The following is a 72,089-nucleotide window of genomic DNA, read 5'->3' on the forward strand; positions in this document are numbered from 1 at the left end:
AATTGCTTCACTAGCAGCAAGTACTGATTTTGCTCTCCGTCTTAAGTGTCTGAAGTGTTAAAAAAAGCATGGTGCATGGATAAATGTATTCACAATTTGCACTTTTAAAACGAAACATGAATTTTATTTTTAGTTCAACGCCGTTTGTTTGAAAGATCAGTTGAGGCAGCAAAAGTAAAAGGATGTAAGTGGACATTTTCAAGTTTTGAGTAAAACGCGTTTAAAAAAAAATCCTAAATAGGCTTTCATTGATTTTTTTTCTAAATCATGCTGTATAGCAGCAACTACGAGGGCTACTAGTACCATCTCTTGCCCCAAGACAGAGGAGAGGCTCACCTACCATATGTACTGGTTATCTCCAAATTTTTAATTTTGCCACCTACATCCTTTTGCTTCTCACTGTTAGTTTAGTTCTTACCAATGCGAGAATTAAAAACTCAACTAATTGTAAAAGCGTTGGGAGAAAAAAAAGTGCAAATATTTCTAAGTTTAATTTAGTCCCTACATAAGCAATTTATTATGATGGGTAGAAATAACTTTCGTGAAGTGGCAAATGCCTTTGTTCTGCGGTTCTCCTGAACGATGCAGAAACGATAGTTTTACAGAGATGGATATCTCGTCATTGACATGGTCACTGTTGAGACCCCGCTAATGTCAGCAATTACAATGTAACAGCAACATGAATCAACATTACCTGTGGGGATTGTTTAGAATATTAACATTTCGGCAATGAATTTGGTAACTCTTTTGTCTTTTTGGCACTAGATTATCTCCGAAGTCTCCCAGTTATAACACTTCTGCTTGCATTCAGTCTCCATTTTTTTTGTTCCAAGTTTACTTTTACTACAGAAAAAGTGGGATGCCAATTAAGTTCATAAATGCTGACTTACTGGATTTTGTTTTATCCTTTCCTGTATTATGAGTTAATGCTAAAAGTCCTAATTAGGTTTCCAAAACGTAAACATTAAAAATACTGCTGTAATTATAAGGTGTATAGTATTCCATCAGTTTCATGTGTTATACTTACATCATCACCTCTTTGTATTCTTTATGAAGCTAAAAGAACGAATTCACGAATTTAGTTGCTGATTCCGATCGGTATATACCTGTATCTCCGGAGAGGTGAACATACTACCACCAGCCAGATAAGGTGGATGTAAACAAAGGAGTTATACAACACACTGGCTCTACAGTGTTAAGCTTCCAGAATTAAATCTTCTGAGGAATAAAGCTAGCTAATACTTTTGTTTCAACCATGTGCGAAATTAGTTTCAAGAATAATTGCCGTGAGGCCTAATTTCATCCGGCTGTACCAGTACTCTTCTTTCTGAAGTCATAGATCATATCTGTGTGACGGCAGTGTACGGGATTAAGAGTTATGTGGGAAGAGCCACCAAGTCTCGGCATACATTATGACCAGTCATTTTCTTCTAATATTTAAAACCTCTTACCTTTTGTCACAAAATGTCACACTTCAACTTTCCCTCAGCCCTCTTATCAACCTCCCCAGCCAAGTATGACATCATTTGAGGACGACTCCTAAATTTGGCAAGTTTGGTTATAATTTAATACTGCTCTTTAGTACTGCTCTTTAGCAGTGAATTGATGAACACTTGTCCCACCGTCTCCTCGTTCTGTATCGTGTAAAATATATTCCGAAACTGGCACTTAGCACTTTGTTTAGCTCCTGAATAAGAACTAAAGAGCAGTATGTACTAGAAAGCTTGTCTGAGGTTTAGCTATAGAAGTTATGTGCGAACTAAGTTAATGACTGTTCAAAGATTTAAAAATTTTGAAAATAATCAAAGTTATAGTAAACACAATGGAATATGGGGCAGCAGATAAAATGAGGTTACTAAAATAAAATATTTTGTTGTACGCTGTCATTCATTGAGCAGTGCTATGTTGGTACTCTGATATTTTACGTACTTCATTTAGTACAATAAATTCAATAAATTTATTTTCTGTCTTTTTAAGACAATCTTAACTCTTTAAATTTGAAGTTACTTCTCGCAAAGTTCAACAAATGTCCGCAATAAACATATTAAACACATCTGGTTTGCAAATACCTGTCTAAGGCAAAAGGAAATATTATGCGTACATATTTAAAGACGAAGACTACTCCCACTCCCCCCCCTAAAAAATGTTAGTGATATACGTTAAGTAATTTTAGTAGATCAAAGACCTAAAGTGCTTTTTTCCCCAATCTTTCTTCGTACGAAAAAAAAGTGCAACACGGACAGTTTATAATCCTCTATAAATAATTTTTTATTGTAGAACATTAAAAATACTGATTTGAGAGGATTAAGTCTATGCTGCTTCGTGAGACGCGGGTATTGACAGTTAGGAGAAATAACAATATCAATTGAATCTTAAGTGCTTAAATTTGCCCTCCCCACTTTTCTTGCTAACCCTAATTTTTCTAAAATCTGAAATTTGCAAAAGTTAATTCATGAGTAGCAAGTTTTACTGCCTGATTTTAAACTAATCTAGACTACATTTACTTTTAAAACTCAAGATAGATGCAACTTATCTACAGTCAAAGAATTAATACCTTCGTTAAGTTTTATGAATTCCTCAAACTCTTTTTCCTTTGAAGGATGTATTGAAAAATATGAATTTTTGAGAAACTTTTTGTCTGGTGATTATCAAATGACATTAACTTAAATGACGTCACCTCCAACCTAAAGAATGCCTTGTATCACGCATTCGAAAGTAAAGGGATGCTAATACGTTAATGACGTCACTTCTGGCATAATTACTTAGCAGCTAAACTGGAATACAGAAAGACTATGAAAGAATGCTAAGGTAACGATTTTATGTAGACTTGATAGTTACTCTTGAAAATTCATGTAAAATTCAAAAAAGTGGCTGGACGATCTATTAAATTTTGGAAAGTTTAAAAGCAGTTCTAGAAATTCTTCACCAACTGCCGATTTAGTTTTAATGTCGCACACCGAAAAAGAGAAAAAAAATGTTCAAACCGGGTGATTAGTTGTTATGAGTTCGTTTTTTCTCTCCCATAAGCAGCCTTGGCGACCGAAAATCGGCTTGAGTCCACTTTTCCCGCCGCCACCTATATTGGCTGACGAGGCGAGGCGTCTCCATGGCAACCGAATCAGCATCCCAGCCCGAATTGGCCGGACATCGATCCGCTGAATCACCAGCTGTGGGAAGGAGGGAAGAGAGGGTGGAAATCCACGGTAGGGCATAGGAAAAAAATATTCTGGATGTATTTTCTTGCCATCTATAAACTCTATTTTTGGATGGAGAAATGACGACGATGACTGTCTTACGTCGGAAAATGGCAGAAGAATTTTAATCTCACCATTTGGAGGACTGCGACTGGATTCGGAATCAGTTTGGCTCATTCTCAGGGAAGGGATTTTGTCGCCAAGTTTAAGAAATTAATGAGGATCTTAACTATGTTTGTCAGGTAGCACTGGGATGTAAGATTGCTGTATATACGAAACAAATTCTCTAAATCAATTTGAAAGAAAATACAGCAGAGATGAAAGTAATGACTTAAGTTGCTGCTTTTAAATCGTTGTTTCAGGTGATGTGTTTGTTCTAAGATTTGAACAGTTATTTTTCCTTCGATAAAGCGCTGGAATTCACTTTTAATGCTTGAAGCATTTCTTGACTAATTTTTTATTTTGAAATTTTTATGAGTAATGGTTGAACTTCGAACTTGTAGTTTGAGGATAGGAATGACTTTTTAATTTTTTCGTTGCTTCTCTGATTTTTTTATTGAAAAAAATATCTGGCACTTCCGATGTTGAAAACCTCGATTTAATGTTAACAGGGGGTGGAGATGTTGACTTGCTTTCGTTCATTGCCATGTGATCTATAAAAATATTTACTAATTCCAGCATTTTTCTCGAAAAAATATTATTTGATTTCAAATAGTTTTTGGTTTAATTCATCTTTTTGTTCTGATGTCCATTGTATAGCATCGTTGTGTGAATTCCGCAAGTGTTTAGAAGTCAAGAATGCATTTCACAGTATAAAAGGGATTCGAAATACATATTATCTGTTTTTCCTGAGCTTTGTATTTAACTAGTGTTGACTGTCTATTTCAAACTAGTAACTAGTTTGAAATACAGATGAGTTCTAGGTGTTTTGTGTTAGTCAGGGATTCAATATTAGATAATCTCATATCCTTAATGTAGTTTCTTCACCTACAGTTGAACGAAAAGTTCACTGTATTACAGTAGTTAATTATAGGCGATTCCTACAATCAAATTCAGTGTTAATGGCTTGAGAGTAATTTTAAACGATACTGACTACTCGTATGATTCGTGACGCTCTTTCTGCTGCTTCTAAATATCTAGATGTAAAGATTACTCTTAAGTGAAGAAACTTATTTTGAGGAATTAATTTAAATGTAAAGTTAAATGGAAATTGTCATCATATGTTTGCATGGTTATTTCCGTTTAGCAGCTTTTTATTTTGCTGTATCGCAACTTCTTTTTTGGATTAACTTTCCACACAAACTTATCATTTATTTCTATATCTCTGAAGTGTGAAAAGGAAAGACTGAACTTATACTTTACCAATTAGTGCCTTGAGTATCAGAATGGTGACTTTAACGAGGAGTTTCTTCAATTCGCGCGTATGTCTGTAATTGTCGTCCAAATTGATCATAAAAAGGACCGCTAACTAATCGAAAATTGCAACCGCGCTTGCGTAGTAAAGAAAATGTTTACTTCGTCACGCTGATATTTAAGCCACCCAACTAATGACGTAACAAGTCGTATTTTAGCTCTTAGCGAAAAAGTCCACCCCCCCCCCCCCTAACAGCAATAAAATGTTTGGTGTTTATCTGAGGAAAGAAGTTTAGTTTCTTAATGCTACTTGCATTGAAGTATTTTTGAAAACTTTTTATTAGTCTTCAGGAAAAGCTTGGAAGTGACACATCCAGTTAAATACCGAAATCGGGGCAACTTTTTGATCTAATGGTGGTTATGCAAAACTAACATGTTGGACTGCATCTACTGTGGTTCTACTTTAGTTTTAATCTAATATACATATAGTTAAGTTTAGTGGAATTTCCTTTCAAAGTCCAACATGTTAGTCCTGAAAAACCGCCATAAAATTAAATCTTAGATTCGCACTTATGTTAGTATTGAACTGAATGTACGAATTATACCAAGAGCAGCCTGCGAAAAAGATTTTTACCATACCAGGACGAAGCTTGAAACAAATGGTAAATGTTATTGAAAATCAAGAATGAAATACCCAAGGAAAAAGTTCCCTCTTTACTAAAGTTTTCTCTCCTAAAATATCCCTTAATCTTTCTGTAACGGGCCTCAGCAAGACTCGCTGCGTTTTGGTCGTCAGATATCTTCCTCGACGTTTCTCCACCGAAGCTCTCTCCATTCGTGAACTTCCGTTATTTCAAGTCGAAGAAGCAAAAAAAGAGCGGAATTGATGCATTCAGAAGTACAGCTCCCGAAAAATAACTTCCGAAATTCAAACCGAGCCTCCTAGCCTACTTTCGCATTCAAATTGAATCGATTCATGCATATGCAGCGAGCGTCTCCTGTAAGTATGAAAGTAGTTTTGGGCTGAGTATTATATATATTTGCTTCAAACTAGCGCGGGAGAAGGGAAATTTTAAATTAGGGCACCGTTGCTACTTAATCGTCTTTGTCCTTTTTTGAACTGCTGCAAATAATGCATTATTGAAACAATTTACTTTTCTGCACTGAATTTCAATCTGATTCTTTCTACTTTTTATTTTTTTTCTCTAAAGTATTTATTTTGTAATGTTTTTACACATGGTGATCAATATCTTAGTTTGTATTTTGTTTCCCGTTTTTAATTCCTGTTTCTGCACGTATAGTTTTGTATTTTAGTTTGAACTATTTCTGACGAGCATTAGTTCTGTCATACTATAATACCTTAGGTAGTATGGTCCATAAATGAATGCTTAAGCACGGATTCGTTTTCAAATATTTATAATGTTAAGAACCTTAGCGTTTGATATAATACACGGCAGTAATAACATATTTATAGAAAAACCAGGAGATCTGTTTCAGCTTAAGTTTTTCGGGGGGTTGAAAAACAAATCGCCAACAAAAGAAAATCTATTAAGTGGACTTCTTTTTTGCCTGCTTTTTCTTTCGTATATGATACAGTCATTGTCGCGTATTTCTCTAAGGGAACGTTTTTGAACTCACTACAGTGCTGTTTTGACAGTCTTAGTTGAGTTCAAATATTTCCTCTGACCTTCTAAACAAATTTTTCGAACTATCTCAATCACTTGTCAGTTTTCGCATGTGTAACAAATATTTTAACATTGTTTCAGTCACAATCTTCAAATTTTTTTTCATTAACTAAAATCTTATTTCAAAAATTTGTAAATAGTCAAGAATGAATGTAAAATTCTTTATTTACAGCAGCTATAGTAAAAGATTGTTTTTTCAAAAGGAAGACTAAAAGTCTCGAGCAAGCAGTTTTTCTCCCCAGATTTGTATCACAATTTTCGTATAATTTTGTTCAGCTATTGCTTCACATGTGTATTTAGAAAATATTCTAAAAGATTAGATTTCATCAGTTATACTGAATTTTTCTGACAAATTTCGTACAATTCCTTCAGTTACCTGATTAACGTTGACTTAATTTTTCTTAATGAAGCAAGCATAATCGTAGCTAGGAGGTACGCGGAACTTGTAGTTACACTAAAAAAAAACTGAATAATCGTCATATAGTCTTTTGTACTTACGAAAAAAAATAAAAGCAAAAATTAGTCCTTTGTTTGAATTGATGTTGATAAAAACAAAGTTGATAGATAATTCTATTTTTTCCTAATTTTAATCTAAAGTTCTTTGTCCTTGAGTTTCCCTATTGCGATGCATATTAAGAGTTTAAAGTTGAGGGCTTGATTCATACCATTTTCACTTACCTTAAATTGCTTGAAAGTTATGCTCAGGTTTTTTAGCATCATGCCGTTCCTTCATTTGGAAAGATAGTCAGTTTAGTTTTGCTAACGGAAAACAGTTTAGTCATCTGCCCATGGGAACATATTAACACTTATGTCCCGTACACATTCAATATAGTCCTTTATTATACTAATTCCTTTTCTTTTAGAAACTGAAAGTAATCCTAGTTCTATTTGAGAATATAGGTAGTCCTAAATTTACTTCTGAAAATAGATGTAGTTATTTCCCTTTGTTTTAGGGCTAGAAGTCTTCCCTGTTCCTCTTTTGAAGAGCCTTCCTGGAAGTAGTCATTATTGCCCTTTTGTGAACCACAAATAAATCGCTGCTTTTGATTTCATGGGCACTAGATGGCTTCAATGCTGCTCTTTCAGGGGCTAAATTTAAAGCAAAAGAATATAAATCCTATGGCCTTATCAGAAATACTTGCTGGCATGTAATATGAAATACCTCAAGTTCGTAATGTGCCGTAGACAAACACTACATATTAGGCTTTATACAATCAAGATTTGTTCATTTAAAGGGATTTGCTACGCTTCATGATAAATCTTCAGTTGCTGTCCAAAGAATCAACTCGATTAGCTAGTAATTATTTTTTAGAATTTAATACTCAGTTTTTCTTCTGACTGCAAGAAATTTACTCTTTAGTTAGTTTTAAGAGTTCTTTTGACACTTTCCCATTTTCATTGTCCGATAATGTTTTGACCTAGAAAAACCTTTTCATGCTCAGATTAATGATTCCACCTATGAATCAAAGTAAGATAAATGAGACCTGTCAATTACAATCTTGTTTCTGATAAATGATGTTCTAGCAACATTAAAGGGAAGCACTTCAAAAAAAAAAAAGAGTTGTATAATTCGAGGTATTCGAAGTAAGAAGTATTCAACTGTTTTGTCATCGCCGTGTGAGGGAACGAAATTTAGTTTAGCTGCATTCCAACCCTTGCATATGACTGCTATAATTTGTTGGTGGTATTAATAAATGTAAGGTCTTATTTTTCCGTGCTAAAATATTTTGAAACCAAGCTAACTCTATCCAAAAACGAACAATTCGAACTAATATCGTCAGAAGACATCTTTTTCTTTTTGAATAAGCAGAGTTTAATTATTCAAAAGGTGGGGAAAACATTGACTGCTTTTTCTAAAATCCCTCAGAAGAAAGTCAAAGTAGAAGATCAAAATAGTTCCAATAGTATAATTTCCTGGGGGGGGGGGGGGCGTTGAAGGCCATTTAGGGATTGGTGGAAAGTAGTGTATGTGAAGTGAACTTTCCAGTTGTGTCAAGGGCAGTGACAACGAAGAGAAAACTAAGGGGCAAGTTTGGGTTCTGGTTAGAAACAGTAGCAGTAAATGTCAGAAACACGCTACCCTAAATTTTAGGCAAACTGTTTTTATCTCTTAGCATAATTAAGAATAGTGTTACCTGATATTTAAAAGCTGTGTGACTTGATTTGCTAGTATGGTTTTTACCTTTGAACAAGGTTACACACGTATGCATTTCTATTAATTTTTTCCCTTTTTGTCAAAATACCATTTTATTCCAAACTTTAAAGTTGCAGTTGGAGGTTCTTTAGAATGTATTTTTAACAGGAAATCTTGAACATAATGGCATTTTCAGCGGTCATCGAATTTGTTAAATCAATAGTTTTAACGTTTAACTACGTCTTATTTCCGATAACTCTTTGATTCTTACTAAAAATGTGTACCTTGAGGATACAGAAAGTCGGTAGAACACGTATCGACATTCGTGAGTCGAAATAAGTTCTCGAATAGAAACTAGTTTTGTTCGCTACCATTTTTCATAATGTGTAACAGCTCTCGAGTAAGTCAAATAACGCCCGCAAGGATCGCATTCCGCGGCAGAACTTGTTAAAAACGAGTAACGGTAATGGGCTCGTGTAAGAAAAATAAAATTTGAATCTCCGTCTCCGATATTTAAAAACTTTGGTCGAAGTTTCGGTATCAAACGTAGCTCGGAGGCAATTCATTTCGTTAAAGTTGGTGGAAAATTGAAACTTCGGAGCTTGGCAAGGCACCGACGAGAAATAAGAGTTGTGATTGCAGCTGAGAATTTGCGCCGAGTTTCTGTATTTTTGTAAATCAATATTGATGGATTCAGTAAATGTCTTTTTTTTTCCTTGGCCATGTATATGAGTTTCCGAATATTTTGTCTGCTATCTGTATGCTGAGTTAAAATTGAAGTAACTTTTGCCAGAAAGGCTTTTTTCTTGAAATTAATTCATTCCTTTTTCTGGAAGTTCAAATATTTGACTGATTAAATAAATTTCTGATGCATCAAATCTTTTTGTATTCTAAATACAGCGGTTCAAAAGTGAGGAATTATGTTGATAGGGCACTCGATATAAAGGTGCATTACGAAACTGAAAAATTATTCTTGGGTTGTTTATGTACGTTATCTGGGTTAGCGTTTGTTTAGTATTGTTTTAATTCTATAGCTCCTCGATACGTTGTAATAGCAATTTGTTGTAAATAGACTTGATGCCTTGATCTGACTTCTCACTGAAATTAAACGAATCTTGAATGATTTTCTAATTACAGGAAGTATATGTGAATCGTACTCGAAAATAGTTAAGTAGGTTGATTGAAACTTATTTTATCCAAAAGTATTTTATGAAAATATTGACTAATTTGTAAAAAATGCAATGAATGTACACTGCAACGAACTAAAAGTAACTAAGTATTCAACGGCAAATAAGCATTTGTATAATAGTTAAGAACTGCAGAGAAAGCTTTGCTTTTTAAGGCATTGAATAACTAAGAGAAAAGATTAACACTTGGAATGCAAATTACGTGCCATTGCATGAATTCTGTAGGAACCCAGACTCTTCAAACGAGTTACGGATTTTTAGGAAGAATTTCAGTGGCCGGGAGTGTGAAATTGCAGAATTAGTTAGCTAGAAATTAAGTGAGTTTTCCCTTCAAGTGTTTATCTAATTGTTTGTCATTAGAGATATTCTCTTTGTTTAGACTTTTTCTAAACTTAGTTCTTCATAATCTTAATTTCGGTGACACTAGCTATCACTAATTTTTAGAAAAGGAAATGACTTGCATGAATTGGTGTCTTTCATTTCTTCCTTTTCGGCATCTGTTTCTTGTTCAATCGTTATTAAATTACTTACCGTACATTGCTGTTTTCATTAACAGTATAACAGCAGTTTCTAGTGCAAACATTGAATTGCTTTGATTTTATAACCTAACTGGAAAAATCCAACCCGAACCTCATTAGTTTTTCTAACTATCGCATTTTAAATTTTTTAGGCCATATTCCAAAATCAACAGTGTAGAAAATCATTTTTTGAGTAACAATTTCGCTTTAGCTTATTTTACAAAGAATGTATCGTGAAGATACGACAAATTTAATTCCAAAGCAATTGTGCTAACCGAAACGCGCTTTGTTATCTTTGTTTACCAAATTTTTCACGTCAACATGGCGTGCTAAATCATGACCTGTTGGAGTCATGAAAAGTTTGATCGTTATACTATTTTGTCTCTCAAATATTGAAGTAAATGGCTTTTGAATACTGATAGAAAATACATTGATAAAGAATACTGCTTAAAAATGATCATTTGTAACATAATTGCAAAATCGTAACGAAACACAAATTGCTTGCAGCCAAATTGTTACAACTCTAAGTACTTTAAAATGAAAAGAACTAATTTGCATAATCGTGTAGTTCAAAGTATTTTTATTGCTTCCAGTAAAACAATCTAGTCCGACTGTCTACAACAATGATAATGGGACAATTTCTCTAGTTCATTACTATGCCACGGCATGTAACATGAAAGTATTTCAGTTGGATCCCCAACAAAGATTAACTTTATGTAGATCAGCCTCACATGGTCAATACCCTTAATGGTTTCGTGCTTTGGTTGGTTTTCGGTCCATTCCAAAATTGCCGTCTCCTTCTCCCAGCAATGGATTTAAAGGGGTGTGGGTAGCAGAGGGGATTTAATAGAGACGAGAAATGGACATCGATCGCATGAGAAATAATGTATCCTGCATGCCCTCCTCGTTGCTGCTTTCTTTCTTTTTCCTAGTTTTTTCATTTACTAGCTTTTGCAACGGAAGTAAAGGTACAGGACTCTTTTATTTATTGTTTGAAGTTTTTTTGTGTAGTCGGTTGTGAATGGATGGGAGATTGTGCTTTTAGTTTTTGTATGGAATGGAACTGTGCTCAGACTTCGTAGAACAAGTTTTTTGAGAACCTTTTTAACTGAAGGAAAATGTAAGTTAAGGACTACGTGGACTGTCTTAAAATCTACAAAATCCTCTAACAATGTCATACAGAGCTTTTGTACCTATGTTGATGAAAACTATGAGTGGGCGTTGGGGAGAATTTAATACATACTTTTGTAAAACTATGCTTTGTACTTTGAATTTGTCAGAACTTGATATTTTAGATTATTCATAACTCATATTCGACTGCTTCAAATCTTAGATACGAGTCGAATGCTTTATCAAGAAAAAGTGAAAATCATGTTAAGTAACCTGTTCAACAATTATTAGTGCATCACTTCTGAGATTTTTAAAATCTCATATTTTTTAATTTCACCTTAAATTTCATTAGAAAAATTCCGAGTGCGTTCAATCTCATCTCACTTCGAGACTTCTTAGGTTATAGTAGTTTCTTTCGAGCTCTAGAATTTCACAACTCGATTTCTTTCAACAAATGAGGCACTAAGAAGCGAAGGGATGTAAGCGGCAAAATCAAGAATTAGGAGATAACCAGTGCCAACAGTAGGGAAAGCTCTCCTCTGTCAGGGGGCAAGAAAACCTTGGTACGTGCTGCTCCACAACATGATTTAGGAAAAAAAGTAAATGAAAGCCTACTTAGGACGTTTTCTATAAACGTGTTTTACTCAAAACTTGAAAATGTTCACTTACATCCCTTTGCTTCTCACTACCTTAAATGTATTTTAAGACTTTTTTTGTGCTGCATTTACAGGCCTAATAGTTTCTTCATAAATACGCACACACTTATTTCTAGTTTTAAGTAGACATGTGGTTTTGTGCAATTCCGAAAAGTTTCTTTCAAACCTATGTACAATAAAGGACTCAGCCAACCTAAACAAAAAGGAAAAATAATCTAGATTTGCTTCTAACTAAGCACATTTCGTGTTAAAGAAACGTGCATGAACTTTTAAATGTGGGCTTAAATAGTTATGCTATGTCATAAATATTGCGATATAATGAGGGTACAGTGCTGGTTTTATTGAACTGAAGCGAGAACGATACGTGGTCTTATTGAGATGAAAACGATTAATCTGTTTAAATGACAAAAAAAAAAACTAATATCAGTTTTAATTCTACCCTATAATATTACAGCATTATCTCCACGTTTCGATTTGATATAGTTGTGCTGTACAATATAAATTGTAATCGATGTCGATGAAATTGGATAGATCTGACAGTCTGAAAGGGAACGATAGTTCTGTGCAAATGACGAAAAATTAAGTATGGTAACATTAACTTCGCCATTCAGTTTTTCTGCAGCTATTCCATATCAAATCTGTTACGCTGTGATGAAATCGTACTCTTATTTTTTCAAGACATCACATTTTAGCCCTCCTAGTTGTGTCGTATCGAATAAATTGTAAATTATAGCGATGAAATTGAACCCGAACAAAGGCTATAATTAAGAACTCCAACGAGAACTATTAATTGGGGGAATACAACTAAGCAATTACAATTCAACTGTTTCAAAAAAAAAGTTGTTCATGTTTTTTGGAGAAAGTGAACACTTGATTCAGTATTTTACCACCATTTATAACTTTACTTAATTAGCAAGTCTTTTTTTTTTAAATTAATTTTCAACAAAAGTGAAGACATCTATTTTGCCAAAGTCTTACTTACCTACTTGCTATTACTCCTCGAACTGAACTACACTGACGTTAGGAAAGTAAAGAGGAAACAAAGTACTAGAACTTTATTTCACTTCGCAAAATCTCTCAACTTTTCCTGAGCTAGAAATCAAAGTTTCATCCGGGTTCCTTCGACGGGAAATCAATTCGTCACTTTGCCATCTTGCGATGGAAACGTCTCTGTTCTACAAATCATTTTTCGAATGCAACTAATAAGCGAAAAACTGTTTACTCCTTGGAATGCAGTGATCCATTGATTTTGCAATTAACGGGAGCGACGGCAACATTTTTTCCCCCTCTCCCTTTCAATCTAAGCGCTGCTTGCTTTGTGTGGCGCTTATTAGAAATAAATTACACATCAGTATGAACATAAGCCTAGGCACAGATGCGATTTTGCGATGGATGGAATCGATACTACGCGATATTTTTTCCCTTCCTTATTCCTTGAGAAATTGGATTTCTTATAAAAGCATTAGTTATACGCATCATTAGCTTAAAAGGAAGCCCTGTAATATGCCGGAATTTAGGGAAATATTTCCCTTTTGTGCATGCAGATATGTATGTATCGGATGCCGATGGGGTGAATAAACTTCAATGTTTGTTTGGGGTAATTCGAACAATGTGGTTTTACAGTTCAAAGTAACTTTTTGTGAGAAGTTATTAATGTTTCTTTCCCTCTTTTGTTGGTACTGTCTGTTCTCGAAAGTCAAAACTAGCACTAGGGATCTATTCCATTTTTAAAAGGGCGATCCTTTTCTACGCTACTTTAGAGCTGCTGAACACGTTATTTTGCATCATTTTTCTTGTTTCCACCCCTATTTTGATAACATCAGAGCAGACCTGACGCATGCGCAAGTTCGCCCGAGGTTTTGGCTAAAGAAAACAGACGGTATTTCTGTTCCAACTGATCAGCTATTTTGAAAAAAAAGAAAAAATGGAAGAAAGGGATTTTCTCTTTTAGGGAACTTGACTAGGTAATAAATTCAAAGCAATAATCTTGCTACCGTTGTGCTATGGGGCTACAGCCTAGCTCAGAATGAATCGACGAAATAAAGTTTAAATTTTTGTAAAGATTACCCCTATTTTTTTCATTCCTTTTTTATCACTACTTTTCTGATTGATTTATTCTAATCCTGGCTTGATTTACTCTAATCCTAGCAACTTTGGAAGATCTAGTTTTAAACGTTGATGCGGTAAAAAAATTTTCAGGATGAGTTATTTTATTGTGATTTTATTAAATTGTTGAAGTCGGTTTCGTTGACGAAGTCATAATTTTTCAGTGCAATAATATTTACTATATGTACTGAAATGTAGAATTTATAACAAAGGGATCGACTTCACTTGAGTACAGTTTGAAGACGTAAGTCAGTGCAAAATATTCTGACCTCAACTCTTCCCAGAGAAAATTTCTGTTTGTCTCCGTGCTGACCCATATTTTTATCAATACCTTACTCAACATCGCAGGCAGGGACTTCTGTAAATAGAAGCTTCTGCGGATACTTGTTAAAGATGCTTGTGGTAATCTTGGTATTTTTTCTCTTCAGTGGTCCAGATGAATGGCATGGACACTTCACCGGTCTCGGCGCAGCAGCAAAATGGCAATCTGCACAATTCTGTGCAGACGGGCACCACGACCGAGGACTCGAAGACTAACCTGATTGTCAACTACCTGCCTCAGACGATGACCCAGGAGGAAATTCGCTCCCTCTTCTCATCCATCGGGGAGGTCGAGTCCTGCAAACTCATCAGAGACAAAGTCACTGGTTAGTGTGTGCCTTTCCTCCTTTTTTTTTTTTTTCGTTCTAAGTGTTTGAAGTATCGGGGTTATATGAAGGCTTAAGGGGATTCGGGTCACAATCGTTAAATTTTGCATTTTTTTTTTCATCATTTTAAAAACTTCAGTTTTTTTCTGATGAAAAGGAAGTTTAAATCTTCTTTCTATCCTATTTAGAGCGAAAGATATAATTTTCGTTGCATTCATTTTACTAATATTATGCCAACTTTAAAAGCGTCTTTCTCCATGATACAGTTTTCCCCGATTTTTTGGATTCAAACTCTAAGTCAAGAACTGATAAAGTAATGAAATTCGGAGCATATCTTTTTCAAACAGTTCATTTTTATTCGGCAAATTTGAAAAAAAAAGAAAAAAAAGTTTGCTTAAAAAAAATGTAATTTTTTTGAATGAATCTGTAAATTTTTTCAGAATTTTTCTTCAAATATTTTCTATTTCTTATTAAATATTTTTTAAATCTCCGAATAAAATTAAAGCTTAGATATTTGTGCATAACCTTTTTGAAAAAAAAAATTTTAATTGATAAAGAATATTTTGAGTTTTAACGATTTGAAGCAATCCTATTTTTTAAAGAAAAAAACTAAATTTAAATATTTTTTTTAAATATTTTTGTTATGATTTTGTTAAGTAAATGGTGAGTCAGTGCAAAAAAATTTCGAAACTCTAAACTGTTTTTTTTTTTTTTCAAAATGTGTCCTGGGCTACCTTACCATAAAAATAAATCCCCTTAATGCATAGCTGCGTACTCTCCCGATTCTTTTTTCTCACTCCCTCCCTTTGATGCCTTCTCCCGAAGTTCCCTAAAAGGGATTTTCAGTGACTAGAATCTAGGGAACAATCCCTATACTAAAATGATCGCTATCGAAGAAACGAAACCTTTTCATGCACGAGTATAAGTGTGTATGAACGATCTGTTTTGAAACATGTCCATTTTATTCTCCTTCACTTAAAATGCTTATTTCCCAAAAAATGCGCGCGCGGTAAAACATTTCTCTTAACTTTCTAAGTTTTTACGTGCTGCAAAAAAAGGTTAATTCCTTCAGATGAAAAAAACTCATCTATTTTTAAATATTTTATAAACTTAAAAGTAGAAGTTTAAGATCACTAATATTTTTTTTTAGCTTTAATTTCCGAATTTCCTGCTCTGACGGGTTTCTGAACGCTGAATTTAGTCTTATGCTGGTTTAATTTAGGAGTTCCCTTTTACATTTTTAAAAACCCTTTAGCTTACAAGTTTTAGTCATTAAACTTTATCATGTAAAGTATCCCTAATTCTACGCATAAGTCAACTTAATTTTCAGCTAAAATGTTGGCAGCTATGACTTAATATTAGAATATCTTTACAGTAAAACACCTTGCTTACAATAACATTCAGGAGAGGTCACTCATTTCATGTGCTTTTAGACATCATTTAATAAGCCATTACAGGCTAACGTCTGGGAGACATTTGGGGGGGGGGGGGGGCGGAGATACACAAAAACGAAATTGATTTTAAAGATTTTCTGTTCATTCGTTTTAGAAGTTAGGCTCTATAGTCTTCTTTAAAGTGATGCATCACAATGGGTCAGAAAAGAGAAGTCGAGAAAATTTAATTTTTTATACAGCACTTCATAATTAGTGTCATTTCTAAAAGAAAATATATTTCGATATTCGTTTATCATACATTTGAGGAAAAAAAATTCAGTTCTCATAAATCTGCTTTTTAATAGAGGCAATGTATAAGAATATGTTGATTATAGTATTTTAATTTAATATATTTTATGCAGCTTGAATATTTAATCTTTCAGGCTAATGTTTTAAATGTTCATGTTCTTTTTCTTAATTTTGAAAAAAAAAAAAAAAAAACCTGAAGCATTTTATGTTTTTCACACAATATGAAATATTTTACCAGAAAAGTTTAAAATTTGTCTAGCATACGTCAAAAAATTAGACTAGTTGAAAAGTTAATAATTTAAAGTGACTTAACAGCGAGATGTTCAATAAAAGGAACAATAAAAACGCACATAATGTTATTTAAACGCCGCTAAAAAGAATAGATGCATTTTAATTTCTAAGGTCAAGTAACATAAAGGCAAATTTTCATGGTGGAAGAAAAGCTCACCTTAAATTTTAATCACTTTGAAACAGACTATTGAATTTTACTAAAATGATTTAGATGTTTTGAGCATCTTTTATTAGTTTTACTGCAGTGAGCAAAATTTTCTACTCCCAAGCAGATGCCACAAATGGCCAATGATGTTATTAAATCTTTGTAAACAAGAAAACTGTTGTTGCATTAATGTTTCAGGATCTATTTTTATGATGTTTGTAAATGTATAATAAATTTTACACAATGGTTCCTGTACTTAATTATGTCACTAGTAATTTTTTTCACCGTAATATCTGTATTTTAGTAAACGCTTCCTTTTCTCAGTTTTAAATAAACATCTTTAAGAACTAAATCTTAGTGACCCCTAAATATTGACCCCCCTTAAGTCTATAATGCAATGTGAGGCAGTGAGAAGAAAAGGGGTGTAAGTTCCAAAACTAAAATTCTGCATAACTAGTGTACATGTTAGGAGAACCTCTTCTGTTATGTTGCAAGAGATGGTGCTAGTAGCTCTGGTAGGTACTGCTAAATAACAAAATTTAGAAAAAAAATAATAAACCTGCTTAGGATCTGAGCTTTAAACGCGTTTTACTCAAATCTTTAAAAAGTCCACTTACATTTTTCTGCTTCTCCCTGCCTCTTATGGAGCAAGAGCAGGCTTGTAGATAATTGGATTTCCGTAAAAATTTCAAATTTGGACCACCCTAATGTATAGCCTAACGACTTTACGAACCCAAACCCCTCAAATTGTTTGCACCGCTCCAAAACCAAACATGGCATCCATTCAAACGAGCGTTTGCTCTGCCATTTAGCTCCCACGTTACGCGGTATCTCGCATTTCTGCTAATCGAAGATTCAACGAGAGCCAGTGGGTGTTCACAACTCGAAAGCAAACTCTCTCCGACCCCTCTTTTGTGTTCTGTTGTTCCAAACAGCTGATGCGAATCCTCCCCTTCAGAACGCACTTTTCTCTGGGCCCGGGCGACAGCTGCCTGACCTCCTAGTTTGGAGCTATCTGATGCTCGGCCTTCCCTCTCCACCCTCAGCCATTGGGTGAGGCCCTGTGTTGAGTTGTATTGGGCCCATCTGTTGCCTGCACATCTATAGCCATTGATAGAAAGAAAATCATGTAACGGGTTAAATGCAATTTTTCACATCATTCGGCTAAGCCTTTAACGGTCTAGACAGGGACTTACAAAGTGACAGATTTAACTTTGGGATTTACGAAAATCCCTGTTTTAGCAGCCTTCTAGTTTGGACTGCAGTCCGACTTATGGGGTTCTTTAATAATTGATTATGAGTTGAAACAAATTTTTGTTTAAAATAATAGCAATTAACTCACGTCGAACATTGAACTCTTTTGAGCTATGGTTCTTAATTTGATTTGTGTGCCTATTCGAAATGCATAATGTGTGAGAACATACCATATAATTAAAAAAATAAATAAGTAAAAAATAAGAACAACCATAAACTTAAAACATCACTATAGTTGTGGCAAGCCTAACCTGGCGTTCCAATGAAGTTATTAGAATCTGCATAGTTCACACAATGCTGCCAAATTAGGTTTGCTCCAATTAAAGGCAGGACCTGATTACTGAAAAGGCCAACTCGGCCTAAGGTCTCCATCATTTAGGGGTCTCCAGATGGCTGCTATTACTTTAGTCTATGGCTAAAATTGTTTCGACCTACTGCTGAAGTTAAAAAAATTGAATACAGGCGGCCCCAAGAAAGTATGACCTAGGGTCTTAACCGGGCTCTGATTATAGGTTAACTTCAATGAATAGCCCTTCAAGTTCCGAGAAACAGCAGTTAATGCATGATTCTGAAAAAAATAAATCTTGGTTCAATTAAATAAACGGAAGAGATAAAATTTAAGCAGATTATTATCTTCAAAGCCAACTAAGTCGAAACGTACAAACTACAGAATTAGCCGAAATAAAAGGGTAAAGGTGGGGCAGCTTTTTCAAAGAAATTGGGAGGAGAATGAACCTAACCTAAAACCAATCTCCCGCTTGATCAAAAAATGTCTCCCATCAAACCTAAACCTCATGCCAAATCCAAATAAATGCGCAATACTACAATAGAAAAGAAGTTATTGCGCAATGTCTACTTGTGCCAAACTTGAAAATTTGGAGATAAACCAGTGCAAGCGGTAGAACCTCTTTGTTTTAGGGTAAAAGTAGGTAAGCTCCTGCTATACTGCCGTGCTATGCACAAAAGTTGTGTCTGAACATTTTATCAAAATTAAGTTGCGTTCACCAGTTGGTTCTTCGTCACATACTTCATCTAAATATGTTTTATGATCATTTGTCGATGGGAAATATTTTTAAATTCTGAAAAAGTTGCATTTGCATCAAATACATTGAGGAGAAAGACTTTAAATTGCAATTTCTCGTTTTGAACTCTGCTGCAGATAAGACTTTTCCGCTTAGCACGGTAGTATAGGAATGCTTATAAGCTGGCAATTATGTTTTAGCTATTGGTGTATAGTGTGGCTGCAGATACGACTTTTGCGTTTAGTACGGCAGTATACAGAAATATCTAGAAAAAAAAATATTGAAAATCTACCTAGGATTGGAATTTTACTCGTGTTACTCGAAAAGTTTAAACGGCATTATCATTTCATTGCCGCCAAATGATAAATAATCGGAATAAAAATCAGAATATTTGCTTCGGAATGTACATTATGGCCAACAATTTGGCCAAGCACCAAAAATTAGCGTTGATTATTTTTTATTACTTTTATTACCTAACTAGTAGCATAACGTGTGATTCTAACTAGTCCTCTTTTTTTTGCTTATGGTTGATGGATAGTTAAAATGTCATTTTATATGTACAGTCGCTATTTGTATTACCTCTAAACACTCAAAATACCGATATTCCCCAATGGTTTAGGTTTAGCCTGACATAAAAAAAAAATCGCAGATTCTTAAACTTCTGTTTGAAAAAAAAACGTTAATTCAATTAAATTCAATTAATGCGTGGTAATGTAAAAAATTCATCTAACATATAAAACTTTTTTTCTTTTCTATATATCTGTTTATTTAAAGAACTGGAAGCAATTACCGTATAACATGCTATGCCAGTGTTATGAAGTTTAGAAACTAATTTTTCAAAATATTTTATTGCAGTAAAACTATAACTTGGCAAAACTTTTATCTTATAAAGTAACTCTTTTATATGGCTTTCGCTAACTGGGATGAAATGCTTCTATCGAACTAATATCCTCTTTTACTCGTTAAGGACTTATCATTTTTGCCATTGTTATTCAGGTAGGCTTTCGTAAAAAGGATGAAATTTTTGCTGGGAGAAAGGATAAAATAATGGAATGTAAGCTTGTAGAAGGGTTTGAAATTAAAAATCGCTAATTTTAGTGTATTTCATTTAGTTTTTTGCTTAAATTGTTAAAACTATGAGCAGAATAAAATGTTTCCACAATAGTTATTTTGATTTAAATTAAGTTTACTCAGAAAAATATTTATAAATTAATGATATAGTAGGGAGCAAGTAAAAAAAATCATACAAGAAAATCACATTACCAAAAATTAAGTATTTTATCTTTTTTTTTCATTATAGATTAACATTTAACTTTATGTCGACGCTTTGAAAAACTATAGAAGTATATTTCAAGTACTGTGTGCCCACAGTTGATATGGAATATGCAAACGTACAGCTAGGACGAGTTTTTTAAATGAGGGGGAATAATTAAAAATTTGATGCACGTGCTTCGTTAATTTCAATGTGATTTTGCTTAACTTAGAGGCTAATACAGATCTGAAAAAAGCTTGCAACTCTGAGATTCATCCATTTATGCATGTAAACCGGATATTTGCCATTCCATTTTCTAGGCGATCAGGCTATATTACTTCTGGAAAAGAAAAATTTCATTCTGTGTCATAAAACAAATTTTAATGCATCTGCATATCTTATTCTCATCGAATTTAAAGAACATAACATATTTGGACACTATAAACACAGTAAAATGGGAGAAAAGAAACGAAATGTATCATATCTGAGTTACACCTTGATAAACATTGAAAATTTACTTAACGGTTGGAAAAACTTCTTTAATGAACTTGGTGAATGGTTCGTTAAAATACTCTTGGGCATCATTGTGGTAATTAAAAGATTGCTATGCTGAATGTACTGATAATATGTACTGTAAACGACATTCTGGTATCAGTTTCTCAGGTTTGTCCTAAAATTATCAACATGTTAAATTGTTTCTTCGGTGTTGTCTAGTTTTTAAATTTTTCATAAAGAATTTTTATAAACAACCCTAAAAATTACACTAAAATATTAACCTCCTGGTTTTGTTACGCAATTTTACAAAGATAAAAATTTCTTCTCTTTAACAAATGTAGGAATTTGCTCATTTTGTAACTATTTTGTTTTGTCCTTCACGTGCAGTATGACGATTCTAAATGTTTTTATTTTTTTCTTATTATTTAGACGGTCTAGCATTTATAGAAACCCTTGACCCTTCGTGTCCTGACGTGAAAAAGGCTTCAGGTATATTTTTTAGTTTCTGAAGTCTCTTTTCTCATTAAAAAAATAGCGAAATTAGGAAAAATTAAAGCATGAGGCAGTTCCACGGTAACTGACGCATTATTGTTGAACAAAACATCCTATGAAAGGCACCTAATGTTAGTTCCTTGTTTTATTGCATGGACTTGGTGTGAAGAACATACTCTATTGCTGTACTGCCATGGACATTTAAAAGGCAGTAACTGCAATTTTTTTTGCATTTTTGTCTTGTACCTTAGTTTTATTGTACAAGCTTGCTTGGTTTCCGCTGAGAAAAAAGTCGAATTTCGACATTTCCCCATCGTTAGTATTGAATCAAACTCTCATTTCTTCAAATATCTAGAAAACTCATTTCTGCAGATACTGCAGTTTACCTGCTCACGGCAGTAAAATGCAGTGGTCTTGAGCCTTTTTGTAATCTAGGGACAAATGTTTATGGAAGGGGTTGCGAGTCGCATTGCTCCAATTTATAAAGAGGCAATATCATTTTTTTAAATAAGTGTTCGTTTTTTTAGGAGATTCCTGTGAAAATTGACATTCAATACACATTATCAATGAAATAGCGAAAGGTTTTTTAAAAATATAACTTTCTACAAAGCACAACTTATTTAAAATTATCAGATACGTGTTTTTTTTTTTTTTTCAGTGAGGAATTTGACATACTCTTTTACTGATCTACCTACATTGCTTTTTATGTGTTAAGAAGGAATTCAAAGGTAGTTCTCAATGAGTTTAAAGGCATGATTCCTCAGGTTTGACTAAATCTTAATTTTGAGAAAAGAGTTTCTTACTGATGTAAGAGATGTGAAGTTAGCATTAGATACGATTGTTGAATATTGATTTTTTTTTAAACATACAAGGAATAAAAATCCAGTGGTACAAATTTTTAAAATTTCTAATGTAAATCGCAATTACGTTGAAACACATATTCCATTTGATATATTAGTAGTTATCGAAATGCTAGCAAATATAAAACAAGTATTGGAAACTAAATTTTGGATACATATAGCGTTTTAACGAATGAAGCTTTTGTAGTAATGCTGTTCTACCTGAACTAGAGTTATGGAGATTGAAACTTTAATAGAATTACATTTTTTTTTTTAATTTCAAGATTTTAAGACAACTACAGATACAAAAGAACTGAATTAAGGATGTAAACAAGTACAGTCAAAAATACAAAAATAATAATAAAGCAACTGGCAAAAGTCAGATTCCAAAAGGACCGTGTCCTCCCATTATTGTCTAAGGCCGTGGATCTCTTAGCCACAAAAAGGAGTTTCCAGTGTGCACAATGGGGAGGTAAATCTACAAAGCACCCCTAATAACATTACATAGTAGTCGGTGGTTTTCACGAGTTTCATGCGATAAAACAAGAACATAACATATTTAGTGTCTTTGTAGGGTTCTCTGTGCGGCAAATAATAAACTTATCAAAACGGAATTGCCCTTGAAATCATCCTTTTTCTGACTTAAAAAAACCCTGCATTTTTTCGTTTAAAACTTTGTATGACTTAAACTCTTCATAAACATGTATCTTTTAAAATCTTATGTTTTTAATCCAAAATTATGAGACTAAATCGGAACATTTTCAGAAAAATCAATCGCTTGGTGCCCATGTTTTGATTTTTTAAAAATGCCCTAAATAAATATTTCAAAGTGCATCGTCTGCTAAAAACCAGTTTCCTTTAACGCATTAAAAATGGCTACGTTTCTTTTACATTCAATATTTTCAACTTCAGTGCCTCGAAAATTCGCTGAAACGAATTATTTTTTCATCGTGTTTCGCAATTGAAACATTTTAACGAATTTTTCCGGATCTGTCAGCAATTTTTCTATCTTAAAGAATCCGGTTTATATTTCTTACTTTGAGAACCACTTTAGCGATTCTTTTATTTTTACATTATTGATTTTTTCCTAACTTGGCCGACCCCTTTCCGCAACACCAACTTCTACATAATTACGTAATTACACTCAACTTTCACTTTTAAGCTTTTGACTAGTGTTTCAAATAGTTTTGAAATTTGACCCTGTGGTGGTGTCAACATTGTTTTTAAAACCCTAAAAATTTAATTTAAAATATTTTCGTTTTAAAAATTGAAATTCTTTTATGTGCGTAAGCGTGCATGTTAATCGATAATGTCCGAGTAGTTAGATTACTTTATTTCCTTAAAATAGCAGATAACTAAACATGTAATGGAATTTCTTTTTGTGAATAACACCAAAAAAAGGGGAGGGGGATCAATTTTACGCCCCAGCGGTAAAATGGCTGGTTTGTCACTAGCATATATTGAACTGATGGAGATTTTAGTTCAAACATTTTCCTAACTTTATTTTGTTTTCAGTACCATTCGTGTAATAGTATTAAATATGATTTCGAAGTCAGAAGGTCTAAAATTAAGAGCATGATACTAAATTGACGAAGATTCTTTTTTTAACCTTATTTTAACTATCCAAGGAGAAGAGAAAGCATTGCATCATTTTATGTTTACGAAAAACACAGTCTTGAATTTTTCAATCAAAAAAACTTAGGTTAACAAGTTTTTTTTTTACCCGCAAAAAGTGAGAAAAGCAGGAAATAGATTTTTCAAGGTATTTGGCGTTGTCAGAAGGATCAAGGGTTTTCTGAGGTCAAGTAAATTAATATGGATTGGTTGAATTACTCATAAGGTTTTGTTTTCAATAGCAGCATGATTCAATATGGTCTTTTCAAACCTTTTCATCACGTAGACCACAGAATTACGGTAGTGTGTAAAAAATTAAAAAAGCGAAAGAATCGGTTAAAAAGTTAAGTATTTAATGATAATGTAAAACAATGAAATACTAAAGGCAGGACTTTTTCTGTTAAATTAAAAACGAACTCCTAAAGTTGAGATAAGAAAATTGTTTTTAAAAATGGTCTCCAGGTACCAGGATAGTGATTTGTTTTTTGATTTAAATAAGACTTTGATTTTTTTAATCTTCAAAAAATTGTAGATCTTAATTACTTTACATTTATAAACGTAATATATTTCATACAATAGATGAATCCATTCACCTTACTTTTAAAATTTAAATAAGTTTTCGAACTATAAATGCATTTTTAAAAAATTATAAATGCGTAATAATGCTTAGATAAGATGCGATTTTGTTCTATGCTTTTATTAAAGATAAGTTTTCCCATCGCCATGTACGTTTTTAGTGTAAAATAAAATGTTGAACAATTACTTTTAACTAGATTAGTCATAGTGTATAAGAATTAAAAATTTTTATTCTGTTCTGAACTGTAATTTTGGAGTAAAAGCAATATTGCCAGAGTGAAAATCTGTTACACACATAAAGAGGGATCTATGTAGTTTTGCCTGCTGAAGTTAAGTGTAGTTAAATTAAGCGCAGTGTATTCTAAAAATGTAACTTTTAATTTATAAAAGTAGAATAAACTGATTTTCTTTAATTATTTTGTTGAAAATAATCATTTGATTTAAATCAACTGATTAAAACAAATTATTTTTTAATCACTTTATTTTAATCATTATTTAAAACAAGCTGATTCAAATCAACGAAACCTGCCAGGTACGCATATCTGTGCCGAATTTGATAGCACTATTTTTTGTGTGGTTCTGTAAATCGGAAACGAACACAATTTATATTTTACCTTTTAGTAGAAATAATGTTCTTCAGATATTTTTTAAATACTGTATCGCGTTTTTTGCTTTATAACATCTTAGCGTAACGAATTTTGAATTCATGTTTAATTGGTCAAATTTATAAAAATGATTCCGGAGGAATAGCAAACGCAAACTCGCTCAATAATTCCTAAATTCTAAATTATTTTCTGCATCCCAAGTTAGTCTATAATATCGAGCTATTTAAATATTAAAATTAGTTTCAAGAGTTCTTGTGTCTACATTTATACTAAGAGAGGGAGGGGAATTCCATGCGTCGAAATCTATGGTTCGTTATCATAAAAATTTGAAATTTCACGTAAATGGATTTTACACCACATTAAAAAAAAGCTTGCTTTTTGAATTAAAGGTTACATTAACATACCTGCCAACTCTAATGGATTTTCCGGGAGATTCTGGTTTTTCATTCATTTCTCTTGTTTGTGTATGTGATGTAAGAAAAGTTTGGTTGTATTGAGAAGGATAATAAAAAATTCCTACTCCCACCCGAAATAACAATAAAAAATCCGTCAGAAACATCTAGATTTTTTAAATAATCTACTGGATTTTTTCCCAGTAGATGTTGGCAGGTATGCATTAAATTATCTAAACTGAGTTTTTTTTGGCTGAGTAAAAATTCCTAAACAGAGACATATGCTCTGTAAAAAGACAAATCTCCCCAATTGTTAACCCCTATTTACAACACGGTTTTACTGTGAATAGTTTTTCTTAAACGCAAATGTGTATCCAACAGTACATTGTAGTGTTTTAATTGAAATGTATGGTTTGAAATGTGTGGTTTAATTGAAATATATGGTAATTTAGCGATCTTCAAACAGGCAGCAAAGCACCAAAGAAAGATAATGCTCATAACTTGTTTTTGTATAGTTCAATCACAAGTACAAAACAGTTTTAGCATTGTTTCTTTGAATCTTCACGTGGAAATTTTTATGAACTTAGTTGAAAGGAAATACAACGAAATGCCTAGCATTATTGCGGTACATGAAGTTTTCTATATGAAGATACCAACAAATAGTTTTATTGTGCATGGAGATGAAGCAAAATTTTAGTAGGGAATATTGGATGTCCCTTTTGTAGCAAGTTAACTAAAATATTCCGTAACTGTTTTAGCGATATTTTTGTTGCACGAATTCAAAAATTAAAATTAACACAATTTTTTTTTCTTTCAATGTGCATCTCAAATTCAATGTATTGTAAAATGTTGAATTCTGTCTCAATAATTAGGTTATAAGGGAGTTATAAATCCCCTATTAGATGCATAAGGTTCTCGCAGAAAATCCAATCAAAAATAAAATCAGAACAATGTCTATTTTTAATTAACCCCGCGTATTGGAAAAAAATCCATTTATCAATCTGCCTACAGGAAATTTTTTCTACATCCCTAGACGATTTTAACAAAGTTTCGTATCCCCCCCCCCCCTCAGTGCAGCTGGTTCCGACGCGTGCCTTATGCACGCGCTCACTGTGACCGGCAAAGGATAAATCGTGAGCTACAAACAGATGGCCGCACGCGAGAGCAGCTGTGACGTCAAAATAGGGGGCCGGATTATATAAAAAAGGGGGGGGGTCGGGACTGGCAGCCATATCGCTTTTGTTAAATGTTGTGCGAACACGCCGCTATCGTTACATAGTAAATATATATATCGTCTGAAAAAAGGAGGGGGGGGGGGAGGTCGAGTCATTGTTTAGTCTGAGCATTTCGGCTGCTACGAAGAGGTTTTTTTTTCTCATGCTTAAATTTTGAATCGTTGCGCTTGGATAGCGGTGTGGACAGTTTTATATGTTCGGATTTTTTTAGTAATACAGTTTCTTGTTTGTATTGTCTGGGTCCTTCTATGGTTGAGTGACTGAGACTCACGGGAAGCGGCTGCTTGAGCAGTAATCGTTTTGAATCGGGTGTGTAATTTTTAGAATTTTCCAATTACTCTCTGATTCAGGAGAAAATAGTTTACAGTTTGTCATTATTTTTTTAAGGAATAGTTTTCTTTTCATATTTTGTGTATGGGTTCGTCACCGCACTTTTTTTTTTACCAAAATGATTTATGAAGAACGTAGTGGACAATATGTAGACAAAATATCCATGTCTGTTTTAATGCTCCTCCGAAATATACTGCGCTGTCTTTTCTGCTGTCTTTAAAAAATGTTACTGAGGTTAATTCTAAATTGAAAATGCTTTTATTTTTTCCTTGGTAACCTAAATTAATTTCTATTTTATTTCAGTGGGGGGTCCGTGACAAATTTTTATTAATTTTTCAAGTGTTTAAAAAATGTAAGCCCAAATATGTAAGCTTTCAATTTTATTCGGCGATTTAAAAAATATTTCAATAAAAACAGAATATTTGAAGAGAAATTTGAAAATACTTTTTCAATCATATTTTTTGAAATAAACTTTTCCTTTTTTTTTCAAATTTACCAAATAAAAATTAAAGTACACTGCTTGAAAACGATATGCTGCAATTTCATTACTATATCTGTATCAGTTGTTGACTTATAAGTGTTTGAATGCAAAAAAATCAGGAAAAATTGCATAATGGAAAAAAACGCGTTTAAAGTTTAATATAATAGTTAAATGCATGCAACAAAAATAATTATATCATTAGTTTTAATTAAGTATGATACAAGATTTACACGTCCTCTTAAGCAGAAAAAAAACGGAGAATATTTTTATGTGATTAAAATAATTTGCGAAATAGGACTATTTTTGTGTCCCGGACCCCCTTCAACAGAAGATTGGTTTTATGTAGACGTTTATATAGTAATCAGTGTCCTCTACTTCTATTTTATGTGCATTTGTATTAAGAAATCTGCACCTCCATTCTATATATATATACATATTTGAAATTTCATCTATTTTCAGAAAATCTTTCTTTTGCGTTGTTACAAGTATAGTATTTCATAGTACTATAGTCGTAAGTGTCAGAGGATAAACTGTATTACTGTACTTATAAATTAGAAGTCCGGATTAAGTACCTAAGGACGACACTGCAATTTCTGAACATTATAACAGAGTATTGGTGCATTGTTTGGAGGTGGTGATAAGAGTATTTATTTTCTGGAAGAACATCTCACATTTTGAAGGGAAATATTCATTTTCACCTATAAACGTATAATACGTAATAAAATCATTAAAGCAAAAAGTTGTCTATCATATATTGCTTTGCATTTTTCATTTCGCTATTTTTTTAATCAATAAATTTTTATACCAAATTCAATAAAAATCGGAGGTTATATGCTATAAAACAGAAGGTATACGCCGTATAACTTCCAACGTAAAGTTGTGGTATTTCATAAATAATAGTGCTTAAAATTGTTTCAAATAATAAATTGAAATCATTGGTTTCATTCATTAAAAGTTTAATTTGATCCTATTTCTAACTCTTACTTTATAGATCGTTTTATTTAATCTAGGAAATTCTGTGCGTGATTCAATTCGTGCATAAAACAGGATGCCTATTTTGTCTAGTCTCGCATTTTTGTTTTCTTTGTATATAGCCACTTGAACTCATAACGCATAAAGTGTTTCGATATTATTTTTCCCCAGGGAAATATTTACCTACTCATAGAGCAGAGTAAAGAGTTTTCAGCGCAATTTCATAATGTTATACTTAAATTTCCCGCGTTTGCTTATTGAAAATTTCGTCTAGTGGGAACTTGCATACATCGAAACTTTTTCGAAGAGTTAGATTTGGTGATGATTGAATACAGAAAATAAACTGCATTTCTTGATTTTTAAATCCTGGGCTAGCTTTGTTTTTCAAATTGTCAAGACTCAACTGATTTTAATTTTATGGTCTCTGAATTTGAAATTTGCGGCGTTCAAAAAATTTGCAGGAATTAGGAACCATATCTGTAAGTTAAAATTTAAAGTAAATTATTTATGGCTTTCTAATATATGAGAACTTACAGTTGTCTTTATCGTTTGTTTACACATTTTTCTTAATTTCTTTTTCACCACATCGTTCTATATTTTTTTAATTCAACTTTAATACAAGTAAACTAGTGTTAGTAGCTTCATTGCTTCGTGAAGAGTATACCATTCAATTCAGTCTCCCTTGCCTCCAATTGTCCTAAAACATTAACTAACTCAACTGCCGTTTTCACAGTATCTTTAACTTGGTTCTTTCCTGCAATTGTCGCCCCAAAACGTGACCGACAATTGGCAATTTCTGTCCCATTTTCCGGAATCTTCTCACAGTTGCCGAAATAACTTAAATGGATTGGTGCTGCTGAAATGGACGCATTGTATTCTGAATAAGAGTTTCTCCTAACGAGCTGGGGAGCCACCGCTGCCTGAAAGAGACTCCAAATGAAGGTTTCGCGCCAGGAATGCTAATTGTCCCGCCATTAGCAGTTGCAGCTAATGCCTTTTGCAAGGAATGTTACCGGTGGGTTTCCCGGAGAGACCGTGATTTATTGGTTCTGCGTGTAGCTTTCCGGCAGTCCGTGGTGGTTTGGATTTTTATTGGCTGAAAAATCTCGCCACTGTAGCACATCTTTTTGGAAAATGGGATTGCGTATGATACGATGCCATTTGCTACTATGGTTATGTTCTAAACCACGAACGCGTATCTCAAGCAGTTGATTATTCAAGGCTATTAGCTAATTTTTAAATAGCCGGTCCACACCCACATAATTACTGCAGTGGTACATAAATCTTTCGTTAAAGGTCATTTTATACAATGCGGTCAAGTTCACTACCCAGGGGCTTACACAGAATTTTGAGGTCAGTCACAAATTATTTTTATGGGTCCCCGGTATATTTACCCCTATATTTCACTCATTTTAAAAATATTGGGCTCCCTTCAGGCTCGGTCCTGGATCAACAGGTGTCCCTTCTACCCCTCTGTGCATGCCCCTGTCACTACCATAATACTTTTAAGTCACAATGGTCATACTATCATTAAGTTGGCTAAAAACATCCTTCTAAACATATGAACCCCTTTAAAAAATTTTCTTTTCCTTCGAAGTTGGTATTCATAATCCCTTTTATTTAGCAAAATTTAATTTTTATAACTAGTTCCAGTCACTTAAATGATTCTTTTATGAAAATTTGTGACTAAGGAACAAAGAGGCAAAACTCTGTGAGATGAACATAATTTAAGAACAGAGCATAAGACAGCTTTTCAGAAACTCTTGGAACCGAGAATATGTCTGTTTATACCATTTTAGGAAGTTTATATTTTTGTCTTAGGTGTAAAACAAGTACCAAAACTGAAATTTCTTTTGTTTTTGACTTGACAAACTTCCAGATGAGTTTCATTTTTCCTAGCTTAAATTGTTGACAGTGCAATTGTAATTGTTCACAGTATTTGAACTTTAATGTTTCTCTTTGGTGACCAACATGCTGAAGAAATTTTCAAAGACAACTAACAAGACGGCAATTTAAAGCACCCAGGAAACTGAAAACTTATGTCACCCTGTCCTTCATACATGTCCCATTAAGCTTGAAGAATTAATCTTCATGAGCACTGAGATATATTTTAATGTAACTTTCCCCGAAGGTTTTAATTCAAAATACTTAAGTTTACTTCGCCGTTTGGTGCCTATGTCAACTTAAAAAATTTACCCGTTTTTGTCCCGAATCACTATTGAGATCGGGAACTGAAGTACATAATCAGCCTACATCTCAAACATTTTCGAAATAGATTTCCATGAATGTGACACGTTCATAAATAAGGAGAGCTGTTGTTTTGAATTGAAGTATGTATTCAAAACATTCGGCTTTGTTGCATTAAATAGCAATTAGTAAGATTAAAACGCTCTGGGACGGGTATATTTTTCAATTATTAACTAGGATCCATTTGTAAAACTCTAGTAAAATACTTTATATAAAAAAAATCGCATTCAAAATTCATAACCCTCTCCGAATCGTCAAATATACTTGGGAATTCGAACTTTTCCACGAGCTTACAAACTTCATCCCAACTTCGAAATTCCGGCCGTGAAATATCCTACTTGAACATTTATTAACATCAGTCTCTAAAATGGTTCTTTCATTTCGCGCAGAACGTGAATCACGTGCTACACACCCATTTCGAAGGCGGAGAAGACCAGCTAAGGTCGCCTAATGGTGTCGCTGTCGTCATAACATGGCCTCGTCTTAATGGTCTCTGAAAGCGACGTATGGGAACTGGTGACATTTTCGAATTCCATAATGTACAATAATCGTAAAAGTTAGCTATCCGGGGGCTGCTCTATCTTGCTAGAACGCTGGGGCAGGTGAGGGGGAGTTCGTTTTAACTGGCCGCCTGGAAATTGCGTTATGAGAGGGAATTACATTGGTGGTTATGAGGAAGTTCTGAATGGCTTACTACGGAAGAATGCAGTTTGTGGTGGTGTATGTATCATCTGAGATGGCAGTGTGTGCTTTATTTGTTTAACATGCTTTGTATCATGTTTAACTTGTTGGGGTGTCATTTGGGACATTTGCTTCCTTGATAGTTTTATTTACTCGTAATGTAGCATATCCGGAGCTATTTTCTTGCTGGCGAACGGCGATCAGTTGAGCTTGTCAAAGCATTTCAGTTATTTTGTTTTATTACTTATCTCTTTGTAAACCACACTTTATATCGTTTTCAAAGTATTCGCCAAAAGATTCGCACATCTGCCGGTCTCCTTCAACAAGCCGGTAAGGCTGACCAATAGTGTCTTGACTTATGGCTTTAATCACTAACAGACTTCCACCTCCGTTATTCGCTCGAGTCACAAAATATAGCCCTCTTATTGATTTCAGAAGGTTTCGAATGTCTGATAGGTTCAAATCGGATGGTCAGTAGTGCCGTAATAGTGATAGTTACCAACCGATTTGAAGGTCCGTCAGTCAGACCGTTTGAAGCCTTTAAGCGACATTTGCGTCTTCTTGAAGATACAGGTATTTCCGGAATCTGTTGGGTTTGAATCTTCTGGTGAATATGAACATTAGTAGCGAGTTCTGTTCGTCGAACCACCAGTTTAAGAATTGAACTCGTTACCGATCCGTGGTTTGAAAATGGCATCTCTTTGCCCGATTCCGAGCTTAACCCTTTGACATTAAAAGAGGGTCTCGGAGACGGTCGGTAATGACACGTATGAATGACATTTTGGGACATTGGGTTGGAATTCCAACTGATATAAATGAAGTCTCGAAGCAGTCTGTAGATAATGGCTAGTGAACTGAATGTGCTCTCGGAGATATACATTATGTTTACAATAGCACTTGAAATAAAAGCCTTATTGACGATCGGATTCTGTAATGGCGCTTGTCTTTCAGACGCCATTGTGTGTCTATGATATAGTACAAAGTTTCAGCTGTAATTGGTTTCTTAGTATATGAAACTCTAAAGTTGGACTGCTAAATCGTAATTTTGACTTGGAAGTTTCTTGTGTATCAGGGTTCGTAACGGGATTGTATGTGATAATGTGACATGAATTAAGTTAATACTCCATTGTAAACTTTCTTGTTTAAATTTGGAAAATTAATTCTACTTCTGGTCTCTAAAAGTTTTTGTCATTTGATGACTGAACTTTAATTTATAAAATTAACTACAAAACCTATCAAAGCTAGCGATTCAATGTTTTTTCAGTTAAAAATCACCTTTCCCTCTATTTCATTTTATTGTGACACTTTTCTTTTTGCTAGATATAATGATAAATGTCTGAAAAAATAAAATGGAAATGTATGAAACTTTAACATCTCTGAAGTTTATTTGAAATGTCAAGTTAAAGCGCTTTAACTACAAAACCCTTGCTTCATAAATTCTTTTGCCTTACAGATAACATTAAAAGTTATAATTTTAATTTAATCTTTTGCTTTAATTAATATGTGTAAGTTATACGGTTATAATTTTAAAGAGTTTATTACATTAAGTGTACGAGACACAAAATACCATCATGCCAAAACGAATTGAAAAGTCTTGTTTTGTACCAGAAAATGCGCAAATACTATTACTGAGAAAGTGTTTCAGCGAATTCTACATTAACAGCTTCATTTTTGTGTTAAAGTATGAGCAAAAAAGATTTTTGAGCATTTAATTGGCAATCAAAAAAAAAAGCTTGAAAATAATAAAAATCAGTAGAATCAAACAGTTCATAGTTCTTGTTACTGTAGCAGACCCCGAAGAGTTCCTATTTTTCCTACTTTTTCCTATTTTTTAGAGCTCTCTCCTTATTTTCCTACTTTTTCCTTTCTTTTCCTACTTTTTCTTTCTTTAGTATAGCACTTCTAATTGTGCATTGATTCTTATGTTTACAATGCCGCACCGATAATTTTCTGCATGTTCCAATTTTGAAAAGCAAAAGAAACAAGCGGATCCTGAACTTTTCATTGACTGACTACAGTAATTTCTGGAAGGAACGCCGCGGCGTCTGCGTGTTTAAAAGTTAAATTTTCGTAAGTGACTTTTTTACCGTTGCTGCGTTTATGATCGACTTTTCTTTTTATCGCCCCAACTTCAGTCCTACTGTTTTAACGAAACAATAAAGAAATGGATACCGGCACATTCTGATGCAATTATATATTACTTACTCGTCAATTAGAAGCTTTAGTTAAAGTAAACGGCCGACTGTTCGAAAAGTGCGGGAAAAGCAGAATTTCCCATTCACCAATTTTTCGTATAGATGATTACAAGGGAAATGGAGCTCTATTTAAACAGAAAGGCAATGTAAAACCTTAAAAGGAACGTAAGGAAGCAAAAAATGACAAAACTTGTACACTGTACATATTTTCTTGATGTTATTACAAAATAAAAGCTACATGTAACAAAAATTCGCAAAAACGGAACACTTCAAAAATAATCGCAGAAACTAACCTTTTTCATACATGAATATGATTATTGTTCATTCTAAACAAGAAACATGAAAAAATAGTTTATAAAATTTCAGTTTCTTTCCTTGCAAAGAGTGTATTTGCAAAAAAAAAAAAAACCCTCTGCAAAACCTAAATGGGCAAAACGTTCCCGATTTTTGGAGAAAAATCGGAAATCAATTTAAGTGCGAGATTCCGTTTTTATTTCTTCACATTTTAAAAATTTGGGTCGGGGGGGGGGGGGAGGGGTTACAGCCACAAGCAAATATGTACTGTATTTTTTTTTCTTTTTAATGGGTATTTTCTAATCTGATATATCATCAATATCGAGGAGTTGCACCCCCCCCCCCACTCTCAATTTCGTGAACAATTTCCAGATGAATATTTTTGTTGTATGGTGAGGATTGAGTAAAAATGTTGTGTTTACCATGCATTGATTTGTTCCGTGACAAAAATTTTGGAAGAAGGAGGTAAAAAATCATCAAACCAATAAAACAATATTCGTTTTTATTTCTTGATTAAAATTAAAACTGGCCCGTCATTTTTACTTTTCCCTCGGGATGGCTAGCGAAGTATGTATACTGAATGCAAATTTTGTCTGAAAATAATAAAAACCACACAAACTTTTATAGTTAAGCATTAATTTTCTAAAGCCAGGGAGGGGAGAAATTGACCCCACCGACCCCCCTAAATGACGTTCCTGAAAGAAAAATTTTGTTGAATGCTAAAAATATGTAACATAATACAAACCTTTTAGTTTACCTATTTCGTTATTTATTTAGTTTAATTATTTTATTATGAATTTTATGTCCCATATTTAAGAACAAATTTATTTTAGTTCTGCATTTTCAGTCTTTTTCCTTTTGTTTTTCAAATTCAAACATCTGCCCCTGTTTATGCAAGAATGCATGTCAGCTGCTGATTGTTTTAAACTAAAATTAAATTAATATTTACTTTTCTTTTTATATCGCAGTTAATGACAACAGGAGCGAAAGTGTTAGTATTTTCAAATGATAATTGGATGCTCTCGAAGGAATGTTTTCGTTTTTGACAAAACAAATCTTTAACAAAAATGGTTTTATTGCACCAAAATATGAGTTTTATTATTATTATTATCTTTTTTTGCGATCGCTATATTGCATTTCATTCTTTTACACTTCAAATTTTTATTACTGTACTGTTGAAAGTTTTTTTATTCGGATTTTATTTTTGTATTTAGTACCTTCGTTTCCTGCAGTTTATTTTTCATACCGAAAATTGTCACTTGTTTCTTTCGTTTTGTTTTTATGAGTCGGCCTTTCATTAAATTCCTTTAATACTTCAAAAGTTCTGTTACTTTATTTCTGGGACAGTTTTAAATCAAAAATACTGTTAGTTTATTTTACATTAGAAATAAAGTTTACGCTAAATATGTTTCCTCTTGACGTGTGTTCAGTCCTATCTCTTCCTATTTTTTCCTACTTTTTTAAGTGATTTTTTTTCCTACTTTTCCTACTTTTTAAATTTTTGACTCCTTATTTCCTACTTTTCCCCCCAAAAAACCACTTCGGGGTCTGCTGTTGCTTTATATTTAAAGTGTTTATGAGTAGTGAATGCTTGTTGTAGATCAGAGATCATCGAATGGTGGACTGCGTATGCCACTTACATTTTGTGCAAACTTCATCCAGACCTTGAAATTATATCTTAATAAATTATAAATCAAATGAATGCAATCAACTAAATCTAGATAGCATTTATAATTTATTCTTTAAAGTAAAATCACGATTTCTTAATAGTTGGTTTCAAAACGGTGGCTATATTGTCCTGATAGTCATTATGCAAGATTCTTAAGTCATCTTCAACCAACCGAATCGCCTAGTGCTTTAAGGTTTAAAACTGATCCACAATAAAATCTTGTTGATATCTGTTCAAAATTACTACTATTAAATCATATGTACAATAGTTTTAATATTTCTTTTTAGGTCAGAGCCTTGGTTATGGTTTCGTAAACTACGTGCGACCGGAAGACGCTGAGAAAGCCATAAACACTCTGAATGGGCTCAGACTCCAGAATAAAACTATAAAGGTAAACAACTGAAGACAGCAAAAGCTGTAATTCCTTTTATATACGAAGGCTGTTCAGAAAGTATCGAAACTGAATTAATTGTGAAAAAACATACATACATAAAAAGGTTTTGAGTCGATCTCCTTCGAAATATGCTGCATTGACAGTAACACACTTGGTCCAACGAAGTTTCCAGTCCTCAAAACATTTCTGGAACGCTGAATTTGGTATGGCCTGAAGCTGCAGCGTCAAATTGTTTCATGGTTTAAATGCCCTGAAACCGGTGCCCTTTTCAGGTGTTCTTTATCCTGGGAAAGAGGAAGAAATCCGGAGGTGACATGTCCGGGGAGTAACAAGGATGTGTTACTTGGGTTGATCAGTTTTTTGTCTGGAACTGTTGCACAAGATTGCTAGTGTGCACTGGGGCTCCGTCATGATGAAGCATCCAGCGAGAGGACGCTCGCAGCACAGGTCGTTTTCTGCACTTTTCATAATCTCGTAGATTTCGGTGCAGGTTTTACCGACCTTAAAGCAAAAATTGATACAGATTCGCTGCTCCGTATTTTCACACATTTTCTATTTTCGACGAACGCACGCACACTCCACATAAGTGAGTGACTGAATGGCGCACTGTAGACACCTGCCGATTTTTGTGAGACGAGGTGAAATATGCGCGTACATGATGCGCGGAGTCCCACCGCTATGGGTTTTTAGAATTAATAGTGAATTCAGTCTCTATACTTTCTGAACAGCCCTCGTATGTTTATATTTGAGTTTTTATTTTAATTCAGTTCTGTCCTATGCCTCAGATAAATGTGGATACACTTTCGCGACTCCGTCGCAAAACAAATTTAACATCAGGCGAATCGGTTGCGATTTAGTCCACGCGGCTGGTCAAAAACTACAAGGGAAAACGTTAGATTGTTTCGCTTTAAACTCGGATCATTTTCTTTTTAACGACGCACCGAAATCATTTGGCGAAGATAATAGAAACTGTTGAATTGATAATACAGGGAATTCCAAAACTCACTGATACAATTGAAAAATCAAAAACTAAACTGGCAGCAATAGAAAACTACGGTTTCAGTATGTTGTACTTATGAGGTTTTCCACCTCCAGTCCGGTTACTTCCTATGCCGGGCTGATGAGGGCTCATAAGCACGAAACTGCAGTTCTCGGCTGGAATGACTGAGCTGGCGGTGTATTTCATGTATATCTACCGTTTGTTGCATTATGCTTGGGACAACAGTGAATTTTCAAACAGACAAACTTTCAAAATTAGTTACAATATTCCTCAACCAATGGCGCTACAGGTATTTTAAAAATTAATAAAGAAAACGCAGTTTGTAAGATCGCCAAAAGGACATTTATATTTGAAACATCAATGCTGCCCGATTAGTTTTTTATTAATTTTTAAAATATACTGGTCATTTTGGTGATCTTACAGACTGCGTTTTCTTTTATACCTTTTAAAATGCATACAGCGCCATCTGTTGAGGAACATTGTGACTAATTTTTGCATATTGTCTGTTTGAAAATTTACTGTTGTCCCGAGCACAATGCAACAAACGGTAGATTTCTATCGCTTCCCGTTCAATTTTTGATTTTTCAAATGTATCAGCCATTTTTGGGACACCGTGTATATGATTTATTTCTTCCGCATATTTGTGCATCTTTTTTCCTCAAGGTTAAAGTATTCAATCTTAGGATGAGCTTCCTAAGATTGCTTCTGTGTCTGTAAAGTTGTTTATTTTACCTTGCTTAATTTCCTTCCAAGCATTCCAAGCTACGTAAAATAAACAACCCTACAGGCTAAAAGGAAACCGTCATTAATGATTTTGCTCCCTTGCATTTACTCATTGTCTTGAAATAATTAGCATACTGTTATCACGATTTCAAGAACAAATATTTGTTTTTTAAATTAATGCTGAAAAAATCTTAAAAGTTATCACTTGGCGTTTTTAATGTAATTGCTAAAATTAAATGTTGACTGAAAATCTTTTTTTTTTTTTTTTTTTTTGCGCCATGGGATTAATCGCTGTCAATTCAGATTACACGAAAGGTTGTTTTTTTTCACAGACTTTAAAACTTGATTATTTTAAAACCATATACATTTTGAAATTAATAAATGTTTTTGAATTTCAATGTTGTTTGTTACTAAAAACTAATCTAAGGTTTTTTCCCGACAACTAATGAAATCATTTGAAATTGAGTTGTGTACATAAGTAAATATTTTTATTATTTTTTAATAGTTTAAATGCTGTATTCATTCATTAAAACCTAAGTTCTTGAGTAGAGAATAGCTCAATATGACTGGTTGTTGAAAGATTTCAATTTGTTTTACATAAACATGTTTTTTTTTTTTTTTTTGCATTTTTGTCATCTAAATTGTACATACTTGCTTATTTGGTTTCCGCTGAAAAAGAGGCGCGGAAAAAACGTCTAATTCCAACATTTTCCTGGTGTTAGTATTGAGTCCACCGCACATTTCTTCAAATATCTCGGAAACTAATTTCTGCAGATACTACCATTTACCTGCACACGGCAGTATTATTTACGTAAGTAAAACTACATTACTTCTGTACTTTAACTATCATTTGTTATTCTTTCAGCAACAATTATACTGCTTGAAAATTCAGTTCAAGATTATTTCCATTTAAATGTTTTAGTTTTATCATGATCAGATATTTCTTTAAGAGTGGTTTTAATAATTTCTTAGAATTCTTATGTTAACTGGTTCCTAGAAGTAAAGTATTTGTTTTAGATTTCTTACAATATTTCTCTGCCGAAAATTTAATACACTATTTTTACGAAAAAAAAAAGAATCCTCTTCAAAATATATTTTTCATTAACAGCTTAAACCGTTCTAAACACAGCAATTTATTTAATATGCAATGCTTTTCAGGTAGGGCAAAGAAAGGAAACCATTATCATTGATAACATAAATCAGGGAAATTTTGTGAACTAAATCAGGGAAAAGTCAGGGAACTTTTTTTTCCAGTTCCTGTCGCCAACCTGTAATTCTAAAAATGTAGTGCCTTCCTCGTGACCAGAACCTGATTAAGATAACAAAGGACCCAAAGGACATATTTTTTTTTTTTGGCCATGTATTCAAACTTTGCAATTTTAGCCATTGGGTAAAACAATTTTTGCCATTTAGGGGTCCCTAAATAGTGAAGGACCTAGGGCAGGGCCTAGTCGACCTATTCAGTAATCAGGCTCTGCTCATGACTTCTTAACGATATCCCACCTATACTCAAACTCCTGCTACATACGATGTAAGCAATTGCTGCAATGATCAGATTAGCAGGAGAGGCGTTATTCAGTATCCTTTATAAATCTGCACAGGAGAAATCACATGGTGTTAGGTTAGGTGACCAGAAGGGGGTGGAAGACTCATAAAAAGCTAAATCCCCTCTTTTGATCGCCACTGAATACTAAACAAGTGAGACGTATACCACAGCAAGCAGACATCTAGTGGTAGCCGATTGAAACTTCACAATTTTGTCTTTCACTGAATCTCCACAATAGACATACTGCCGTGTGCAGATAAAGGACAGTAACTGCAATTTTTTAACTTTTTTTTTGCATTTTTGTCATTGTACGTCATTTTTATTGTACAAGCACGCTCTTTTGGTTCCCGCTTAAAGGCCCGAAAAAACGTCTGATTCCAACATTTCGCTTTTGTTAATATTGAAACCAAAACGCGTTTGTTCAAATATCGCGAAAACTCATTTCTGCAGAAACTGCCGTTTACCCGCCCACGGCAGTATAGGTCCTGTGTTTTCAAATCGGCAGCTTAAAGAAATCCCACCGTTCTCTTTGAATCACCTTGTACATTTATACGATTCTTATTTTTTCAGAAGTTCTATCTAGTTTTTCTTTTCTTTTAATTTACCGATTCTTTCTGGCTTCTGCGCAGGTCTCGTACGCTCGGCCGAGCAGTGAAGCAATCAAGGGGGCGAACCTGTACGTAAGTGGCCTCCCCAAGTCCATGACGCAGCAGGATTTAGAGGGGCTTTTCACCCCCTATGGCCGCATCATCACCTCCCGCATTCTCTGCGACAACATTACAGGTAAGTCTCTTCTTCACACGCTGCACACTTAAAAATGTGAGAGACTGATGCGTGTGTACATTTAGGGTATGTGTTTAAGACTTCTTAATCCATACCTGTTGCCACGAATGCACATTTAGGGCATGGATTGGAGACTAATTGATGATATAATGCCGTTAAATGTGCACTATAAGCGAATTGGTAAGAGAATAGATGTTGAAACAATACTGATATATGTGCACACTTAGACCATGGGTAGACGACTGCTATTCGTGCACATTTGAGTATCAGTACGATACTACTTATTGATTCATACTAATATATGTGAATGATACATACTTCAACATTAAAGAATTTGCTGATAAAGAATTTTACTTAAATAAAAGCAGCATTATTTTAAACATGATTTTTCTTATCAAATTATAAATCGAAGTTTCAGAAGATTAGAACCATTAGACAATCAGCATATGCTACTACCGATATTTATTTGCGCATTTGCATTCCCTTACATATATTACCGTTTGTTTAGCACGACCACAGTACCATTTGTAAGACAAAATAAGAATAGTAGACTTGCCAATCACTAGACTAGCAATTAGGTTTCAGATTTAAGTTGTACTCAGTCCCTTGTGTTCTTCGTGCAATTTAGAAGCCGTGTTTACAACATTGATACATGACACTGATGTTATTGTACAGACTTTACCTGAAAATGTATAATCCTTATGCTCAGTGGCAAACGTATAATATTCATGCAAAGAGTAACGAGCTATATATTAGTCACTGTCAGATGCATATTCTCATCAATGTTACTGCATCATGAGAGAAGCTATCCACTGTTAATGTACCCATTAAGTACATGAACTGGCCTCCAGGTTTAATGGTTAAATGTCAGTTCAGGCTGCAATTAATGCCAACTTCATATTGCTAGATCTGATTTTTTTATGTTCAGATTGAGTAAATTGCAACTGATTATTTCTGCGTACATTTAATTAGATGTTACATTATAAAAGGACCTGACTTTTAACGATAAATTTAAATCGACTCTTACTCGATGCAACCAATAATTTTTAACAGTGCGTCAATATCAGCCAGCTTAAAGATCAGGTAATATTAATTGAAGGAAAAAAAGCCAAGAATCTAGAGTTATTTTAGATTTCTTGCAAATTTTTAACGTTTCAAACCATTGTTATAGCGTTTGACATTTTCTAACGTATTAGCTGCAGTTTAGATAATGTACAATGTAGTAAAAACAAGCTTTACGAGTAAGATTATAAAAAAACTCTTAGCTTTTAACTAAAACTGAATTGACGCTTGAAAGCTCTTAGTTGCTGTTTTTAAATTGTAATGTAAAACGTTCGAGTATGATTGATATTTCGTTCAAACGAATTTTCAACTCCAATAAACTATAGAGGGCGCTGCAGCCACTGTCTAAGGAAGTTTTCTTTTATATTCTTCTGAATTTATATTACACCACGAACTGTCTGAAGCCTGTAATTTACCCCGAAGAAAACACGTGAAATGGAATGTTTTACCATATTCTTTAGTATTGTTAGTCACCGCAAGGTAGCGTATTCGAGCTCTGGAGTTGCGAATAGAAATTTCATTTAACTACTTAATATGAGGATCATATTTTTTAAAAAAACGTATTATTCGTTATGAAAAGGGTAAGCAGTAGACTTAATTAAGAAAGTCATTGGAATACTTCAGCTAAAATCAGTTTAGTTCTAAATTAGTCCGTCGACTTAAATGGAAAGTAAGCTGATGAATTCCAAGAAAGTGGGAAATAAATTTACAGAATAAAAATCAAAGTATCGCTAAAAATTACGAAATGAGTGTAATTAATCTGGCAACTGTAATTCATTGCAGTTATAAAATACGAAGCAAATGAAAACAAGAAATAGAGTTGTCATTACGTTCTCCGTAGTTTGGTGGGGTTTGTGTTGGATAAATGATATCCAACGTATGTTTTCTTATTTATCGTTCCCAGAAATATTTTCGTTTACATCTTTCTTTTCTGCGAATTCTTCTTACGCCGTACTCCCCACTGATCTCGTAGTAATTTGAGTTTCAATTTTCAATTCATATGATCGTGCCATGGAATATGTAAAGTTTCGATTGCCGAAAGAAATTGGCGTAGCTGAACAGACTTCGAGCTTTATTTTTGGAATTTACGTTTTTATTTATTTTTTACAATCCGCCAGTATTAATTTCAGTTTTATTATTTCAGACATGGAACTGTCAAAACTTTTGGAATGTTTTTATTTTTTAATTTTGTGTTTATGATTGTTTCTTATTTATTATTCCTTGGTTTTGATGCTACATTATTAAAACGGTTTATTTTTCCCTAGGTCTGACACAGCAAAACTCAGCAGGTTTGTAACCTTTTTTAGCGCCTTTCTGGGTATGTTTTATTTATCCTGATTTGAATGTACTTTTCGTTGTTTATTTTTCGTTTTTATATGCACAAATACACACGCCTTTAATTGACAGTTCCAACTGTATCATTTTACTAAGTTTTGTCTAGCTTTGTATGTGCATGCTTGTTTTGTTTATTTTGAGCACAAATTTCAACCGCCGCACTTGTTTTGTTCAGTATGCGCTCGGTTTGTGGACTCTGAGCTATGGCTGTTCATTGTTAAATTGTTTTCCAGGAACTTGTTTGAATGTTCTTGAAACGTTCATATTTAACTTTTTCAGTTTATGGAGACATTACATGGGGTATTTCATTTTACAATTTGTTTCAGTAACTTTTAAATAGAGATGGTAAGCATTGAGTACAGGGACATTTGTGGCTCCCGGAAAATAATTTTAGTTGAGGGGCACGTTGCTTTCACTTGGACAATTAAAGTTATTCCTGTGTTAAACGAAAAAGTAATTGTGCTTTACGTTTGAGCATGGCCCCACTAGATGACGCTGGTGCTTGACGGGCCTTGCCAATTTATTATTCTTCAATGTTAAAAACGCTGCAGCTTATGCGTCCAACATTCCATTTCAACGTTTCACAGTTCGCTTAATTTTGATTGGACGTCGCCCATTTTGACCGCAAGAGCGCCTCAGGGAACCCCTGCATCCACCAATCAATGGCAACGAAATGGAAATGGGGGTTCCCAGTAGCGCCCTCTTTGTTGCCATGAGTTTCAGCGATTGTCACGGCCGATAATTAACTGGGGCCATGGTTAGAGCAACATAGTATAAGTATGGCTATATTTTTTATTGTTCAAAGTTCTTATTGTAAGCATTGTCGAGTATCCTAAAGTGTTTGTCCAATCCACACTGAAAGATTGGCTTAAACACACTTTCGGTGTGGATAGAGAAGGCAATGTTGTGGATCTTATTTGTATTTTGAGATCTTAGAATTGATAACATGATATTATCACAGAACTTAATTGCACGAGTGAGTCGATATATCAATCTTCATGAAATATTTAGATGTTTCTAAGTTTTACAAAAATATGGGCTTGCCATACATAAAGAAAAAAAGTCTTTAAAAAATCCAACAAAATCTTGTTTCATAAATTGAGAAGTACCTGGTTGAATTTAAAAGTTTTTTTTTAGAAATTTTATCTAGTATTGCAATACGCTTAGTTACAATGGTTGTAAGTATTGGCTCTTGACTTGCCAACTAAAGTTTTCATGCTATTTCTTTTACTTGAGCATTCTATTGTAGACCATTATTATAAAATAATCAGTTGTTGCATAAATTTTATTCAAATCTTTTAATTTTTAAAAAGTAAATGCAATGCTCTTTTTCAAGATTAAACAATAAATTATTTCTATTACTTTTCCTTAGAGCATTTCGGAATATTAATTTGTTACTGACACATCTAACGAACTTCAACTGGGTTCATTAACTGTCAATAATCCATTTCACAAACCCTTGGATGTAGCCCCGAGAATTCTTGGGTTGACCTATGATGTAAACTTATGTGGCGTCAAGAGTTGAAAAATACTTCCAGGTAACAGTTTGTTGTTTAAGCAATGAGATCATTAATGAAATTGGAAACTCGTTGCTGGTTTGAAAAATCATTGAGCACAGTCAAGTATATTTGATAGTTGAAATAATGTTCCCGTTGCTGGTGTTCTGAATCCAGCTTTAAACACTGTTCCACCATCCGGGTGGACTTTTATGCGTTTCCTTCCACTCCTGACTACCATCTGTTCCAGGTCTCTCCAAAGGCGTGGGCTTCGTCCGCTTTGACCAGCGCATCGAGGCCGAGCGTGCCATAAAGCACCTGCACAACACCATTCCGGAGGGCGCCTCGGAGCCAATCACCGTCAAGTTCGCCAACAACCCGAGCAACAACGCCAAGGCCATCACGCCCCTTGCCGCCTACCTCTCGCCACAGCGAAGATTCCCGGGCCCCATCCACCACCCGGCGAACCGCTTCAGGTACATACCCCTGTCGCCCATATCCAGGTACGGGTACCTACCATGTACGGGTATGGCGTGTCTGTGAGGACGACCGTATCTTCTGGAGGAGGAAAGCTTTCGAATCATGTTAAGATTTTCAAAATACCCCTATTCAAATCCTTGACGTCTGTTTTTCTTGCTGACTTATACAGGGTGGGCAAAATAAAATTGGCCCGGAGCCTATAGAATTTTGAAAGCCCAAATTTTCTTCAAAGACAAAGTATTTCCTGCTAATCATAAATTTTCTTTCGAAGGAATCTAAAACTTCTCTTATACATTGTAGATATTTGAGACAAACTCGGCTGCCACGGTCTAATTGCATTTTGTAAAGTGACCCATAAATGGAAATCATGTGACAAACTTTACAACTTTGACTCCTCGACCGTGGCAAGAAGAATCGCAAAAAATTTTGACGTTTTCTTAAGGTTTCTCAATACATATTTTTTCTTTAATTCTTGTTCAGGTGACTTATTTGTGTGTCATTGACACTGTTCACTTGCAGCAGAAAGTACAAGGCCCACCGTACCTGGTTATGTGTTTTTTGCGAAACAAAGAAAATCCGTGTTTGCTTGTCTAACCCAAATCGAATCCTCTTGACCAATTAAAGAGGATGCAAGTCTAAAAAATGGCCGTTGGAGCATTACCAATGCTTTTCCACCAACAAGCCATATCATTTATATAGATCTAGCCTTTGATTCGTCGTTTGTGGTAGTGGGAATTTAGTGTTACCCACACAAGCCGCTTCCTCCGTTGCCATCTCACCCAACTAATGATGCTTAGGTCTTTAAGGTCTGCTTTGTACTAAAAATTATGATGCTTGAATTTATTTAATTAAGGATGTGACTGCTTCTGTCCCTCTAAAGGTGTTTTAAGCTTAACGAGGCAGGGAGTGTCTAGGTTCTAAAAATAGTTTTGCTTATGGCATTTCGTACTGTCATATTCTCATATCTTGGTAAATAGCAATAAAATTTTCACCCAAGCAAAATGATGATTTTGCTGCATAAAAGCCCAAAATCAAAGCAGTAATTGTTACAAAATGAACTGGGTACTTTGATTTTCTTGATCATTTGAAGGGAAATACATTAACCTTTCCTTACATTAAATATTCAGCTTTTATTCAAGTTATAATTTTTTCTTCGTAAAATCCAACAGATTAGTCGAATTTTTAGAAAACGAACTAAATATAATAGTTTAGCACAAGATACACAAGTCCTTCCATGTAAAGAGAAAGTTTCAATATTCCAGACTGATGATTTCATTTTTGTTTGAGGAATTCCCGGCCATCTTATCATTTGAAGGTAGCTGTCTTTTTAGGTTTTATGTCTATTGTAAAAATGCCCTTGATTTATTCCTTCTTAAGAATGAGTTTAATCATAGTGTTCGTCATGGTGAAACATGAATTTCGATTTTGAATTTTCAGAGTCGGTTAACTGAAGATTTCTCGACGAGTGATGTAAATATTGTCGAATTTTTACCATTATTTGAAAAAATACATTTCCACTAACTTCTTCATTAAGGTTGTAATAAATAGACATTGTACTTTAGTATGGTTGAAATAGCCATTTGCTTCTCTTTTAAAGGATCTTAAGTCTTTCATGCTAGTCTTCTATTGTTTAATGTTTGTTTGATCCATCCTTTATTCTTCACATCGTTATAAAAATACTTTGCAAAATTTTCTTTTTTCTCGCAATACTACACATTAGTTACTTGAAAGGTAAACTGGCTACTCTTTTCATAGTGTTAGGTCATGATTTACATATAATCTTGTTGTGTTGGGTCACTGTTTCGAGGACAAAAAAAAAAACATTATTATAGCGTTAGGACAACGGATCCTTTCCTTCTCTAGAAATACGTATCCTTTGGTGTGTATGTACCCATGTCTGGGATTTATTTTCCTCTTTTTATTAATTTTTCCATTTGATTGAAAGTCCTAAAATTACTCAGCATTTAAAATTTCGTAACCTTGTAGTTAATAATAAATTAATGATTCGTTTATTGTTTAAGCTTCATATATGTACAGTTTTAAAGCAAATGCTGAGCATTAATATTGCTGTCTGATGATGGTTTGCATGTTAGAATTAACTGAATGTTTATTTGTCACTTGCATATGCCTACAGGTATCTCTCGTATAATACGGTACTTGTACAACACCGTTTCGATATTACACGGTACCAAATTTGCGATTATTATAACATGGTTCAGATATTACACTGTACGAAAACTTGAATTTAATACTTCATAGTTTTGATATAACACGAATGTTATCTTTCTAAAAGATGGAATTTCATTTTTGTTTAATACATTCTGTTGATGTTTGATAACTCTAAGTTTTAAATTTAATTTTATGAAAATTGGTTTCGATATAACAAGGTACACATCGCTTGATTTACATTATTTCTAAGTCTCGTATAACACGGTTTCGTTATAACACGAAACACTTTTCGATACGATACATATTGACATGATTTTTACTATGTATGTTATTAATTAGTGTAAAAAAAGTTAAAAAATTATTTTTAAAGTCTCTTATAACGCGGTTTCGATACTACACTAAACGAATAAACAGTGTCATGCGGGGGAGGCCTGTATACAGAACTTTTTGTTCGAGAATTTACTGAAAAATAAGTACATTTTTTCCTCAGAGTTGGCATCATATCGTACTCCAACAGCCCGAGTGACACAACTCAGAGTTAAAAATGTACTAATAGAGCCGATGAGAGTAAATGTGGCGTGAGTCAAAAAAAAAAAAAAAAAATTGAGTAATTTAAGTGTTGATTAGCTACATTTTGCACTAACATGACTTCGTTTAATGACTACTCTCTACTGGCAAATGGTTGATCCTATACTTGTTCAACTTTTGCATGTGTTTGAAAATGATTTCCGATGGTGTACGAGTGCAAATTATAAAAAGAATAATAATTAATAAATAAACTTAAAAAAACTACACCAATTTTACTCTTAACGACTCGATTATTAATGTAAATTCTTGATTGTTCTTTACTGTCACAAAAATTCTTAACTTTTTTACGTAACTGGTGCGGGTTGTGAAAAAACGGCGTTATCAATTGTGACGAATCATTAAAATTTCTCAATTTAGATATGGTGATATAATAGTCTAGTTTCGACTTATGCGAGGGATGCGTTCCAAAACCCCTCGCATAAATTGAAATTTCTCTTCGAGGAAAGGATGGTATACGGATTTTCTGTAAACATACTTAGTTATTTTAGGCAATTGTAAACACCTCTCAAACTGCTTTAAGCAATTTCTTAACTATGTTTCCATTTCTCACAAATAGAAGTAAATTTTTACTATGTTATTCAACATAAAATACTGTTACGATGCACAAAATCGATGATCAATAGGGAAAAAGAGACATAAATTAAAACAGCATGAATTTTGGAAACTCATCAACAGTTTGTCAAAATGCATTCTTTTGTCATAGAAAAGTCAATAAAGTTAGAATTGTTAGGAGAAAGTTTGATTTGGAAGCGACCCCGAAAAAAAATAAATATTGGCTTTTATTTTTTGCTAATATTAAAAATTTTCCATATTCAGTGTTTGATTAAACTTTCCATTCTGTTGGTTGGAAAGAAAAAAAATATAAAATAGTGAATTCGTATTGACAATTTCATGATGTAGCGTTAAACTCCTGGTAGATTTCACTATCCTTTCATAGATAAATTATAGTACAGTAACTCGGAAGCTTTTTGTTTCGACGTTAATACGATTTTCCGGAAAACATTTTACAAGTATTTATAATTGAAACATGTTTATTCAAGAGATAAGGGAAATAGTTTTGGTTAGAAGAAAGTTTTGGTACCAAAGCTGCGGATTATGCTCGGTCGCACGATGAGAAGATAAAAGTTTGTACATATTTTCTCCTTGCATTTTAATGCAATTACAGATGAGGGAATCGAGTTTCGTGCGAAAAGAAAAAAATCTAATCTATTTATAAGTAAAAGTTTCGAATTTTATAGAAAACATTGAATTTTTTTATTGGCTTTAATATATATTTAAAAATATCTTAAACTTAAAATAATATGTTTCGAGTCGAATCATTCCTTTTCAATGCTTTAATCTTACGTAAGGAAAAACGAATTGCAGTCGAATCTCAATAACTCGAAGCTTATAACTCGAGAAAAGCTTCCTTTGTCACTTAATTCACTGTCGTGAGAGATATTGTACGGAACGTTTACTGTCAACAAAGCAATCGGTAGTATTCAAACTTGACTATTGAAATTCGGCACGGCGGCGTGACCAATTTTTAGTGCCATTTTAACGATACATGTTTCGGCTACCAATGTTGGCGTCCACCAGTAGGACAGCCGCATGCATTACATGCCTCTAGAATAGCTTTTTATTTTTTCGAAAACCCGTTAAGCGATCACCATGTGATTATAAAAATTACTGGCAATTCACAGAGGATAATTTTCTGCGTATAAGCAGTTTATTGCACTTACATTATACCGAAAACAGTGTGATCTGATATATGTGAATTCTGAATTTGATATATTTGCTTTATGTGCCATATTGTTTGTCTCCAACAGCAGATACTCTCCGCTGGCTGGCGACCTCTTGGCAAATCCTCTGCTAGCCGGAAATGCGATGAATGGATCAGGATGGTGCATCTTCGTCTACAACCTGGCCCCGGACACCGAAGAGAATTTGCTGTGGCAACTGTTCGGACCATTCGGCGCTGTTCAGTCCGTCAAGGTCATCCGTGATCTGCAGACGAACAAGTGCAAGGGATTCGGATTCGTCACCATGACTAACTACGATGAAGCTCTGGTGGCAATCCAAAGTCTCAACGGCTACACCCTTGGAAACAGAGTTCTCCAAGTTTCCTTCAAGACCAACAAGTGCAAGACATAAGTTGGTCTATAATCACGCTTCGTCGACACCAAAGAAGTGATCATTTCCTCGACGCCGGAGTTTTTGAAACCATTTTATTTTTTCCATTTTTCTCGTTTGTTTATCGCTTTCTTCGAGTCGGGGGAGTTCCGTGTACTGGACTGGAGGATGAAAAAGAACACTCGAGTGATGTACACCTCCTCTGACGTTAAGACTCTGGTTTCCTGAGGAAATTAATCTTAAAATGGACAGAAAACTTCCGTACGGCATCACCAAAAAGCAAAGCAAAAGCTATGAACTATCGAGGTCAAAACGGTGAGGATATTTGCCTCGTTGCCAGTGTATTATCTAGTCAGATTCACGTGGGTTTTATCGTATCCGCGTGCAATCAACGTGTTATACACGAGATATTTTAAGTGTTAGCTTGTCGACGATGTTTTGGTCGCTCAGCATTGAAAAAAAGAGGCAAATATGCGCTAAATTTCGAAAGATTCTTGGCATGTGATTTACGTATAAGCCTCGAGAAAGTGAATGTCGATAAATATCGCTTTTTTGTCGATTATATGTTGCTTTGGTTTTTGGTGATGCCTTCTAACTAGTCATGTATCAATTTATATACTTGTTAACTATTTAGAAAAATTGCGAAACGAAAATTTTGAAGTTTCGAAATTTAAAACAAAACGATTTACAAAATTATATATATTAAAAAAAAAGAAAAAACAAGTATTGAAATGTTTGTCAGGTAAAGGACTGCATATTTATAAAATATGGAAACATTTAAAATGTTGATTTGGCAAGTCGAAAACACTCCTTTGTTAGAGTTGTGTGTTGGCAGTATCTACATATTTTGAATTTCTCCATTTCGCCCAGCTTTAAAAGAGTTGTATTATGCTGCTTACATTTTCTACTTAATTACTTGTACCGAGATCGAATTAACGGTTTGGTTTGTAGACATGCGTGTTCGATTCTAAAATCCGAACACCCCCGGTAGGGCTGCATGCTACTTTTAAGAGCATTGACATGTTATGGCGAAATACACACCATTTTAACTTATTTTTAGTGTGTTAATGTCCCTGTTGGTATATACATATATATAACATATACATAGCACTATTTATTGCTAGATTTGCCCATATGTAATTTTTGCCAAATATGTTAGCTTATTAGAATGTATTGTGGATATTTAATTCAGTAGATTTAGTATTTATTGCTGTTATCAGAAATTGTGTGTTTAATTTTACTTATTGTGCACTTGCTTGCTTATAATGATACTTCTTTTCTTTTGTTCTTTGTTTGCGTAATCTAAGTTTAGTTAACGCCTAAAAGCATGTAGCTTCACACTTTAATTTTCTTACACAAATTTTGTTGTACGATTTTTCTTTCGTTTTGAGACAAAATAAAATTGTTTTTTTTTTTGGCACTTACGTTTCTTTAATTGCATGTGACTAATAACATCTTGCTTGCTTTAATGCCATTAGACTTTTTTGATATTGACTTCTTAAAACTGTTTAGACTAGCAATTAATGCTGCCATCTGAAATTTTCTGCTTTGCTGAGGAATATAAAGCGGTTTCAACTTAGGTAAACGCTTAAGTTCTTGCATGGCAATTAATATCCTATTAATTCACAAGTTTAAATTGTAACTTGTTTTTAAAAATGCATGCTGGAAAAATCACAAGGGCTTGGGTTTTACACAACTCTTTATCTTTCAAAAATCTTTCATTTAACAACTAGATGGTGCTATGCCCAGACTAGCTAAAGACAAAAAGCCGATTCATATTACCATGGTTTTCTAAAAGAATGTGGTTATAGGTTCCGAGTGAGAATTTCTTCGCTTTAGCGAGATTTGAAGTATATCCATGACTAGCATTTTTGCTAAGTTTGGGAAATCTGGTGCTAATGTCTTAATTTCAAAACTTCTGTGAATGTAAATTCGTTACGGGTTCTGTTCTTCCCGAGCCCTCGTTCATCATATAACTATCTTTGGAATTTATAGGCAAAATAAATCTTTCGTTTATCAATCATGTCGCTCGCACAAGACAGAAACTGATAAAAGCAACAATAATCAGTGCATCCGTCGTGCTGCAACTTGAATCCTCACTCATCCGTGAACAAAAGGAAATTATTTGATTGGCGAACACAAAACGGTTTACAATCCACTTTTGAAGCCACAACAATGATATACACTTCCACTAGAGAAGTCTATTTTTGTAAGCAAGTCCTAGAACACCTTGTTGGTAGTGCAACTTTTAAACTTGAAAATAAAAAAAATACGCATTTTATTCCATACTGAATAGATGGAATAAAAATGGTAAATGGTGAGATTTATCCAGGTTATCATGGTGGGATGTTAACGTATGCCAACCATTATATGCCTCCATTACGGATCTTCCACGCAGGCCTGCCCTATATATATATGTATATTGTCCACTTACATTAGTGGATATATATATTAGCTAATATAAAACGTGTTTTAATACAAAAAATACAAATGACAAGTGATTTTTTTTGAAAAATGCTATTTCTTGAAGGTAAGCTAATGAATGAAGTTTGTGGTCACATCTTTGTACATATATATAGCGGTTGTAGTTCACGGTAGAAAATTTTTGATAAAAGGAGCTAACATATTACTTCTTTCGACGATTTTAACAAATTGTGTACGCAAGCACTCTCTTACTACTACTGGGTGATAGTTAAGGGTTTCTGTGCACCAATCTGTTAGCAAACGGCGAGCCGTTTGGTGTAAGCAACTGATAAAGCAATACAGTCGAATCCGTTAGTTTCGACTTCTTTTTCAGAAGTCGCTTTTACTGTAGATGGAAGGTTACTACTTTGTGAAGCCTACTTATATTTACTACTCTACGCAGCTGAGGGATCGAACCCAAATTTAACTGTTCTTGATTTCTGTGTCATTCTGTCTAACTTCTGCTCTTGAACAGCACTGTCTCCTGAAGTGGCATTCCATTGGGATATTTTTCAAAGAATTGTGCAGACCGGATTGTTAAGCAGACGGTGTTTCTTCAAGAGCAGAAGCCATCGTGCGTCACAATAATCATTGCTAACCAAACTTTCCTGCTACTGTCAAATCAACTATTTCGCTCCCTTTCAATTTACCTGTAGACACTACAAGCGTAAGGTGGTCACTTCGTCAATAGTGGTTATTTTTCAACTGCCAATATACAAAAACAATTGCTCAATGTATATTAGACTCATACTGACAGTAAACTCAAATCGTTAGACTTGAAAACAAAACCAAAAGTTTGCCATTGAGCAATAATTGAAGCAATAATCGTAACAAAATTGTAGCTTGATGGAGGTTGCATGCAGGTGCTATAAAAATTACAATAAACTCTTAAACACTGGTCACCTTATTTAAGTGCTTGCGTATTCATTTGCTATTGAGGTGCAATACTATATGCAATTTCAGGAGAATTATCTATTTACCGCGACGTTATATTTCCCATTAATCTGCTGTTGTTGGTAAGAAGCTTTTATACTTATAATGGAATGAAAAAAAAAATTGTTATCGCGGCTAGTTGGTCCGTTGCTTTAAGATTATGTGCAGAGAAATTGGCAATTTAACTTTCACTGCCATGAAGATCTTTCATAAAGAATATCTTTAATAGAATTTACACAAAGATCGCATTTGCGTATCTTCCTTTTTGTTCCTGTATGCAGCTGTGTCTTCGTGAAATTGTAGAGTCCCGGATTTAAAATCTGTTAAGGTTTTTTGCGTCTAGTTTTATTCGATGAATCATGTAAACTAAAATTGAATCTTAATGACCCTTGGAATAATAATAGAAGATTCTTGAATCTTCAGAAAATGCTTACTTCTGTAAATTATTAATTAAAGCACCTAAGAAATTCTATACTTGGAAATAGGATTTCTATCTCAAATTCATTTACATTCTCTTCTACTGCGTTTTGGAATCCAAATTTACTTTCGTTTTCACGTCGAAAACATGTAAAATATAATTTTCTTGATTAACTTCGGGACATAAATGTAAAGCACCTAGTCTCAGAGCAACGGAATGTTTTTTCTGAAAACAAATGTAAAATCAGGTAAAGGGCGCCAAAAACCACGCCAACTGCCTGATTATGTTGCTCTTAAGATTCGTTTAATCTTCTATACAAGCTTTTTAATCGCAGATTGTTTCGATGAAAACTTTTCCGAATAATTCGACTGTCTCAAGGATTGTTACATGGAAGACTGCATCTGTATCACTAGAAACTTTACCCCCATTAAGAATTTCATTGGAATATTAATATTTTCGACGTTACTGTGTTGTCTGAGTTATGGAAATAGATTGCTGTCAGCAGAAAACGACTCGTGCCAAATTTGGATGATTCGTACGGATAGGCCGTCGCTTCAGGCGGCTTCCTCGCCAAGATTGGCACGAATCGCTTTTTGTACGTTCTTTGATTAGAAAAGATGTGTGGTATGTCGCTGATTTCTAACTGTGAATAGTTTTTGTGTGGATTTTGTTTTAAATTGTACCATATGCATGATTGTTTTGAAATGCTACCCCAAAAATTGTCACAGATTTTTCACTTTGATGGTCAGAGCAACTCATATTTCTTCACTTAATACTGTTTCTTGCCTGTAAAAAGTTGTGTTCTCAGAACAGAAATTTTGATTAAAAATTAGTTACCATTAATTTAAATCATTGACACTCAATAATTGTACCATTCACTTGACAATGTCTAATCCACCCAAAAATTTATTCCAAAATATTTGTGATAGAAATCGTCTGAGTGCACATCCTATGACTAGAAGCGAATATTATACGTATTACTGGTTCAAATTTTACCACTTGAATAATCTGGAAATGTTAAAAAAAAATATTTGGATTTTCTAAAATATTTTAGAGCCTCTATCTGGTTTTTGTAACAGCCAAATTTTGATAAAAAGTGAGATGTGTGCTTAAACAACTAGTACCACAATAGTTGAATGAAGTGTACATAGTTCAAATTTATCATCGAACTGCCATTGTAAGAAAAAGTTTTAAATAGAATTTAGGAAAGTAAAGAATATTTTTCAAGAACCTACGAAGGTTCCAGCATTGAAAGTGGCTTACGTAGAGAATTTCTAAATCTTACTTTAACAGTAGTAAATTGAAGATCAATGAGTTGGTGGAACCACTTATGACCGCTTGAATTGAATCAAAGCGAACCACATAATCATTCTTTAATTTCGACGATGGTCTGTCTGTCCAAACATCACTACGAACGATATCATTTATCGTGCGCATCTTAATACTATTGGCTAATTGGTGTGCTCTTTTATAATATACAGCCTGTGTAAATGCTCTATTTTTGCAAGACATGTGCATTTAAAGAAAATTCCCCAAGAGATAAAACAAAATAAACCGGTGGCTGTACAAGCTCTCATCCCATCTCTGGGTTGTTTTGGACTCTGATGCCCGAGGTGAAGCAGAAGACAGAAACTAAACGAATCACTAGCTGTATTTCCATATTTATTATTATCTTAGACTTAGGGGAAGCCATGCTATGATTTGTTTGTTTGGAAATGACTTGGAATTTCTCACACGAATATGAATCTCACTTTGTCTTAGCGCTGTTTGATGTTCTCAATATATTTTGTCTTGCCGGCCATTCTAGTTAATAACGATATCGGCTTTAATATTTTTCAACATGACTATTGTACTTCACTTTCTCTCTATCTTCAATATATATATATACATATATATATCCATACTCTGCCGAAAAGGTCGAACGTGTCTGTGTTTTATGACTACGAACACGATGTTATTTTAACTATGTTGCTACTATCCACTAGGTCTCTTCGTCCCTGATATTTTTCGGTATTAGAGGATCCAAAATGGATGTTATTCACTGTAAGTTTCGGTCGGTATTTAGACATTTACTATTAATTAGCCTTTTCAAGCGTCTATAGGATAGTTTTGTGCCGTTTCTCGTGTTTGCTTTAAGTCGTGTAGATGTTAAGTTGGTGCGAAAAAAATCGAGTAAAATACGTAGTTCTTTAAGTCATAGTCATTCTTTGCTCGTGTATACTGTTTGCTATTTATGAAGAATACTATTGATTGATTCGAGAAAACTATTTATTGCCAACGGGGGCTTTTTGGTCCCCGAAAGCTCATTTTCAAGTTATTGTATATCTTATATTGTATTGCGTACTTAAACTATTGTTCTTTCATTTACAGCTTTGGAGTATCGGACGATGATTACAAAAAATTACTCTAGTCATTTTTTGAGTGACTTGTCTTTTTGCGTCGTGGCGTATCCCTTCGCTATACAAAACCGTATTCGGAAGTTTAAAAAAGAAATTCGATTTCGAACAATTATTAGCTCTCGTCCCTTGTTTGGCCTGTTTCGAATTGGAAGGAAGCCAGTATTTTTCGAATCATCTGCTTTTTGAAAAGAACTCCCAATTGGCTTTTGGTAGGAGATATCATGCGAAACGGAACTTTTCTCATCTTGAAAAATGTCATAGAAATCAAACCATTGAATACACTTATTTAATCTGCCCTTTTCAAATCATACGCTAGAAAAAGAAGTGTCTTACCTTGAACTTTTTTTTCCCTTTAGATATATTTTAGCTCGAATGCTTGTTTCTTATAAGAAAAAACTATCTTTACAAGTGTGTTCCATCTAAATGGATGATCAGAAATTCCAATATTCAATTACAGAAAACCCTTAATTTCATTCTAGAAGTTTATAGGAAAGTTTCCCTTAAAAACGACACCATTTTTAACGTAAAACCATTGTTCATTGGCATTTTTGACCCAAAATTATTAGACATAGTTAAAGCATTTATTTAGAAGACTATTTCTTCTCTTTAAAGAAGTAGAAAAACTAATTCTTATTTTCATAGCTTTGTCTCCAAAAGAAACCAAATAAAATTTTACTTAATTTCATTCTTTAGCTCTTAATTTACCAAAATATTTATAAAAAAAGTGGCTTGAAATTAAAATCTTTTATGACATGAAGTTTGCAATGCGAGTTAGTTTTAAATTTTTCTAAGATTTTATGCTGTCTACGACAGAGATGAATCATTCCATACATAACATTCCATATGCAGTTCGTGATATTTAGAATGAATTTTCGCGCACAAGTTTAAGATATTTGTTCGCAAAGCTGTATTTTTCGCTAATTTCGTGTCGTGGAAAGATTCCAGTTGTAAGATAAGAAATCTAGTCGAAAGATGTCATTCATGAAGTAAAACTGAGATAGCTTGACACACAACGTCATTCGTGTGGATAAACGCCAATTATGTCATTTGTTGGCATTCAGAAAACATATTTGTTGTTCTTGCCTGAAGAGATGTCATTCCTATGGTAAACATCAGATAATGCGTACAATACTTAATGCTTAAATTCGTTCAAATAAACTTGAATCAAACGGGAAATGTACATTTTGAACTGTAGTCTCGGTTTTTGTGAACTAGAATGACATCTTGAATCGTACTTACAGAGATAGTTACACGTATGGTATTCTCCAAGCTAAAGAAACACGCATGAGCGAAAGTAATTGTGTGAAACTTCTTGCACAAAACAAAACACGGAGCTATTATGCTTCAAGATTGGCAATTTAGGTCTTCTTCAATTTCGGCTTAGCCCATTGAACATAAATTCAAACTTCTGAAAGCTTTCTCTGAAGTAACTTTCGAAAACTTTTGAGGGTAAAATGATTCTATTCATGCTCAACTCGATTGGCATTCAGCAGGAAAGTTTCACACAAGGAATCTGAACATAATTTTTGCGTTAGACAGATCAAACAAGTACAAAATGAAAGAACTTAACATTTTTTGGAGAAGCTCTTTTAATCTCTAATAGCTTATTCTTGTACACTTTGCATCTAGTCGTATCTATACAAAACAGAGTTAGTTCAAAAAAATTTAGATCGAGCAGTTTGTGATGAAAAATACTGGCGTACCATATTCATTGACGTAAATATGTAATAGGAAGTATACCCTGTCAGCATGTGTTGAAACCTGAAAACTTCCAACAATTTGGCGAAAAACTTGACAAGGCTCCATTGATTAGTAAAATCGAATATTGGCTTTTCATTAAAATGCGCGTTCATATTTATACGTAGTTCCTTTCTGTACTACATTGATCAAATTAAATAACATACAGTAAATTGTCTAAAGCTTATCAAAGCTTGCGAAATTTTGCTCTTGCATTCCACAGTTTTTGTATAGCATGGAGAGAAAAAAATATCGTAACTATATCATTAAAACAAAACTTAAAGGGAAAAAAATATGTATGAACGTCCATCTCCATGTTTATGCGGCGTGTTAAAGATAATCTATTTTACGTGGATACTGTCGACTAAATTAAATTCTTAGTGCAATTTCGCATCTCAAGAGTCCCGGTGCCTCCATCTGGTGAGGAATAGTGCGTTAAATTTCTAAAGTTTAATCAGCAATCCGCCAATAGCAGTGCCACATGAAAGCAGGTATCCCAGTCCCTGAGGGATGCAATAAATTTGCAAATGGGGACGAGCCGATATGCAATTTGCATCCCCATTTAAGAAAAAGAAATAGAAAACATGCAAATTTCATCAAGTATCTTGGCAGTTTTTAAAACTTTTAGCCAAGGTGTTGGAAGCTTGAAAGGTTTCAAAACTCGTGTCCCGTCTTTTTGCTACGTCTCTCCGAGGCACTTAAACATTTCTGTGGTCGTAGCACAACCTGTTACACAGTTATGTATGTATGTATTACTATCATCCCTATGCATTTAACTGGAATGGCCTCTATTATTTTTGGTCACGATTTGCTGCTTTACGAGTTTTCGAATTGAGAAATATAGTGCGAATCATTTACAACGTCGTACGATGGATCTTGCAATTTGACCACAACCAAGATATGGTTTCGACGTTTCAAGTGCTATGAATTGTTGAAAGATGTTATCACTCAAATCTTGTGCCATAAAAAAATACTATATATTAAGATAGCTTTTTGCTGATAATATAACTGTGAATCTAGTAAAAAAATGCAAATATGTGCAATCATGCAATAATTTGCAATGTTTGTGCTTTATTAACGTTTTTATCAATTCATAAAGAACTAGGTTGGATATAAAGGGAAATGAAGTTGGATGTCCTTTTCGTATGTTCACTATAACATTAAAAATAAAACAATTGAAGAAACCTGCTGATTTTGCGTACTTTTAATGATGCCAAACACTTGGCGAATCAAAGGCATTATAAATGTGTTCTCAACCCTTAAAAATATAAAAGCTCCAATGACGGAAATTTTTTATTTATATTTTTGCTTAAAGATTTTTCACTTTTATTTTTGACATAGTTTTTCTGAAAAATCAAGTTTCTATATTTTAGAAACTAAAGTGCCTGAAAAATCGACATAAGCTGAAAAAAGTTTAAAAAAGCGACTAAAATGACATAATTTAGTAAAACCTTTCGAAAAATTTATGCTAAAATACGAGAAGGAAACTGCACAATGAAATTAAAATTATAAATAAAATTATTAATGGGACAAAAATTTTGGGAAAGATCATTTCATGGCTAATTAGGCTAGTTTGACTCAGTATTTAAAAAAAAGGGTCTACAGCAACCAAAAATTAGAAAAGTGGCCATCCCAAAAAACTGGCTCCCGTATTTTGGACTGCTGTACTTTATTTACACTGATGGAGGGGGGTGAATTTGTCAGCTACAAAACAACTGTTGGCGAAGTTCCTTCTCTTCTATCATTTTAACTTAATTCTGCTGTGCCATTTTATTCTTCACTTGACCTTGGTCAAAAATAGGTGGGCGTGGTTATTGCTGTTAACATTTTGAACGCTCGTTATTGGTCCAGAACCAAGATATTAGGATGGTGCTGTTAAAAATGCCCATTGATTAATGCTCGAGGAAAAATCTGTAGCTAATGAAATACATTAAAGCACTCTAAGCAGTGTTTTTTATTCATTATACATCGGCTTGTGAAATCAAAATGTACATAAGCAAAGAAAAAAAAAAGGCCGATCGGTCGTTGGTCAATTGCTTCCATGGTACGACGGTTACGCTAAAAATGTATTTTAATTGTTTGCATGAGTACTCTTTATTCCCTAAAATCAAATTTCGTTTCTTGGCCATGGTATGGAAATCTAAAGTATTGCCACTTTCTTTTTATAAGAATATATATATACATGAGTTGAATTTGCTAGGTTGGCGACGTCTCTGTCAAATGAGTGAGAAGCAGAGATCAAAATAGGAAAAAGATTTGAAAAATAATTTTCAATTTCGAAGGGGTTGCATGAGAAATTCTATATATATATATATTATAATGAAAAATATATATATACATATATATATACATACTACTTTTGACTTTGTAAAGACGACTTCGGTGGTCCCGTTGTTTCTTGGCGTAGTTTGATTGTACTGCAATATTTGTACTTTTCCATGTTGAAACTTAATAAATTTCCACCGTCATAAGTCTCTTGTCTTGTCTTTTTTAAATTTAATTTTTTATAGTACTGTACGATTGGGAACGTCGGTTCTCTATGTTTCGTCGACATTTAAAATTTTCTCCCCCTCTTAAATAAATCAAAAGGTAAGGTTGAAACTGAAAAACTGAGGGGAAGGAAATTTCGTGTCGGCGAAAAGTTGAGGACACCTGCAATTGGAAACCAAAATTATGTCTTATGTTGAAACTTGAAAACAAATAAGTTTCCACGCATACCAACTTCTATACCAGCGTTTCTCAAATATTTCTGTCCCCCTCCCCCGAGTGGTATATTAAAATAAATTTTTAAAAAGTCGAAATTTCGCTTCTTTTTTTTAACAAGGGAACTTTAACTAAATTAGTAGATTTTCAATACTTAGTAAAGGTAACATTTTTGATGGTGTTTATTTAAAAATACATTCATATTTATTATAAACTTGAATCGAAATTTCTTATTCGCTTATAACCTATAAAAATGCAGGTCCTATCAAAACTGCGAAAAAAAAAAAAAAAAACTGCAACGCCGGATTCTTTTTTTGGAGTAAATAAAAAAATAATAAAAAAAAAAACGCTGAGATAACTGCATACATGTATGAACAATGGTTCGAGAAGTATTCGAGAGTGACGTCATTCCGGCTAACGAGAAACGAAGCATTTAATAGACACTTGCGACATGAACTTAAAAGAGTTTTGTCTGCAGTCCTTGGGAATTCTTTAGTGATAGATTAGCATCTATTTTGCAAAGCCTTAATTTTCGCGAAAATCTCGCAATCGGGAAAATTTTAGCCTCACGATTTTTTTTTACATTTTCGTTACTGTTCATATACATTTCGTAAAAATTTTCGGCTCGCAAAATCACCGAAATCTTCATTTTCTCGAAAATTACGCCTCTCGAAAACACGTGCCTGTACAATAATCAAATGGCGTGTTGTATGTGTGTGTGTGCTTTATACAAACTCACAGTTTGGTAATTAAAAAAAAAACATGCGTAAAGTTATCAGTTCCGTGATTATGCAGCGTGTTATAGATAATATGTTTTGCTTAAATACTGTTGACTAAATTAAATTCTTGGTGCAATTTCGCATCGTGGGAACCCTCGTGCTTCCATCCGAAGGGGAATAGTGCTTTAAAGTTCTGAAGTTTTATTAGCAATCCGCCAATAGCAGTGCCACATGGAAGAATGAATTCCAGCGCCCGAGGATTGCATAAGGTTCCTTAGGGATCCTAAATTTTCGAATCTTTGAAAAAGGCACAGATTTTGTGATGCTCAGAAATTCATTCAAGGGGATTTTCCTTATAGAAATTAAGTTTTCTTCAGGTCTTTGCCAAACTTGGCACAAATGTCATTTGATTCTAAGAAATCCACGTAGGGGTTTCATGCCTCCCCATAGGAGCGAAACACCCCAATTCGGGATTTTCTGTATATAAATCTACAGTTTCTTTATAGAAATTAAGTTTTCTTCAGATCTTTGCCAAACTTGGCACAAAGGTCATTTGATTCTCAGAATTCCACATAGGGGTTTCATGCCTCCCCATTAGAGCGAAACTACCTATATGGGGATTTTCCGTATATAAATCCACAGTTTACGTCAGACCTCAGGAATTCAGTTTCTTTTTCCGCCCCCTATGTTCTGCCAAAACTGCTTAAGGATTTTGGGAAATCCATGAGACGAGAATCCATAGCTGGAAAAATGAGCCAGTCCAATCTCCCAATCCCTATTCGTTAGTGTTGTCATTCCCAAAACCTAAATTTTTTTGCACAGATATATTATTTAACAGAATTTGAACAGTCAACTACAAAAAAAAAAAAAAAAACAAGTCATTTAATCGATTAATTCATTTGCACCTATTTAAAGTCCATGTACCGGACACCAGGTCTAAAGGAGGGAAAATTGCTTTTCTTTTACACATTGACGAGAAAAATTTAATACTATTTTTTAGATTTCTTTTTTTAAGTCCGATTAATTGATGAATACTCGTCTTTCGACACATGTTTAATTTCCGAAGTAGATTGCGCTTTGTGCAATGCAGCTAGCATAACATAAGCCAGGAATCGGGTGATACAGAGCTTATCCGGTCTTTAAATGAGACTCTTTATAAAACTTTGAACGAATAAAAAAATAATAATTAAATAACCTAGTTGAGTTTAAAATATAATTTTTTTTAAACATGTTTTTTTTCCTATTATTATACACGGTGTTCGTTTTAACCTGCAAAACCTTCATTTTCACAAACGTTATTCCTAGATGTATACTTCCAGTTGCAAAAATGTTCAAAATCAGATGCAAAGTTAAGGTATTGAAAGTTTGAAGTGAAATTAAAAATGATTCAAAATATACAAAATTTAATTTTTTATACTGGCCCCAGGTCACCTCACTTATATTTAAGGAAATAATCTCTATTGAAAAATAATTCCAACACAAAAAGATTGAAATTAGTACGGTATTAGTACGGCCAGTATTCACCGAGATATGAAACGCAGCGTTTTGTGGCTTACACCACTTTTCACTCGCCGTTCATAAGAACTTTTGGGGGAAAATATAGTGGTTAACAAATGTTTAAAATTACATGTGAGCACATATTGTGATTTTTCAAATTATTCGAGGTTTCAAAGCGTGTTTTTGCTTATGATGGCATAACATTTGCATTTTTTTTTTGAATAGCAATGAAAAATATAAATACCTTGTTTTTCTTACTTTGACGACCTGTCATTCTTCTGAAAGGGCGATAAGTTCCAATCTCATCATCTGTACGTTCCCTTAAAACTTTAAACTGGATTGTCTCCTTGAGTTTTGGTCGCACAAATGTCAAGTTTTTTGTGTTAGCAATAGTTTTCAATGGATATTATTTCTCTAAATATTAGTTAGGGGACCTTGGGCTCATGTAAAAAGTTAAATTTCGTATTTTTTGACTCATTCTTATTTTCGTTTCAAACTTTAAATATCGTAACCCTGCATCTGATTTAAACATTTTTGCTATTTGAAGTATACATCTAGGTTTAACGTTTGCGAAAATAAAAGTTTTACAGGTTAAAATGGAGCACCCTGTATACAAATCTTCACGGAAATCTAAGGACTAAAAGAATAGCGACCTGCCTCACTTTTTTAAAAACATTGTTTTAGTAATTCTGGATAATGCACATTCATGTATTTATAAGACATAATCGAACTTACATCACAAAAGAAAAAAAAGATACCTTGGAAGCGAGGGGAGGAGTTGAACCTTCCACTTCAAGTGTACCACAACACTCAACTAGACGAAGCGGCTATTGAAACCCTATGCAAGATGTAGCAAGTGACAAATACGAGCACACTTAAATGCTGACAGTTTTAAAAGATAATAATATGACCATAAAATATGGCAGAAATGCAAATAACTTTTAAACTTTATTTATTTATTTTTTTTTAACGTTGAGGTGCTATGAGCAACGGTCGAAGATTTCCAGAGATACATAACGGTCCATCGGACTAGTGGTTGAGAAAGCACTAGCTGAAGCGCGCGTCACCTCTACACATGGATATGCAAGAAGCCAGTCCGAAAATGGTCTAAATGTGTTCAACTGTTTTTTACAACTCTGAAATTTACAAAATTTTCAAAAATCCAACTTTTTTTCTCAATATACTTTGTATGTAGAAGAAATTCAAAAACATTGTCAAGCGTACTGCCGATGGGGTGGGAGATATATGGCTTGATTAAAGCACGGTCTCGGGGGTCCGTGGACCTGGTCACCATAATTTTGGGATCACCAAAATCGGGTTTATGTTCAAACTTCTATTTTTTTTTCTTTTTCAGAAAAAACACTAGAAATGAAATTTTACTCCAAGAAATTAAAGAAACATCAAGTGGAATACATTTTTTAATATTCAGTAAGTTACCGCCCTATAGCCAGGGCTAAGGCAGAAATACATAAAATACACCACCAACTCAGTCAATTCCCGCCGAGGACTGCAGTTTCGTGCTTATTAGCCCGGCATAGGACTAACTGAGCTGGAGGTAGAAAACCTCTTAAGGAAGCCAAGAGTGCCAAACAAACTGGTAGCTAACATAGAATTAGCACAGACCGGACGAGTGACCGAAACAATGGTTCGGTTCAACTCGAAAATAGTCCTGCAGTCCTCGGCTGGAATTGACTGAGCTAGTGGTGTATTTCACGTATTTCTGCCTTAGCTCTGGCTATAGGGCGGTAACTTACTGAATATACTTGCCTTGCCTGCGATATTCGAGTTGAACCGAACCATTGTTTCGGTCACTCGTCCGGTCTGTGCTAATTCTATGTTAGCTACCAGTTTGTTTGGCACTCTTGGCTTCCTTAAGAGGTTTTCTACCTCCGGCTAAGTTAGTCCTATGGTGGGCTGATGAGTGCTAATAAGCACGAAACTGCAGCCCTCGGCTGGAATTGACTGAGCTGGTGCTGTATTTCATATATTTTTTAATATGTGTTCTCTTTTAATAAGAAAACAAGTAATAAGTACAAAATATGTATATACATATTTTTTTGTGACAATAAAAATTGTTGATGTTGATTGCCTGTTCGGATGTTGTGGTGCATTTTACAAACGTTGAAACTTGAAGCGCTTTATTTCTCACGCAAAAAGAGATGCAGTACCATTTTTTTTTTTTTACATAAACGGCTATTGGGACGTATTATAACGTATCATTTATTTTGTTTTTGAAAGTGAGGATTAATATTAGCCATTTATTTCGTTTGACGATGAATAAAAGTGTATAATGTACAATAATAATGGCATGGGAAAAGTTATTCAGTAAGTTACCGCCCTTTAGCCAATGCTAAGGCAGAAATACATGAAATACACCGCCAGCTCGGTCAATTCCAGTCGAGGACTGCAATTTCGTGCTTATTAGCACTCCTTTTAGCCTTAGCCCTGGCTAATGGGCGGTAACTTACTGAATATACCTGCCTTGCCTTTAATATTCGAGTTGAACCGAACCATTGCTTCGGTCACTCGTTTGGTCAGAGCTAATTCTGTATTAGCTACCAGTTTGTTTTGCTCTCTTGGCTTCCTTAAGAGGTTTTCCACCTCCAGCTCAGTCACTTCTATGCTGAGTGCTAATAAACACGAAACAACGGAAGAGTTGTTTTACTTTTTTTTCTTATTTGCATTTTTTTACTTATTTCGTTTTGAAATTTGACATTAGATTTTTCCTTTTTTTTCTACGCAATGCTGCATTTTATTTTGTCTGAATTTTTATAGTCGCACATTTAAAAAAAAAAAAAACAATAATAATAATAATTATAACGGAAATGGTCGAAACAAATCAAGAAATGAAGTTCGGAGTTTTGAGTTAAGATGTTCAGGAAACGTTAGGAAATGCTAGAACAATAAGGCGTTAGATGATCATTTCCTAAAAACGGTGTTTGTGTTTGTTAAAATACTAAAATGTCTAATGAGTTAAAATAGCTTTAACGATTGGGCATCACCACAGTAGTTTCAAAACCTATTAGTCATTTTTCCAGCTGATATTGCAATTTTTAAATTATTTAATGTTCAAGTAATAAAAAAATATATATATTCCTTATCAGAACTATCTACCTTAACCTTAGCATTAAAAAAACCTTAAGCATTATCGCCGAAATGGCGACAATGAATCGACTTGAAGCTTTCAAGATTCAGTTGCGCAACGAATCGGAAGGAACGACGTATATGACATCCCGTTTTTCCACCCCAGGCGATTACGAAGAAATAAAATGAACTCGTTCCAGAATGCCCTTTCCAAATGAGGTAATGAGCAGGGTGGATTCGAAATTGGAATAAATTCGGCAGGCGTGAATTTTTGAGAATTTTAAACGGAGTTATAAAAGGTTGGGATAGGAGCTCTAAGCACCTTTCCGAACGATTGCCCATTCGAGCAATGTGCCAATAAGGGGTCCGTTCGAATTCCAAATGTCCTTCCAGCGGAGATATTAGTTCCAGTTTTGTTAGTTGCATTAAGGGAGCTGGAAGTCCTTTAATTCTTCTCGGGGGCTCTGTAGCATTGTAATTAAAATTAGATTTATGAGTGTCATTTACGTTGTGCCGTGGCAACAGCAGTTTCATTGTTTAATAAAGGCGTTCGGAGACATTCACACTTTCTTTGGGAGTGAGAATTAGTTTTCTTGAGTAATGAGCTTATTGGATACACGTGGCTAGCGAAATGGTATGTAATTCAACATGTGATTTAAGTAAAAGATGAGGGAAATGTACAGAGTACTCCGTATGCATTTTATTTTAAACTAGAGGTATCAGCACGGCTTTGCCCGCAGTAGAAAATTAAAAGGTTATTTGGTTCGCCTGCATATTTACAGATAATGGACAGTAAAATTCTCGCCAATTTGCAATGTTCATTTGTTTGGCCATGTTACAGTTCCACGTTATGAAAATTTGGTGTTTTTCTCATCCACGGTATGATAATTTGCTCGGTAAAATGTTGGAAATATTGGACTAAAAAAAGAACAAAATCGAATTTTCGAAAAATCGCTTCGAGAGGCAAACTTCTATGATACAAACTAATTCTGTGCCAAATTCGTGAAAATCGGCCGAACGGTTTAGGCGCTATGTGCGTCACAGAGAGACATTTCGACAGATATTCAGACAAACTTAGAGCTTTATTGTTAGTAAAGACTTTGCATTTATTACAAAATATAAACATCTTAATAAATGTTTCTGTACATAAGTTGTTCACTGTACGGTTAAAATCAGTTCTTACTTTGCATGGGAGCTGACAGGAGCTTAATTCCCGCCAGTCATTTCAGTTGTATGCGAGTTTTCTCACTATCGGCGGAATTCACGTTAAATCAAATTCTAAAGACTATACTGCCGTGGGCAGGTAAACGGCAGTATCTGCAGAAATAAATTGTTGAGATATTTGAACAAACGCGTTTTGGGTTTAATGCTATAAATTCGGGAAATGTTGAAGTTAGTCGTTTTTTTTTTTTTTTTTTTTTTTTTTCCGCTCTTTTTTTCTGCGGAAACCAAGTAAGCAACCTTGTACAGTAAAGCTAACGCACAATAAATGACAAAAATGCAAGTAAAAGAAAAAAAAATGAAAAAATTTGCTATTACTGCTCTTTCCGTGCCCACGACCGTATAGGACTCCAGAAATTATTTTGTTAGAAATTAAGCCTTGATTAACATTACATGTCTGCGTATTTAACTATTTGGGTCTGCGTAGTAAATGCTTCAATAACGTTTGATTTATCTTGCATAAAAATAAAAAAAACATTTTTGAAGAATTGGAAGACAACATAAACCCGTTAGCTCCTAATTGGGGAGGTGGAGTGTCTTGCCCCCCAGAAGGACTGAACTTTTGCATTCAGACGTTTTGTAATATTTACATATATAATTTTGTATGACATATAATGTCACTTAGGCACTGCTTCAGTTGTATTTATATAGTACAGTGGTGGTAAAATGCAATACCCGCGCCGCAAAGGAGAGGAATATCATCCCGACTGCATTCAACACACAGTCAAGCATCCCGTATCCCAGATGATTTGGGGATATATTTCTGATCAAGGAGTTGGTGGGCTTCACTTTGTGCATTTTGGAGGAGAAATTGCTTCCTACTATCCGGGATCACTTTACTTCAGTTCCAAACGTCATCTTTCAGGATGATTCTGCTCCGTGCCATAGGACAAAACTGGTAAGTAACAATTTAAAAACTCTTATCCTGCCGTTAGACTTAAATTGACATGGGGTTAAGCATTTTTTTTCTCTAAACTCACACGCAAGTTCAGAAATGAAAAAAATGAGCATGGGATCAGCAGTTTGCCTTGACCCGAAAACAGCACCGATCTACGCAAACAATTATCGGATTCCTGCTGTTAAATGTTTATTTCATAACCTTTGAAGAATTTCACATACATTCATCGTTAATCGATCGACCAAAACTTCTCACATAATCCCAGTGTTGTGAAAATGCGAGGGTGATGCATTTTTTTTTTACCAGCACTGTAGATAAATATAATACAAAAATAATTAGAAATGCATTAATTTTATTTAGTACAATTATGAAGTACAAAATTAATATATTGTAGAGGTTACATACAACATACCTCACCCCACTTATGCTACAAAACAATTCTCCTCACCAGATAAGGACAAATCGTACAAAGCAGTTAAAACGCATTATCCTTCATGTTTCCCAAAAATTTCTCCAAATTAAGCTGATTTAAAAGAAGTCTGCAAATGTAACATGTTTACTTATTTTTTATTTGGTACACTTGTGATGCGTACAACAAATATAATGTTGGGGTTACATACACTCCACCTCACCCCTTATGTCACAAAAACATCACCTCTCCAGTTAAGGGTTAATCGTCTAAAACAGTTAAAACACAAATGCTTCATGTTTCCTTAATTTCCCTTAACTGAGCTTATTTAAAGAATTATGGCAGTGTAAATTTCTTACTTCTTTTTATTCAACGCATTTGTGAAGTGCAGAATAAATTTAATGCTGAGGTTACATACTATCCACCTCACTAAGACGGATATGAGGGAGGGACGATGGGGGTAATCGCTGCTCCCTTTGAAAGACCCTGCCACGGCAATTTTCCTAATTGAAATTCTAAAACGTAAATGTAGGCCATTTTTGATGACGTTAAGGAAAGGAATGGGGTTCAACTCTCCCTCCCGGAAACTTTTCGGAGTTACAGTTTGAAAAATGCAATTTTAGACTATCTAAGGCGATCTTAGGAGAAGGCGTTTGGAGACCTTCCCTCAGGTACTTCGCAAAACTTAAGTCTTAAAGACGCGAAGGTAGCCATATCAGGTACTGTTCGGTAAAAAAACAATGGGTTCAGTGTTTTTCTTTCGGTAATTTTTCGAAACTGAAGTTTCAAAAATCGCAATTTTAGACGACCTTCGATGAGGTTGGGAGAGGGGGGGGGGAGGAAGTTTTGAAACATTCCCCTGAAGTTATTACGAAACTGAAGTGCTAAACGAAAATTTGGAATACCTCTGTCAACAAAGATAGAGTGGAATAGGTTTGGGGCTCCTTGGCTAAGTCGCTATATTTTAGTTGTTTTAGATAAAAATGCTATGACAGTTCCCGCGCCCCGACCCAAGCATTTGTAATCAGATACGTAGTAATGTAGTAAAACGTAAGTTGAAATATCAACCGCCCCCTCCTTGAAACATGTCTTAATCCTTCCTTGCCACTTCACTCCTTATGTCATAAAAGCATCACCAGTTAAGGGTTAGTTGTCTAAAGTATTTGAAACAAAATTGCTTCATATTCCCTAAATTTTCCTAAACTAAACATATTTTAAGAATTGTAGAGCTATAAATTGTTGATTTATTTTTATTTGGTACATTTGTTGAAATGAACAATAAATATAGTGTTGAGGTTTCATATCCTCTACCTATACACTTGTGTTATAAAAAATATAAAAAAAGCACCTCACCAATTAAGGACTGATCGTACAAAGCATTTGAAACACAAATGTTTCAATGTTTCCTAAATTTCCCTAATCTAACCTTACTTAAAGAACTGGGCAGCTGTAATTTGTTTGCTTACGTAATTTCAGATTTACTAAATTCCCTAACTCTTCAAATTTTAACCTACATTATTACATTGAAACGACCACAGATGTTTGAAAGGTTTACTTTATTTGAACTGGCAACAATGCACTGACATCAGATTATGAAATGGGCTCCATTGGGTAGAATAGTTACTATTTGTTCTCCAGAAAATAAGCAATGCAAATGTAGTGAAAATAAGTTGTTCGAATAAGTAATGTAATCAGTTTCGTCGAACAAACATTAGTAACTGAAAGCATGCATTGAAATTTTCCAAGTCAATTTTGCGTGACTGTAATTTCTAATGCGACGCTCGGATATTTGAATACGATGCTTGAAAATAATGGGATTTTGCAGGTTAATTCAGAATTGGAATGCATTTAAATCGAAAGTTTCATATGGAGTTTATATTCATTATTTCCCGGTAGTATGACAGTGCAACCAGCACAAAAGGGGTAGCTAAAATATTTTTTTTTTAAATGGTGCTAACTGATTTTAGCTTTTTTTTTTTAGGGCTCTGACTGAAAATGTGAAAGTAGTTTTTCTCTATCAGCACTACCTAGATCACTGCTACTGTTATGCCCAAAAGCCCAAAATGAGCACTTTCAATTCCATTTTGTTCACTTTTAAAGCAAGTACTGGTTTCTAAAACAAATATTGTTTTAGCATATTTCCCTATTGTAAGTCTATACTGCCTTGGGCAGGTAAACAGCAGTATCTGCAGAAATGAGTTTTCAAGGTATTTGAAGAATCGTGTTTTGTTTTGGATGCAATACTAACAGTAGGGAAATGTTGCAAATTGATGTTTTTTTTTTTAACTTCTGCGTATACCAAATGAGCAAGCTTGTTTACTAATAATAAAGCTGAAAATCTCTCTATCTGGATCTTTCTCTCTGTCAGGATCTCTGTGACGCGCGTAGCGCCTAGACCTTCCGACCGATTTTCATGAAATTTAGTACAAAATTAGTTTGTAGCATGGGCGTGTGCACCTCGACGCGATTTTTTGAAAATTCGGATTTCTTCTTTTTATATTCCAAATTTAAGTACATTTTACAGAGCAAATTATCACAACGTGGACGAATAAATTACGGAATCATAATAACGTGGACCCGTAACATGTCAAACAAATGAATATAGCAAATTGGTGAGAAATTCATCATCCATTATTTGTAAATATTCAGGCCAACCAAATGACCTTTTAATTTTCTACTACGGGTAAAGCCGTGCGGGTACCACACACTAGTGTACAATAAAGTTAACTTATCATAGATGGCAAAATGCAAAATAAATAAATAAAAATTTGCAGTGGCTATCCTTTATGTGCCCACTGCAGTACAGTTCAGTAACTTAAAGGAAATTTTATTACATGGGGTGAACATTTAACTAGAAACAACGCTTCAACGACAATTAGTGAGTTCCTACCTTTCATGCCGGTTTTGCATGATGTAGGACCCGATCAACACACTGGGGGGGGGGGGGGGGGGCTAGGAGATACATCTTTACGGGACCATCTGTAACCAAACCTTATAAGACTAAACATTCACAGGGAGCCTGGAGTAGCAATATCATTGTTGTTGAAGTGCTTTAGGTTGGGGGCTTTAGGTTGAAAATTATTATCCGCACTGAATTGATAATTAAACGAAGTATACATTTTTTAATGCTGCTCCTGGGCACATTTAATTTCAATGAAATCTTATTTCTGAAGTGTTCAAACAGTTTAGAGCTAACTGATCTGTTTTTTTTTTTTTTTTGCTAAAAATGCTTGGAAAAAAAATCTCTTTAAATAGCAAAAATCTGATCGACTGATCCCATATGATTTTTTTTTCTAAACTGTAAACTATTTTCTAAAATTTAAGGTATAAAATCTGAGGCAATTTTTTTCAACGTCCATCAACTTCGTATGGTAACAACAGCTTTTCAAGAATGGGAAATCTGATTAAAAAGACCTGATCCATCGGTTTTAGGTTCATTGGTTTTAGGTTGTGGAGAACATTCACTGATCAGATGCACAAAAGAAAAAAAAACATGGTTAAGGTTTATAGATATCTAGACCGAAAGTTTTTTGGAGCGCTAACCACAAATGACGGATTAGTTATCGATAAAAATAATTGTACTTAATGATCTCAAGCGCCAAGAATTTCCCATTGATTAGAAAACCAAACCAAAAGAAAAAAAAAAACCTCCATCTTATAACTATATCTATCTAACCAGAAAAAAAATTACTTCGTTATATAGTTTGAAACTAATCATTCTCTTTCTTTAAAACTGAGACACTTATCGGAGCCAATCAAAATTTGGAACTCCAAAACCCTCCTCCACTTTTCTGCGCAATGGCTAATCCAAGATATAAAGCCCGGAAGCTAAGGAAAGGAAGGATAATTGAAAAAATAGACAAAAAAGGGAGACCTTCATGAAGAGAGAAAGTTTTTTTTTTCATTATTTTTTTTCCTTTTTTTAGTGATGGATGAACGACAAAATCAGCCACAAAGTGACCCGAGAGAAATGATTGTGTGAGAATTGATTGACCGTAAGATCCATGATTTCCCCTACAGTCTCGTCACACGTGAAGTTATGGGTTGTGGCAGGAAAAGCAATCCCGAGTACAGCTCGGGGTGGAAAAGGAACTTAAATAACGAAAACGTAGTTTATATACAAAACTCAATACTGCTGCACGATATTTTATCTACTATTTCTAAAATTAAAACAAAAACAGTAAAGCATCGTTTATGAAACGAAAAAATACAATATAACAGTTTTAAGGTTCTAATATATATTTTTTTAATTGAACTAGACCAAGTTAATCTGTAATAGTTCTATATTAAAATCAATAGTTGAATTTTTAAACTAATTCCTATTAATATGAAATAGATCTTACCTTTATTGTATAACCTGAATACAGTACAACTTCGTTTATCAGGACTAAGTAGGACCAAGGGGGAAAAACGGAAATCCGGATGATGTGGGTTTAAGTAAGACAAAATATTAACTAGGCAGACGTGCCTTTTATTGCAGCAGAAAACCAGCTGATGTGTGCATCACATGACTTCATTTTACTCCAATTTAATGTCATTTCCCCATTGTTGGCACTTTTAATGTGGT

General features: G+C 34.1%; 1 protein-coding gene across 1 annotated transcript; it reads left to right on the plus strand.

Moving 5' to 3' along the window:
• The first annotated feature begins 14,376 nt into the window (after positions 1 to 14,376).
• LOC129216263 (ELAV-like protein 4) lies at positions 14,377 to 49,138 on the plus strand. The gene is made up of 5 exons (XM_054850465.1): positions 14,377 to 14,590; positions 35,641 to 35,744; positions 39,646 to 39,799; positions 43,955 to 44,168; positions 48,738 to 49,138. The coding sequence occupies exons 1-5, from the start codon at positions 14,380 to 14,382 to the stop codon at positions 49,060 to 49,062; spliced, it is 1,008 nt and encodes a 335-aa protein (XP_054706440.1). The 5' UTR covers positions 14,377 to 14,379; the 3' UTR covers positions 49,063 to 49,138.
• Positions 49,139 to 72,089: the final 22,951 nt, after the last annotated feature.

This window comes from Uloborus diversus, chromosome 2, assembly GCF_026930045.1.
Source record: "Uloborus diversus isolate 005 chromosome 2, Udiv.v.3.1, whole genome shotgun sequence".
NCBI lineage: Eukaryota > Metazoa > Arthropoda > Arachnida > Araneae > Uloboridae > Uloborus > Uloborus diversus.

What these genes read in the sequence shown, in the direction of transcription:
- LOC129216263 (XM_054850465.1), top strand. Translation starts at nt 14,380, where the DNA reads ATGAATGGCATGGACACTTCACCGGTCTCGGCGCAGCAGCAAAATGGC. An exon ending in CATCAGAGACAAAGTCACTG is followed by an intron (nt 14,591 to 35,640) that starts GTTAGTGTGTGC and finishes ATTTCTTTTTAG; the next exon opens with GTCAGAGCCTTGGTTATGGT. An exon ending in CACCCGGCGAACCGCTTCAG is followed by an intron (nt 44,169 to 48,737) that starts GTACATACCCCT and finishes TGTCTCCAACAG; the next exon opens with CAGATACTCTCCGCTGGCTG.